Source organism: Tauraco erythrolophus, chromosome 4 (assembly GCF_009769465.1).
Source record: "Tauraco erythrolophus isolate bTauEry1 chromosome 4, bTauEry1.pri, whole genome shotgun sequence".
Lineage (NCBI taxonomy): Eukaryota > Metazoa > Chordata > Aves > Musophagiformes > Musophagidae > Tauraco > Tauraco erythrolophus.
In genome coordinates this window covers 46,823,405-46,895,493 of record NC_141468.1, presented here as the reverse complement: position 1 = coordinate 46,895,493, position 72,089 = coordinate 46,823,405, and the positions used below count along the sequence as shown (strand labels likewise).

The 72,089-nt window shown below is 40.7% G+C and overlaps 1 protein-coding gene across 2 annotated transcripts; it reads left to right on the top strand.

Moving 5' to 3' along the window:
• The first annotated feature begins 22,200 nt into the window (after nt 1-22,200).
• On the top strand, nt 22,201-71,603 carry LIN7A (lin-7 cell polarity scaffold A). Of its 2 annotated transcripts, none has more exons than XM_086610286.1 (6): nt 22,201-22,480; nt 44,240-44,358; nt 62,088-62,159; nt 64,503-64,712; nt 70,223-70,431; nt 71,561-71,603. In XM_086610286.1, the coding sequence occupies exons 1-6, from the start codon at nt 22,201-22,203 to the stop codon at nt 71,601-71,603; spliced, it is 933 nt and encodes a 310-aa protein (XP_086466412.1). The 2 variants fall into 2 exon arrangements, with proteins under 2 accessions (XP_086466412.1, XP_086466413.1); XM_086610287.1 differs by lacking the exons at nt 22,201-22,480; nt 71,561-71,603 and adding exons at nt 39,004-39,020; nt 42,497-42,531 and having other exon boundaries at nt 44,252-44,358; nt 70,223-70,435.
• The last annotated feature ends 486 nt before the right edge of the window (nt 71,604-72,089 follow it).

The following is a 72,089-nucleotide window of genomic DNA, read 5'->3' as shown; positions in this document are numbered from 1 at the left end:
GGATAACCAAGGTAACACCATTTAGCGCAATGAGCAGATCATATACCAAATTCTCTCTTACCTGTTCCATGTCAATACAAATGCAGTTGGACCTTGATTACTATTGCAGTGAACAATACATAGGTTTGAGACAATATAAAACAAAAGCATAAGTGATACTGTGATAAAGAAGAGACACGAAAGATATTACAGATGCTGAATTTCAAGAAAAAATAAAAAGTAAACATCATCATTTTATCTGCATGTTTTCCGTGACGAGGATTTTTAAATAACCAGGTAGATTTTAAAATTTAATACTGTAATTTGGAAGTAGAATCCTATAAAAAGAGAGGTTGAATACAAGCAAGATGGGAAAAGACAGGAGAACCCTTGAGCATGTTATGGGAAACGCCTCTGTCTTTCTGCTGGAAGACCAGAAAGCAAGGCTGCTTACCTACTCCACTTTGTTTAGTTTGGCAGCAGGCCAGTGTGTCCAATATGACCGGGGTGGTCTAGGGTCTTATTATTAGCATCTGTCCACCTAAGATTACTACTATAAGAAGGTCATTCCATCCTTCCGAACAGGAAGATTAAACTGCTCTAAGTGGAAGTATATTTCATTCCTTTTGCCTATGTGTTTTATTTTTTGTTTTCCTTAGACTGCAGATCAGGACTGCCATTTTCAAATTACAAACACCCAGCTTGAGCGCATAATGTGACTGTTCACAGTACTACTCATGATAGATCATAACCTTATGTCCCTGACCACACAGGTCAACAAAGATAACTTGCATGAACAATTACCGTGTCAAAAGCAGCTAGAGGCCTAACCTGTACATAACTACCATCTCCATCTGATTTTTTTTTTCTAATTTTTCCTTTAAAAACAAAACAAGATACTCACCACAGATAGAAAACTTGAATACTCTGAATTCAAAGGGGTGGTGTGTTAAAGCAGCACTTTCTGGTGAACTCTTGCTCCCTATCAACATCTTTTATAGTTTACGCTCAAAATTTCCAGCTCAAGGTTCTCAGTTAAATTGTTTCAGCTGTTCATTTGAAGAGCAACCCACTCATAAGTAAAAATGACTACTACAAAAATAGAATCCTGACAGGGAATTAATGAAATTCATAACTCCCAGCACAAAACTAGTGCTTCATTTTCAGGAGTAGTTTTTTTCATTTACTACTTTACTCTTCCTCCATTAAATAAATACTAATTAGAGTGTTTATCTATACAAATGCTTCACTCTCTGTTACCTGGAATTTGCAAAGTTATCCTTGGATTTGCAATGAAGAGGAGTGCTTTTAAGCAGAATTGTGTTTTTCCGTATGACTTAACAGTTGCATAGAACATAATGAAGCAGGCAGGAATCTGCATGTATTTAACTAATGCTACCAATCTCTCAGTCCTATGGCATTCACCTTTAATTGTGTTCATTATACAGTTTGATTGTGTTTGACACTGGTAGGTTTCTAAACTTAGTATGTGCCGTAAATAGTGTCACCCATGGCACAGGTCTCCTGTGCTGTATTCAGGTGTCCCCGCAGTACTCAGGTGTCCCCGCAGTACTCAGGTCAGCAGATTTGCAGTTGTCCTGTACCATAATCGAAACAAGACATTGAAAACTAATCTTTCTAGTGCACACAATTTTTCTAAATTTACAAATTTAATCAAAAAAGCTGACAGGATATAGCATGATAGTTGTGTCCCACAAGAAATCATCCACATCAAACAACTGATAATGTGTACAAAATGTCTTGCTATGTTAAATCCTTTTCGGGGTTAAAAAAATGCAACAAAAAAATGAAGGCAGGATTTATTCCAGAGCCTGTTAATGATATTTGCAAAGAGCATTTATGAGTCAGAATGCAAAGTTTGCTCCATGGTGACTTAATTTGCCAGCCAAGAAGTGCTCTCAAGCTCTGCTAATCAAAAGATTGAAATGCAGCCTTTGGGATCAGGCTGAGCCTCTTACTCAGAAGCTGAAAGAATTTAGTCAAGTTGCCAGATCAACCTTAGAATTTCTTCAAAAACAGTTTTTACACTTCGTCATTCCAGTGGAGTGAAATCTCAGCACAATGCAAGGCAGATTAGACATGTAAATGCATATTAATAATAAAGACAGGTAAGTGTGTCTCTTTCACAGTTCAGGAAAATTATCATGGTTTCCGAGGGCCTTACAGACTTCAGAAGCCTATTGCTGTATATACCATAATCCAGTATTTAAACGTTAGAAGACAAATTAGTGACACAGTTGTCTATATAAAGAATATTATTTTTTCAAATGGATGTCCTCTAATACAATGATTTTATTATCATCTTCTAATATAATTTATTGGTTTAGCTTCTTCAAAAAGTTAAAAAAAATCAGACATCTCTCCTCTTACTTGTTCTCTCATGTAAATATGTTTATATGTTCTCACATATAAATGTTCTTCCAAACACTCCTAGTGTATGTATTACATTACACTGTGTCGTCTTCATAATCCACGACTATTAGTTGAATGCTCTTTGTGTCTTCAACAGTGCAACTAGCCCAATTCACATTAGCAGTACTATTAACATATTCTGCAGGGGAATATATGCAAATTCACAAACAGATATTCACCTACAGCTATGCTTAACTGGTAGAATCACAGACTGACTGAGGCTGGAAGAGACCTCTAGAGGAGATCTGGTCCAAACACCCTGCTCAAGCAGGGCCACCTAGAACTGGTTGCCCACGACCATGTCCAGGTGGCTTTTGAATTTCTCCAAGGAGGGAGACTCCACAGCCTCTCTGGACAACCTGTACCAGTGCTCCATCATCTTCACAGTAAAAAAGTATTTACTGATGTTAAGAGGGAGCCTCCTGTGTTTCAGTTTGCCTCTGGTCTTGTCACTGGGCAGCACTAAAAAAAGCCCAGCTCCATCTTCTTTACACCTTCCCATAGTGATGAGATTTCCCTGAGCCTCCTTTTCTCCAGGCTGAACAGCCTCAGCCTTTCTCTTAAAGGAGAGATGCTCCAGTCCCTTAATCATCTTAGTGATCCTTCACTGGACTCTCTCCAGTATGTCCATGTCTCTCTTGCACTAGGAAGCCCAGAACTGGACACAGTACTCCAGGTGTGGCCTCACCAGTACTGACTAGAGGAGAAATGCACCCCTATACAGTACTTCACAATTGAAACATATATGAGCACTTTCTGCAGAGCAGAAATGGCATAAATAAGAAGTTGTTTTGGTACTGTTAGGTCTCAGGATCAGTATTTCTAAATTTGTTTTTCCATTACTGTACCAGATACACTGACAGCAATTATTTTAATAAAACACACTGCGTGGTATATTCACCTGTTATGTGTAACTCTGTGCCTACGTATACATCTATATTTCATACAGGAAAGAGATCTTCAGAAGACCCCAGTTATGCTGAACTTAGTATCGTTTTATGGAAAGTCTCAGCTTGCTCTATGCTACTATTGGGTTTAAGTCTTTGTTGAATAATTCAACACCATACTTTTCACTGTTGGAACTTCCATTTATGCTGTTATTAGGTTCTCATCTGACAGACAGCTATAGTTCTTGTAACTCTCTTCTTATCTGGAGAAGTAATTTTATTTTCTTACCTAGCGCTCACGCCAACCATGCATATCATTTCCCTTGTCTCTCCTTCTGTAAAGACATTTTTCCTGACATTTGCCTCTTGGATTTCTTAATTTTAGAGAAGATTCATGCCAATGACTACTTAAATCATCTTCAGGTATATACATTCTCCAGCAGCTGTTTCTATTTAACCATGCTTCTTGAACTTCAAGTAATTGTCTATGAGTGGCCTGTAAGATTTTTCTTCTGCTGATCCAGAAAATAATTTACTTACTTGACTTTGAATATCTTCTCTTTATTGCACCAGTTCTAAATAAGATAAATATTTGATGGAACAAAAAATTTGGATATATTCAAGAGACAAGCTTACTGGCAATTTATTCATACTGATTTCAGGGACATGCAAACATACATAGGACTCATCCTCTTATCAGAAAATTCCCTGTTATCAGAAGGTTTTCTTCAGATGTTTGCTATTTTGTTTTGATTATATTAATAAAATAACTTTAGAAAACACTCATTTTTAATAGTATAATAAATTCTGCCAGGAAATGATCAGGCAGGATCTGAATGTTAAGCAAAGACAGCATAGAGATGTTTTATATTACAAGTTCCTTTACTTTTAAAAGTTAAATACCTCGGTAATGGAATAATTCAACGAAGCATTCATCTGAAATACCCAAGATTAAAAACACCACAATAATTAACACAACTACTTGTCATGAGGAAATATGTGCTGGTTTTGGCTGAGATAGAGTTGAGGGTTTTTTCCTAGTAGCTAGTATGGGGCTATGTTTTGGATTTGTGATGGAAACAGTGTTGATAATACAGGGATGTTTTAGTTACTGCTGAGCAGTGCTCACGCAGAGTCAAGGCCCTTTCTGCTTCTCAGCCCACCCCACCAGCGAGTAGGCAGGGGGTGCACAAGAAGCTGGGAGGGGACACAGCTGTGACAGGCTGACCTCAACTGGCCAAAGGATATTCCACACCATATGATGCCATGCTCAGCATATAAAGCTGGGGGAAGAAGAAGGAAGAGGGGATGGGCATAGTTATGGCATTTTGTCTTCCCAAGTCACCATTACGTATGATGGAGCCCTGCTTTCCTGGAGATGGCTGAACACCTGCCTGGCAATGGGAAGTAGCAAATGAATTCCTTGTTTTGCTTTGCTTGCGAACACGGGTGTAGCGGTTTAACCCAGCCGGCAACTAAATGCCACACAGCCGCTTGCTCACCCTCCCCCATTCCCGGGGAATGGGGAAAAGAATTAAAGGGGAAAAGCGAAGGAGACTCATGGTTTGAGATAAGAACAATTTAGTAGTAGTAGTAGTAATAATAATAATAATAATAATAATAATAATAATAATAATAATAATAATAATAATAATACAATAATAATACAATAATAATACAATAATAACATATTGATATATCTAATTATAATAATATATACAGACAAGTGATGCACAGTATAATTGCCCACCACTCAGTGACCAACACCTATCCTGTCCTGGCAAGAGATCTCAAAACAGTTAAGACCCAACAACATAATCCTGGATGAGCGAGAGGCCTGAAAAGAGAATGAGAGAGACAGACTCCAAGAGACCGAGAGTCTGAGAGAGAGCCCTCGGAAGAGAATTCCAAACTTCCCGGTCCACCCTCATCTATATACTGGGCATGACGGTGCATGATAGGGAATACTCCATATTTTAAGGCAAATTTGTCTCTTATTGGCCATATTTGAGGGCCAATTATTTTATCATTAAACCACAACAAAATAATACAAATAGGACCAGTAATGGGATGACATTTTGTTCCCTCATAACAAGAACTGAATTTCCAATCAAGACTTAGAGGGACCTATACTGAATGAATACAGAAAAGGTAAAGCTACCAAACTTCTATTTCCAGAACTGACAACAAAAGGAAAAGCAGGAACTCTGATCCTAAAAGTACATCATATGGAAACCTGAGGAAAAATTATCAAGCAGCAAAAGTGAAATAGCTCAATACTAGCAGCATGTTATAAATTTTAACAAATATATATATTAATGTAAAAATTACATTTGAAAGAAAATTAGAACCAATTTCAGTCTTTTGTGCTTTTTTGCTTTACCACTTGAGAAAGAATGCATTAACCTGAACAACCACAACCAAAGTATTATTGAACTTCTAATATAAATCTCATGCAAGATCCACCTTGCACTGTGAAATAATACCCCAATACACTGTGCAAGAGATCCAGTTATTTTACGATCCAGGCATTTTACAATAGCTGTTATCTTTGTTATAAAAGACTTCTACAACCAGGGAAGAAGTGTACAAATGGCAAATTAACTGGGACTTAAAACCATGCAGGAATCGGGTACATATATGCAATCCTGTAACATACAGAAAGCACCATCCAGTCAGTCCTCCCCACATCCTAAACTGGATTTTCTCACCTGTCTTTGGCTTGGTACCCAATCTGGTAGACATTTTCAAAACACACGTTCAGAACTAGAGCCAGAAAAGTGAGAGGTTGATCCACAGCTGATCTGAGATCCCTCTCGGGTCTCACGTGTTCTGAGCAGCCAGGCAGCACCAGCACACATAGAGCCATGTTCTGGATAACTAGAAGAGGCTTGGGCACCTGAAAGGTTCAATAGAGCTGGGACTTCAAGCATTTCATGATGTCCAAATATCACTTTTACCTTCCTGGAGTAACATATAATTTCCTTGTGGCTCTATTCTCAGACTCTGGGAGCAGATCTGCAGCCTTGTAGTCCATGAAAGATGGGATTCCCCCTGCTTGTAGACCATAGTCATCATGCTAAGCTACTGACACAGACCCAGGTCTAGGAAGCTTTGGTCTTGTCCTGGCCTGTCTGGAACCATATTTTAGTTTGTTTAGCTGTAACAGCAATTATTGAACAATTAGGTGACTACTCTTCTTTTAGTTTTTGCTAAGATTTCATAGAATCATAGAATCATTTAAGTTGGAAAAGACCCTTAAGATCATCAAGTTCAACTATTAACCTAACACTACCAAGTCCACCACTAAACCATGTCCCTAAGCCACATGTCTACACATCTTTTAAATACCTCTGGTGATGGTCACTCAACCACTTCCCTGGGCAGCCTGTTACAGCACTTGACATTCCTTTCAGTGAAGAAATTTTTCCTAATATCCAAACCTCCCCTGGCACAACAATTGTACAATTGTGTGCTGAAATACTCTCATATATTTCTGTAACTAACAGATGATAATAACAAATAGTTCCTGTAGGGGAACTATTTTATACTAAAATAATGTAGCATGGAGGAGTACAAGCATGAGATGACAGCACAGACAGCAGGAAAGTGAGGGCACAGGATGATACTGGAGACCTCAGGGCTATAAACAACTCACCAGCAGTCAACCTTGGGAGCTGTGCAAAACCAGCATTAGGCTTAACAAACCTTATGCATACTCAGCACACGTAAACCACAACATATATTGCAAACCTAGATGTAATGTCACATGGCAGATTAGTGAAGAAAAAGCAAGGTGTAGCATGTGTTAGCAAACACATGAAAATGAGCTCAGGAAAGAGGAGAGGCAAACCATTAACATCAGTATTATATTCATCCTATGAAAAGACCTGGAATGCTGATTAGATTGTTAAAACTTCAATTAGATTAACAATAAGTTCTTCTTGGCTTCCCCTATGAGGTTCTCCCTTTTTCCCATAACAAGATTTTGAGTATAACAAGTTGGTAGACCTTCAAGCACCTATTCTGTAACTCAGATGCAACAGATAGGGAACAGATTGAGACAGTTTGAAATTGCAAAGGGGTGAATGGCTGGAAGAAAGAGAAATTGCATCAATGCACCATCACAGATTAAAAGAAAGAAAAGTATAGCTACCATTTTCAAACTTACAGAAAAAACTTTTATTACTTCTATAAATATATGTTAAATAATTTTTTTTAATATATATCCCTATATTAAGGAGGAAGACATTGTTATACAGTGTGCCAAAGTAACAAGTACCCTTTTCTTCAAGATCTGGAGAAGATAAACATCAGGCCTAATACCAACATTCAAAACTAAGATATAAATGATGAAGGGGTCTGTAAGAAATGGAAAAGTGATAATATAATTCATGTCATTTTGCTGACAGTCAGCCTCACAGCCTGCTCTGCCAATCACCAAGAATAGCAGCAGTCACCTAGCAAGAAGAACTGATTATAGGCAATGAAATGTAAGGACAAAGAGTTTGTTCCTTTGCTGGGATTCCCGGCTCTTCAAATGCTGAATATTTATGTTAACTTATCACTGCAGTTCACATACTTCAAATGTAAGCCATAAATTATTCTGTGTGTTACTGAAAAATAAATGGCATTTTCTTTGTAGTTAGCTATTCTGGACACAATAAGGTAAATTATGGTTAAATAATTGATGTCTTTGTTGCTGTCTTTCTAATCCTGTGAGTGGCTACTGAGAGAAGTGACTTAAATTTCTGATTATGATGAATCTCTCTTGCCTGTGGAAAACAGATCAGAGCAAGAAAGAAAACACACCAATTCAGGTAGCTGCTGTCACGAGCCACAAGTCAGATGACATCATCCAGTGCTAAAAGGCTACAAACACAAAATATGCTTTAAAGGTGCACATATCCAATCAGTCTGCTATTGCCTGAGATTATGAGCGCATGTGTGTGGCTAATAGACACTCCAAAGATAATTACAGAAAGCCCCACAAGCATTTCCTTGCAATTTTTGCAAGATACTTGTCTTTTTTTTACCTCTGGGAGACTTCAGAAATTACTCAGATCCTTTCAGAATAAACCCTGAATGATCACTTCCAAAGCTCTCATCCATGCAGTTCCTTAAGTCTTTGCTCAGCTTTTCCCCAAGGAGTCCCACATTTTTGGAACCTTGTCGGACTGCTGACAGGATGAAGTACATAGCAGTTTGCATAGACATTCCTTGCTTCCCATAAGATACGTGAAGACAGCAGTATAATTCATGTTTCTTGATACATCCCAAAGCCTGACATTCTCAAATGTTACAGCAGTTGTCTAAAGCTGAAGCTCCACTGTGTTCAGAGAGAAGAAAAAGAAGAGGAAATACTTCTGAAGAATTTGCTTCCTTTGAAACATCCTCCACTCTTGATGATCTCTCCTGTCATATTTAAAGTCTATCTGCACCCAAAAAATCCCTTTGAATTCATTCTGTGTTTCTTGATACCTAAATATCAGTTGGGGCGGGGAGGGAGGGGGAAGTATGAGCAATTAGAAGGTTGTGATCGAGTATGATCTATCATTAACACAGTGATACAGACAGTCAAGATAACCAAGCCTCATACCTGCAATCCAGATAGAAACAAAGCCCAACATAACAAAAATTCATCTCGGTACAGCTGTCTCATTCCTTTGTTAGTGATGTGCTGGAGCCCTCTGGGGCGACGCTTTCCTGTAACTAAACAGTCACGGCATGCTGTTGGATTGCTGAATGAGCAAGGATGGATCCTTACAGGAAGCCCTATGGAACTGAAGAGTCATGCTAGATCCAAAAACTGCAGGAAAACTCCCAGCAGCTTGAATGTGACCTCTAGGCCTGACACTGACCAGCCCAAAGCAGAAAGCCGATGTTTATAATTTCTGAAATCTCTGGCCATCTGTTCTCTAAAGCTTTACAATATTTATATTCTGCACGTGTCTAAGCAACATGGCCAGCTTTGTAGTTGACTCATAATTCAACTCCCTGAAATTACTTCATTATATTAGGAAAATAGTTTAAAAAGAAATGGGAGTGGGAACCCTTTCCCTTTTAAATTCCTACATCTAACATCTGGAATGCGCCCATCTTTGTTTATGCTGTTCTATATGACTGAAACCAAGTCCCTAATGGATATCATTTAATGCCTGCAGCATCCTGACATTGCACTGGTAGAAATATTTAAATTCCCATTTTTGAGATAATTGAAACTTGGCTTAAATGGGCTCCACAACATTCATTTTGGTATGAACAAAACAATCATTTTTCTCTTTTTTTAATTCTCAGTGATGCAAAGCTAAAATGCCTTCCAGTGCCAGCTACGTTTTGTTTTGGGGTTAGTGAAAAATGAAGTAATGCCTCTAAAACGCCTAACAGCTGGTGATGGAGGCCTCATCTCAGCACCTGCAATTCTGCTTTGGCCTAGAGTATTGACCATCTTTGTACTGAAATATTTACCAACTCACTGACGGGCAAAACGCGTCTTTGCTTTGCCCAGTCTCTTGGATTTCTTCCATTCTTCTTCTGTTCTTGTAGATGCTAATACTCTAATCCATTACTAATAACATCAACCCTATAAACTAATGAATGCAATTCATAAATTGTGTCTCAAAGCGAACTCACTGTGCTCAGCATAAAGGCTAACTGTTCTTCACTTGCTCACAATACCGTTTTGTTCAGCTAGCCTCTAAAATAATGCCTGTTGTGTTTTGTTTAGCTGCACTCCATCTAATTTGCATGGGGGAACAGGAGGAGTGGCTTTGAATAATGCAAGTCCAAAAGCCCAAGAGTTCTCCACAGAAGCATTCCCCTACTCAACTTTCCAGGGAATTAGCACAGCTCAGTATTTGCAGCACTGGATCCTAAAATATCCTTCGTGCCTCACTGCAGTTCATTTGGTAAATATACATGTACACAGAGACTCAGCTCCTGCATGTATCACTGAAAGTGGTTTTAGGCATCATTTCTCAGGGGTTGAATGCCATAGAAACACAGTTAAAAAGCATTTTCTGCACTTATTATTAACGAAGTCCCTCAGCAGACCAGTCTTATAGCACAAAATCCACTTAAATACTCTATTGAATACGCTATAATAGATTTACAGATGTAAATAGCCTTTAGCTTTTATCAGAAATACCAACACAGGCATTAAGAACGGTAGTGTTGGGACCTCTAGATATATCAAACATGGCTGTTTAACTGAAGTGGGGGGGCCAAGGAATAATAGCATGACTGGGGAGAGTGGGGAATCAAACTTTCACAGTCTGTCTCCAGAGAGACAGTCTTCCTGCATCAAGTCGTTAGATATGACAGAGCTAGCCAAGGGATATTTATTGTGACACAAAAACAGACTTAAAATTGACTTTTTTATAAGAAAGAGTTTGTTTTTAAGCTCACTTCTTGTTGCCAAACCTTTTGAACCACAGCCACTTTCCAACCCGCAAAATGTTTCAAGGTTTAACACGCATCTGCTTTATCAAAAGTTGTACTAAATGCCCAGACCAGCTGTAGACCATCCTACTCCTCAGTCTAGAAACAAGGTTCAGCAGAAAGAGAAGGAGATAGCTAATAGCCCTCTTCCTTCCTGGTGGGAATCCGTTTCAAAGGGGAAGGCCAGTCAACACATGAATTTTGAGCAGTATGGTCTCAGGAAGTGAAAAGGTGTCCTCTCGTAGAGCAAAGAGGATATTACTGTTTCTTGGGCTTCTCAGCCAGGACCAGCTGAGGAGCCTCTGAGATCTCTGACACAGAAGTTTAGCTTGCTTCACTACTTCTGCTGGCTCTCTCAATTTTTTAGGGACAATCTCCTTTAATTTTAGGATGCTCCTAATGAGAAAGGAAAGAAAGGGGTCCCATTGAAGCTCAGCTATGCCCCCTGGTGCATACAGCCTCACAGTATGACCGTATACTGGCTACCATGTTACGTTATAGCAAGCCATTTCCTCCAATATAGAGCTTCCTCACAGCTGAAAAAAAAAAAAAAGAATTTTGGTGTCTTCTGCCCTCAGCATTGCAACAGTATTCGGTTTTACAGCATTAGCAGAGCAACAGCCACAGACATGGAGGGGGCCAGTGCAGGTCCAAGTGGCCAGGAACGCTTCCAGGGCCTGTGTGTAGGTGATGAGGTCCTACACTTTCTTCTCCTACTAAACAAAGGAAGATTTACCTTGACAGGAGACAGCATTTTGTCATGTAACACAGATAGGGGCTGTCAGAGCCCCAGTAGGACTGCTATCTCTCACTTGTTCTCTGTAAGCATGGAGTGCTCACCTTCGGCATGATTGCAGGGACCAGGAGGGCAGCCATAGGGCAGGGATACGCTGTGTGCTGCTCTCTTCATTTTGTTGCCCAAGTCTCTTATGCCTGAAGCCAGCTCTACTTCTACATTATCAGCCTGGAAGATGAGCAGTGTGTTGTGCGAAAAGCTTCTCCTTCAACAGCTACACAGAGTGAAAATGCAAAGCACACATAATTGATTTGGGATGGTATTTCAAGGTCCAGATATAGAGGGGAAAATCCTTCCAGCTTCACACCTTATGGTTCTAATCCCGCACCAGAAGATGAATCTGAATCAAGATCCTGAAATCCCCTGCTCTTCTTAAATTGTTATCTGTTCATATTAATAGTCCGGCTCTCTTGGAACACCCTGGAGTACAGCCAGGTTCAGCAGTTTTACATAAAGACAGTTCTGAAATCCTTCACAAGCTAGGAAAACAGACACAGGTTTTCTTTCGCATGGATACTAAGAACCCACAGGTATCTCCGAAGGGAAAAAAGAAAACAAACTTTAAATCTCTCACTGGCCCATCTGTGAGATAAAGAGTTTCCCTTCTTGCTGCCAGAGAACTCAAGCTCAAAATAATCTGTTCAGTCTCACTTCAGGAGGAGAAAAAAAATGAATGAACTGCAAAACTGAGACCTTTTGCAGGCAGAGAGCAAAAGAAAAAATGACAAGTCTAGCAAATTCCCATCCCACAGCCTGCTGACAGCAGTGCCCTTCTCTTGCTATTGTCCTCGCTTAGTTTCTGGGCTGCCCGGTGTTCTGACACCCAGTTGTCTCCATCTGAAATCCACTGACATTGCCTTAGTGATGCATAACCAAGTCAAACCCTAACTGCCCAAGCAGGTTTCAGACACAGCACTGGAGAGTGCACAACAGAGACATTCAATCCTATGAAGATCGCTTTGGTTCAGCAAAGCTTTTTAGTTCAGTCTTACTAAATGACAGACATCGTACAGGTCTCATGCTCCATTCTGGTTAGTAACTCTGGACAGCAGGGAAGGTCAGGGGGACATTCCGCAGCTGGTACAGCTGAACTGGCTCTGGAGACAGGAGGTAAAGCTGCTGAACTCAAACTTATTCTCATCACTCAGATTTCTCAAGTTCTTCCCTCTCTCCTAGCACGTGAGATATCATCAGGTGATAAAAAGAGCAGCTCACATGACAATAGGAGGAACTGCAGTAACAGGCTATAGTAACAGTATTAGGCTGGTCCAGGTGTCCTGTAGATGCATGTCATTGCATACAGGGCCTCATCCTCCTCCGTTTTCAGTGGTGCACCTCCACTACTCACTGGCAGGTAGCAGATTAGGTTAATGCGTGTATCTAATGCAGAGGATCCTGGACAGGGAAACTAAATATATTCCACTGATGCAGACGAGGGAAACTGCAGGAAGGGTGCTGGACAAGAGCTAGATATGAAAGGCTTGCTCTCAGGGTATGAAATTTTCTAAGTAAAGAAAAGGTGAAAATAAAGATCAGCAGTACTTCTGCATTTCCTCAGATGAATCCTTTTGAGGATTGTGAGGATTCATTCCCCTACCATATAATCAGTGCTGTTCCTTTGCTGATTTTATTAGCTAATTTTACTAGCTTCATGGCTGGACCAGCAGAATTAGACTCTGCTATCTTTGCATAATGTAATATGCAATCAACCGCTTATGGCAGATCCTCAATGCATCTGGGGCAATTCAGTACATGAAGTGCATATACTGACCAGGATAAAAGTACAGGAGGGCATTGTACAAACAAAACAAAACAAAGCAAAAAAAAAAAAAAAAAAAGAGAAAATATTACTTAAGTCAAAGGACAAAGTTGGATTCATAAAAAATAAGCAGAGCAGAATCAAGCCAGGACATGATTTTTCTCTTATAATTTCTCTCCCCTGCCCTGCCATCTCACCCTCTGGCAAAGCAAAAGGCCTTGGTTAGAGATAAGTTTATGGTCTACTTTCCTGTGTCACTGCAGGGAACAAACAACAAGGTAAAGCTAAGTTGGTCCCTATGCCCATCCTTGAGTCCAGTACAACTCCCCAACTCACATAACACTCACCAACTTACTGAGGAGGGACTGCCTTATCTCCTGTGTCTCAATATAGGTAGTCAGGCATCCAGTTTCACAGTAGGTCACAGCAGAAAGGTATTACTGGAAAGATGCTGAAGGGGCCTGTGAATTGCCAGCCTGAGCGTGTTCTTGGGAGAAACACAAACAGTGTGCAACCTGGAACGCCCTCACATAAATTATCACCAGGAACAAGCTGGCAACTGTCCAGTGGTCACTATGCTCAGAGTCACTGCCTCCAATGGCTGCTTGCAGGGCACAATTAACTGTATGTCCATGAGAGGTATTTGCTTGACCAGGCAAAGACATGTAACAAAAGGTGTGCCAACAAAGGGAGATGGTACCATCAAGCAGAGCTTCACTGCGAAGCACTTACAGGCTCATTGTAACCACTGACTAGGTGAGATAGTTCTGATCATAACTGCAGTGACTAAGACAGACCTGGAGAAAAACTGGAGGCTCATCATTGTTTGATGATAGCTGTTGATGTGACGGGAGTGGTGCTTCTGTGGGCCTTGTTCATCATCAGTGGTTGTGGAGAAAGCAGGGCAGAAGACCTCTGTGACCTGGTGTTAATCCCAGCAGTATATGTCTATTTAAAGAAAAAGTTAGGTATAAACCTTGAAACAGTGCTGCAGCCATTAGAGAGGAAAAAAACGAGAATTTGTTCTCTGGCCTGGAACGGAACATGGGTCAACTTGAAGGCAAATTTGATGGCTTTGAATGTGAATGAAGAGCAAACTTACCAGAATGGTGTCATCTGAGGGCTCTGAGCAGATGGACAATAGCGTGTGTTGGAGAATACTGTTAGTATACTGCCAAGAGGAAACGTTCCTCTGAATATTAAAAATGAGTTATCCAAAAAATCAGCCAAGAACCTTAAATCTGTACTTTTCAGGCTTCCCTGAAGGCCTTCCACAAGGTAAATATTGTATATTCATTTAATTAGATTATGAACTGGCTCAGGTACATGTTCTCACATTAGTTAACAGCACTGAAGCAAGTAAGTTTGCCATGAGAGCAAAAACAGAGTATGGGCAGATGTTTGCAGGATTAGTCTTGCATACTCTCCATCTCAGGAACTAAGATATCAAACTGCCTCTAGGCAAAGAAGTTTAGTAAAATGCTGGGACTACATGTGCGCGCACACACACACACATACATCACCATCTGTATGCATCTGAAACCCACATGTGCCCTGAAGCTGGTTTTGCCACTGGGATGCACCGGGAAACAGAATAACTTGGCAAGTGAGCGTGACTGCATTGCAGTGACCAGTTGTGATTTAATTGTTCACAATGTCACACAGATCAGCCTTGAAGTGATGTTGATTGGAGATGCGGAGATGACAACTAAACTGCTTCTTAGACCAAGACAACTTAATCATATCTCCCCTTGGCTCTCTTTTCTTCTGAAGAGAAAGTATTATTCTCAACAACAATCATCAGTAGCCCTGACATTCTAGTTCTCAGCAGTACTTAAACACTGTCATCTCTTGTAAGCATGTCACTAAAAAAGCAGAGGAAATCATTATCTGTCTTCTGAAAGCTAACATAAAATTATTCTTTTCCCTTTTTTTTAATAAAAAGCAGGACTGAAACAGAAATACTGCTGAGTTTCGTTTTAGTCACAACACTTTTTCTCCAAGTTGCCAGTTTTTTATTCTTCATTGGTTTGTTGGTGCTTTTTAATCCTCAGATTGACAAACCTGGTTATCTGTGTAGCTTAATCGGGTAACCGATGATTTCAGATAATACTTAAACTTATCTTAAACCTCATCTATCTATAATCACATCAGTTTTGCAAGCACCTTGCTTTTCTTCACTTCCTAATTAAAATCTGAAAATGCACTTTAGATCCCAAAAGGGCTTTTTAATCATATTTTAATTTTTATGGCTCCAAAAGGTACTTACAGAGTATACTAAAATCAGAGTTAATTACAATAACTCCTTGTAATCAAGGTCCCACCCATTTTCAAATGCATAGCATAATGTCACTGATCTCACACGAAAATTAACACAGGACTAACAGTTTCAGTAAATACAAGGTTGATAGCCAGTGTTATCTGTTGCACTGCTCACACTCCCAAATCAATTAGCTGGGGCAATTTTATGGAATTGTGGTTTGTCCTTGCACTTCTTTTTTTTCCCTACACCTATATACTTGACTATGCACCTATCACTATTAGTTCACCACTGATAATTCTAATACTACTTAAAATTATATGTTCTGCTATTTTAATTTCCTTTAAAGTAAGTATCTATTTCATGACCACATGTTTTTTCTCTGTCATCACCCCGTATAGGAAGGTTTTGATGGAAACAATGAGAAACCCAGTGAGCCACAATCAATAGACATATTCCCATGGACAAGTCTACTTTTTTTTTTTTTTCACTCAAAGGGTTCCTGTTAAGAAATCATATTGATCCAAAAATTCTATCCAAAATGCGTATTAATAGACTAGACAAAGAAGATAGGTGGACAATTCATTTTGCTGCTCTGTGACAAGGGCAAATCAATGTTTTTGTTCAGTTGCTCAAATAACTAAAAACACTGTGTGAATTCATGCATCATGGGTATGTTAAGTCTACAGGTACAGCACTTGCAGACAAAGCCTGAACTGGCATTAAACTAGCTAACTGAAGATGTCTGTGGCCTCACAGAGGGTAATTTACGCTCTTCTCAAAGGTCCTCAGTACTGACAAACTTTATGTCAAGACTCGATCCTTAAAACAGTCAAAATAGGTAAGTAATGGTAACAAAGGGAAACAGATTCAAGTTTCAGATTGAATTCAGGATATCCAAGGGTGATAATGGATTGAAAGTCTGATTTGTAACTGCTTCTGAACTGCCTTCCTGCCTAAAAGAAAAGGGTGGACCCTGTCCGCCAAGGTATAGCCCAGTTCCCCAATCAGAAAATGTGAGCTTACCAGCAACTGGACTGAGTAGACTGTCCACCTGAATTTGAATGTAGCCCTAGGAGAATTTCAGCAAAGTTAGATTCTGTTCTCCCTCTTGTCAACTGGAGTTGAATCTTGAAAAAAAAAAAAAAAAAAAAAAAAAGTATTTTTAAAGACCAAAGTGGTTTCAGTGTTTGGGAAAACAGTAATCGCACTATTTACAAAAAGCAATCCATTATATGACATCGAAATGTAAATTGAGTCCTGTAGGAAAGTACGATCCTGTGGTACAGAGTTGTACAGTGGAAAAGTACTCAACTATACACAGCTGTGCACCTGTAGTAGGACCTTCCAGCTTACCTGAAACATTATTTGAGATAGCATGGCTCTTCTGGGACAACATGAACTGTACATGGGAGTAATGCATATAGTTCTCAGACAACACTAAATCACATTTCTTATGGAAAACTGATGCCCAAAACTCTTTGCCCAATAAACAGACTTCTGTTAAACTGTTAGATGTCTCAAATAGTAAGTTCTGCCATGGAAACTGCATGGAAATAACCAATGAATTTTAAAAAAGGAAGGATTCTTTCCTCTGTAGATGCAAAATGCCATTCAAAAAGCAAATCTGAATGATGACAAAAATCCTCAGTCTTTTCAGAATTCATAGCCCGTATTACAACACAACTGCAATCTCTGCTTTGAGTTGTGCTGAAGTGCAAGGCAAAAGCGAAGTCAATGATCAGCACAAAAAAGAGAAAAGGCTGAATGCATGTTCTGAATGAGTGCTAAGGTCTGATCTAGGGTCTCAAAAGTTCTCTGTACCTCGAGTCTTCTCTGAAATAACCTGGAGTTTCATGCAATAGGCAAACGTAATCAAACTGTGTTTGATGGGAGAAAAACTGATACAGCTGATCGTCCTGCAAATAGAGTGCACAGCATTCCCGAGAGCCATCAAGTTGATACAAGAGCAGTGGAGTAACACATCGCATTTAATAAAAAGAAGCATAAACAAGATACAACTATAGCATATGATAGAAATCATCTATTTTGTAGCCTCGGGGTGAAATAAAGCAGCTGCTGAAAAAACTTTCCAATGTAAGGCTGGATGTGAAGACTCCTGCAGCAAACGAATTTCATGGGAAAGGCAGGTAGGAACCCAAATGTAAGTACCCAAGGTGAAATTTAGCCCTGACAAGACATTTAGTCCAATGAACAATATCCAGAATGCAGCTAAAGGGCATAAAACAGTGCTGTGTAACATAAACACAGATTTAGCTGTGCCAGTGTGGTATGGCCTCTTGCCACACATCTCTGTAGCCACCAGAAACAGGGCTTCCATCTCTGTTAGAGGTGGCTCTGGTACCGAAACGAATAGCTGCATTTATCACAGTACTCCGGTCATGGGGCAGCATCATAGATAATTATCCCGTGCAAAATTTAGGGCAAGGGGAGACTGTGCTCCTCTGGCAGCCACGCACGTACTGAGCTGTGCTGGGTTCTTCTGCATTGCATTGCGCTGCGTAGAAATAACTTTCCGGCCCTTGTAGCACCAATTCTTAAGGGAAGCCAAAGGGTCATAAAAGCCATGAGAGTAATAGATCCCAATCATTATCTCATCTAACCTCCTGAATACCTCAGCCGTTCTATTTTTCTTTAGAAGTTAGATCAAAGCAAGCCTTTTAGAAGGACCTCTGATTTTCGTTAAGATTTCAAGCAGCAGTGAGTAATTGGTCCCTATGTTATCCTTATTGCTGGAACAGTACATCTTACTCAAGGTTGAATTTGTTAAACTTCCAGCCACAGGTTCACCTTATGTCGTAAGACTATAAATTTAAAGACTCTAAATCCCTCCACTAACACGCCTCTTCCATATACATGGACCTACACCCAGTGATTTACCTCCTTCTTACCCTTTTCTTTGATAAGCTTTGACTGAGGTCCTTAAACCTCATGTCAAACCTGATTTCCCATCTGGAAAGGCAAACACCATATCTGCACACAATACTCCAGTCGTTTTATGTATGTTACGCACACTAGAAAAATCATTTCCCTGGTTCTATTTGCCATTTCTCTTTTTACACATTCGAGGATGACATTAGCCCTTTTGGCAACGTCACACCCTATACTCAGGACTGGTGAGGCCACACCTTGAGTACTGTGTCCAGTTTTGGTCCCCTCACTTCAAGAAGGACGTTGAGGTGCTGGAGCGGGTTCAGAGAAGAGCAACAAAACTGGTGAAGGGTTTAAAGAACTTGTGCTGTGAGGAGCAGCTGAGGGAGCTGGGACTGTTTAGTCTGGAGAAGAGGAGGCTCAGGGGGGACCTTATCGCTCTCTACAATTACCTGAAAGGAAGTTGTAGGTAGATGGGGGTCGGTCTCTTCTCCCACATTATGAATGACAGGACGAGAGGGAACGGCCTCAAGTTACGCCCGGGTTAGGTTAGATATCAGGAAAAATTTCTTTACAGAGAGGGTTGTGAAGCATTGGAACAGGCTGCCCAGGGTGGTGGTAGAGTCCCCATCCCTGGAGGTGTTTAAAAACCGTGTAGATTTGGTGTTGAGGAACATAGTTTAGGGACCCTGACAGTGCAGGGTGAATGGTTGGACTCGATGATCTTGAGGGTCTCTTCCAACCAAATGATTCTATGATTCTAAGAACTTAATGCTGAGACTGATATGTAAGAACACTCTTCCCAAAAACAATCTCCAAACCTGGAAAGTAACCACAGCATTCTTCATCACTTGCTTGCTGCAGCATTAAAATGTATCGTTTCTTAAATGTAACAATTTAGTGCAGCTATTCAGAGAATTCTTACCAGTAATTTGAACAATTTGTTAGAGAACTATAGAATAATTTAGGTTGAAATGGACCTGAAGAATATCCAGTCCAACCTCTTGCTCAAAGCAGGGCTAACTTCACAGTAAGAGCAGGTTGCCCGAGTCCTTTCCCAGTCAGGTTTGAAAACCTTGAACGATGAAGATTTCACAGCCTCTCTGGTCAATTTGTTTCACGGTTTACCCATTTTCATGGTGACTTTTTTTTTTTATAACCTGTGTTATCTAAAAAACATAGCCCCTGAAGCCTCTATAGCCACATTTTAGATCTTTGAAAAAAACTAAATTTTGTTTAAAAATTTAGCCAGAAAAAGTTTCTGGGCATCCTGTCAGCAACAGCCTTGTTCACTGGCACCTGACCACCGACATCACGTTGAAGAAGTGTCAGTAAGCCAGTTTCTAGTCCATACAATATAAAATCTGTTACTTCAGTTTAATTTCATTAGTTCAGTAAACATCATGTGATATTGAATTAAAAGCTCCAAAGAATCAACAAGTAGACTGGGAGTCAGACCAGTTGCTTCTGTCTAAAGCATCTGGTTCTTCCTTCCAAGGACCACCTTCCAAGATGGCAGGCTGGCTAGCACTCTTCCTCTCACCGCTAACTTTTGCTATGAAGTCCACTCTCTTCTGGGAATAGGCAAGAGTTACTGCACAGCTCCCTGCTTCATTCCACCCCCTTTCTCCAGTTGCTGAATTCAGCTGGACAACTTCTGAAATTTTGCCTGTTCAGTCGCTTAAAGTATTCCTAAGATAACTCTTTAACCTTCTCGAGCATTAACTATGCAGCTATGCTGATTAGGAAATGTTTAATTTAAGCAAATGCCGCTTTTCATCTTCCTTGAGTGCAGCTAATACTCCCATTCAACTCTCTCATCCAAGTGCCAATTGGCCCCTGTGGCAGAGCACATGAAATCTGACCAGCAGTAGATAAAAAAGGATAAACCCAGAACAAGAATATTGCTTTACACAGGCACCCTGCTCACACCCAAACATTGATTTTTCTGCAGTTATGTGTTTCTAAAAAGTTACATATTTGACATTAACATCACATACTTACTAATGGAAAAGTTACTGTTATAACTGTATTTTGCTTCAAAATGTCTTTTCACAAGATGACAGTTTAAAAGAGCAAGTCTGAGGGTTATGAAGTCCTACATGGAAAACAACCTGGGTGGCTAATTAACGTGGCACCTTGCTTTTAATATTATTTAAATACACTTTTATATCTGTAATAGATTTTTTTCAAGTGTCGTAACAGTTTGAGAGTTGTCACATTAGGCTGTTATAGCTCCAAATGTGTACTTTTTCTCTGTTCAGGACTATGAATCCAACACACAGTAATGTGACTACTTAAGAAGAGCTGTTATAATTTATGTTAATCCAGCTGCTATGCAAGTACATAAAATCTGCATAATAAAAATCCTTATGTTAACTTTGATCTTAAAAACTGACTGCTTGCAGGAACTGATTTGTCGGCTGGTATTTTAGCCAAATGAAACATTTTCTTGTCAAGATACCCAAATGGGCTACTGTTTATTGTTTATTAATTAGAGAAGTTTGTGCTGAATTCAGTTTATTGTAAGAAGTGGGTAGTTCATATACATTGTTTAAACTTGCCTAATTTTACAACGGCCAAATGTATTTTTAATCTGCTCTGAAAACTTTTAATGGCAAAATTTACACAGTTTCCTTAATTATCTGTACTAGTGCTTAAATATCCTTGCAGTTGAAAGATTTTATTGATGTGTAACCTCGAACTGCTGCACTTTCAAGTCCCCTGCGGTTTGTCAGATCCCGATGGGTGAGGAGAAGAATGCCACCTTCCTCTTCGGAGTGATGCTCCATCCCATCCCAGCGCTCCTTGGGCAAATAGAAGACTGCAGGTACTACACAGGCAAGAGTCAAAGAGGCCACCGTTCTTTGCTCAGTCATTCCTCCACACCGTTGTCCCAGGTAGGGAAGGCCGCAGAAACTCTGTGGGACTCTGCCACACCTTTCTCGGGCAGCAGCTGACCGGGTTCCTTCCACTTCACGTGAAGGATGAGGGTAGACAACTAAAGGGCTGCCTGTAAACCTCACCAAGCTGTAGCGCGATGCTCCACCTTCACAGATGGTCTTCTGTGGAGGCCTCCAAGCTCACACAAGCTGCAGCTGATCTGCAGGAGGCAGCCACCACATGTCCATGCCCAACCTCTTGCTCCGCACATGTGAGGACTGGACCCCACGCTGCGGAGACGTGCTGGGTGTGCCTTACAAGAGGTGCTGGGTCCCCTCAGGATGGTCGGGCCGCATCCAGCAGTTAAGAAAGAGATGACGGCCGGACCGCATCTGGGTCGATCTGAGACACGTCTGTTCGGCTGAGGCCCTGCCCGGGGGCCTGGTACCTCCCCTCCCGGCTTTGCGCTCCGACTTTCATCCCTTGCATCCATCCCTCGCAGGCAGCCCTGGGAACAGCGCCTCACCCAGACGCACCGTCCCCTGCTTGCCGCTGACCAGCCTCCCAGCCCCGGGACGGGGCGGAACGGCACGCCCCACCGCCCCCGGCCCAGGCGAGGCCGAGCCGCCGGATCCAGCCCCCGCCCGTCCTCCCCGCCCTGCGGCGCTGCGGAGCTCGCGGCCCTCACCCCTCGTCTCTCCCTCCGCCGGCTGCTGCGGCAACCCCAGGGCGGTGGGACCGGCGGCGACCGGCCCCCGACCCCCGCGCACGGCCCGGGCCGCCTCGGCCCCTGCGGGCTCCGGGGCTGCGCGCCGAGGCGGGCGCAGCAAGCCGGGGGCCTCCCGCCGGGCCCGGCTCCAGCGCCGCAACGATGCCGGCAGCCCGCGCCGGGCCGCGCCGGGCCGCCCTGCGCCCGCAGCATCGCGGCGCCCCGTCTGTGGCGGGCCGCCCTTCCCTGGGCACCTTCTCCGCCCCGCTCGCCTCCTCCTCCCACGGAGCCACCCTCCTCCTCCGCCCCCTCTCCCTGCCAGCCTCCTCCCCGCCCTTCCCCGCACTCCACGCCGGTGCCGGAGCCGCGCGTCACTCGGGCTCCAGCCCCGCCGCAGACATGGCGACACTGACAGCGGTCCAGCCGCTCACGCTGGACAGAGGTAAGCGCGGCTGCCGCCGCTCCCGCCCTGCCGCCGCTCCCTCGCCCCGCCGCCCCGGCCGCCCCGGCCGCCCCGCGCACTGCCCGGGGGTCCGCCGCGGCGCAGCGCGGGGTCTTCCCCCGCTGCCCCAGCGCGGCGGGCGCTGCCGCGGCGGCGGCTCTCCCGGCCCCGCGGTGCGTGGGGCCGGCGCCGCCGGCTGTGGCGGAGGGCAGCAGGGACGCGCCTCCCCGCGGGGCTCAGGTAGGAGGCAGGAGAAGGGATAAAAAGGACGAAATAAAACTTTATCCCGGCAGGGGAGGCAGGGCTTTGGGCTGGCATCCCACCGGCGGGAGCGCGGCGCTGCCGCGGGCGCGGGATGTGGCTCCGCGGCCAGCGCTCCGCTCCGCGCCGCTCCGCCGGGCGCCGGGGACGCTGCTCGGCGCGGGTCCGCCGCCTCCGCCCTGCGGGGCTCCCCCTCGGGCGCCCGTCCCCGTGGCACGGCGTCGCGGGCCCCCGCGCAGCCGCCCCCGCAGGTGGCTCGGCGGGGCGTGCGCGCCGTGGGGCCAGCGGCTCCGGCCGGCCGTTCCCGGCAGCGATTTGGGAGCTCGCACCTCCCGAGGAGACAGTCGTTCGTTGGCAAAATGCGGCGTTTTGGGGGGCTGGCGGGGTGTGCGTGTGTGTGTGTCTGTGCGAGGCAGTGACTGCAGTTTGTCTGTTCGCTGGCGTTAATGATGTTACCCTACAGAAGAGCGCGTCTGCGTACTCCTGCGGACAACTACCTGGTCCGGGTAGGGAGAGCGGTCGGTGTTCTGCTAGCCTTGACACTGTGTCAGTAACCTTTCCGAGGTAATGTAAGAAGGTGCTGAAATCCTGAAGTTCTGTTAAAATTCAACTTTTGCCTCCAGGCTGTAAAAATTGGTCCTCTCCCTCGCAGGGCGCTTGTGCCTGTAATAAGGCTCCGCAGAAATGTTATTAGATTTCCGTGGGTTTCAGAGGAGAGTAACTTACCATTCTGATTTGTTTCGCTCCTTCGGCTCCATCAGTTAGAGAGGTCCAACTGCTCCCTGTACAGTAACCTGAATTGCCGGGCTGTCCTTCCTGACTTGCATCCAGAGGCTCCGAGAGGCTCCCAGCACTTACAAATCTTTTACTCTTGAAAGCATGATTGTGGCCAGTGTCTTGTTTTTTCAAATGTTTTTTCCAGAGGATTAAGATGAGCTTTCGAAGTGAGATAGAGAGCTTCTTGCTGTAAATCCTATGCAAAAGAAACTTGATGAACTCAGTTTCAAAATCATAAAGCAGAGGTAAGCACCTTTACTGGAGCCCAGTTGAGAGCAAAACAGCCCACCGAGTACTCTGAATACAGTTTGCTGGATGGCTTAAATTCCAATGTTAGTAGAAAAGGAGAATCTAAAGTTATTCTTATTGAAATAACAAAGTGCTAGCATGCACTTTAAATTAAACTGCTCAGAAATCCACTGTGTAATCTACAGTTTCACCCTAATACTGTTTTCAGTAAGCAGGACAAATCTATTTCCTGGCAAAGGGTTGAACAGATGGCAATCCATTAGTAAACCTGTTTTTTTCAAAGGAAAGTATTACTATTTCAGAATTACACATTCCTTTTCATTACTAAAACTATGCTTTAAAAAAATCCACAATACACAAAAATGCAAATTAGTCCCAATTTAAATATAAGCATCTGTTGTATCTGTCCAGGATATGCCTAACCATTTGGCAGGAGTGCCAACATTACAGTCTCCCTGGTTGTCAGCCAGGTCTGATATTAGTGCGAGGGAGATGAAACATCACAGAATTATAGGATGTGACGTGCAAAAGGAAAATACAAACAAGAAGAAATAGATTTAAATACTGCACCTGGCCTGCAGAAGGCCGCTTCGTCAGAGGGTTACACTTCGTCACCCGTAACATGTTGCTGATACGTCAGCTGAAGAGGATGGGGTGAAGCAACCCCAGAAGCAAGTGGACCAAGCCCAGTCCTTCCAGATAGTTCCTCTGTAGTCTTGCTTTCACAGCCATGGAAGAAGGAAAGTGCTACATGGTGAAATTTTCCAGATTTCTGTTGCTTTTATTAAAGCAGACACAGCTATGTTTACTGTCGCTATGCTTTGCACAGCACTGCTGTGATCTTGGCGCAGCCCTGAAAAGTCTCGTACACTCATATCCACTTTGCCATGTCCCATGGAGAGCTCAGAGCAGTGAGCAAATAGTGAGCGTTTCAGGAGAGGTGGCATTAATAACCTTGCATTGCAGGTGGAATTGCTGCTTGATTTCTGTCCGGGAAGCATTCTGCATTTCCCCTTGCTAGGGGTCACCAAAACAGTAAAACATTGTATAGATACATACATCAGAAATCTGAATTACACTCTGACGTGGTCTCCTCCTGCACAAAACATACATACTGTATTCTAGTACAGAGATGGGAGCTTTCTTAAAGCCTGACGTAAATGGAATTCAAAACCTGTATGGTAAAATGAATTACCATTTAAAGGTGAAGGGCATGTTGTGTGTGAATGATTGAAAGCCAATTACATTCTGGAAGATTACTTCAGTCCAAAGCACAGGAATTAATTTCCTTAATTCCTGTCATCAAGTGCCTTTCTACCTGCACAAATGTGTGCAAGTTCCATTAGGGCTCTTTAATATGTGGAACAAGTTCACAAAATAATGGAAATTTTAATCACTTACAATTTAATCTCAAAGGCTTTTGCTTGACCTTTGTGTGGTGCTCTGCTGGGAGGGGGGGAAGGAATTGGCAACTGTTGCAGGGAGGAAATGTAAAGTGGTGGAGCTACCTGTGGGTAGGGCTTAGGGAGCTTTAAGAGGGTGGCCCCAGTGTTTGGGTGCTTTAGGAGGGGGAAGAGCCTGCCTACCAGGCATCTTCAACAGCCAAGTAAGTCTTCTCCATAAAAAAGTGCACACTTCCTATCTTTATTGCAAGTCTTACATCCTGAATCGATACCTCCCCATTAGTAATCCCTGGTGTGCATCAGAGCTAACTGGGGCAATTTTTTGATTTTGAATTTTTAAGATTCAAAACTTAAACCCAGAAGGTGTAGGGAGCGATACCTTGTTCCAGGTTGAGACAGAAAGTTACAGTGCTGTCTTTCATAAAATGACAAGCAAAAAAAAAAGTAAAGTTGGGATTTTTTTTTTCTTTTTTCATCTTATGTTGAAGGTCATGGATTTTTGACTATGTTCCCGGCTTAATTTATCTCCATTAAAAAAGAAAATGGTCATTCCAAACTGAAAGGGAGATGTTTAAAAACACCTATACAATTATTTTTTACTTCTTCCACAGGTATATGGATCTTGCTATCTTTAGTAAGAACTTGATTGACACCAGTTTTGCTCACAGAGAGCTCTGGTTGCAATTAGTTGACATTCTCCAAAAGTATTATTTGTATCGGCATAGCACTTGTCTCACTATATCTTGCATGTCATGCTTCTCTATACAGGGACAGGCAGTGCTGCCTTTGCCTCTTCTCTCAATGTCCTTTGTCTTCCACAGAGGCATTGCCTCAGCTTACCTCATGACAGCAATTGCTGCCTTCCTCTTTATTATCCGGAGCCCCATGTCTCCCTTGCATGCCATCTTCTGTTGTCTTGCTCTTCTGAAAGCCTCAGTGCAGTTCACTCCATCGCTCTGTGCATTTCCCATAACCGTTATCCATTTTCAGTGTTCAGCAGCCCAGTTTCCTCCTCCAATCCTCTCTTCTCCTGCTGTCCCACAACTGTTGGCATCTCACCAGCTTGACGCTGTCTCGAATGCTGCATACACATCCAGCGGCAATGTTCTGCTTTTCTCCGAGTGCGGTGTCATCTCCCCCAGCCAGCTTAGCCTCCTCACGGTTTTCCAAGGACCTCCTGTAGAGTTCCTGTGTGCCGCAGGTACACATCATGAGTAATGAGAAATTAAAGGAAGCTTGTTGGGTGTGGAATCACTTAAAGGGTGCGTTAGCGCAGTCTGATGGAAGCATTTTCTGCAAGTACCATTATGGTCCCAGAAGTATTTTGGGAGGGAGTAGATTTCTGGGCTTCCCTTGGCACACATTTTAGGAGTGGTCATATGGAGGTCTGCAAATTGAAGCAGAGGTCTTTCTAGCTGTGCATAATAGATGTTCAGCTCTTATCTGGACTCTTCATTTTGCTGAGTGTCTGGCAGATTTTTCATAAAGCTTATCTTACTTCAAATTTTACTCGTGCTCTTCCTTGCAAGACGAAAATCTACTCTGAAAGAAAATTGACTGTGTATTTTTTCAGATTGCTGCAAAACCTCAGTCCCTGTTCCTCTCTGCATAGGACCATCAAAGTGGCAGCTTTAAAAGGACACTTTTTAAAAGTTGGTCTTGTTTTTGAGGATGTTACACAACTAGCCTGTGCAAAGACCATCTCATAATTAAGAGCAAGGGAATATCTTTTCATGTGAAGGGGGGCTTTCAACTGTCTTTTGTTAATTATCTATGTCCTATTATGTTTTTCCTTATATAGTTGCTATTCATGTCACTGATGGTTTCGCTCCTTCGTGTGACTGAGGATAAAAGAAGAAATTTGAATAGACTGAATATACAGTGCTGATATTTTAATCCCTGTGAAGTTTCATAACAAGGTCATAGCTATTGGCTATTGACAACCACATTTCTCTTGCTTTCAGATATATCCTTGGAAACTAGAAAGACTTCTTGCTGTTTGCCTGTAATGAGTAACTGAGCTCTGTTTGGTTTTTATTAATTAAAACAAATACTTTTCCAGTGGAGTGGGTTGTCCCAGCACTTCCTGAAAATCCTTTATAATGCACCATGTTCTGTGATGATAAATAAAATACAAATGGGCTCGGAATCACCATCGGCTATGAGAGGTGGAAGACCAGCTGTTAGATGTGGTACAGGATGGTGCCTGACCATTAATACACGCTGGCACTTGTTAGAGTACTCCTCCTTCCTTTCTCCTCTCCTCCTCGTGTAATTTTTCTTCTCATTCCATCCTCACGGTCTACATAAATGGGGATTTTTCCCCATCTATCCCCATATATATGTATATAACAGAAATTGTACTGAACATAAGTTGCAGTAGACTGTGCATGTATTAGTATAATGTATATTATCTTGGGAAAAAATATGTAACGTTCTCATCAGGAAGAGAAAATCAGATTCATACAGTGTGAAATACAGTCCTTGACAGAGGAGCAGCATAAGGCCAGATCTCTCTGGCGCGGGGCGAAGCCCTGTGGAGCAGTGCTAAGCGATGTGCTGCTCCCCGCCTGGCTCCCTGTCTGTCACCGGGATGTCTTCTCCTGCTCTTCAGCCTAGCATGCTAAAACTGAAAAATACTTCTGCAAGTGCCACACACTCTAAGGCTAACATTTCTCTGTTTGGTATGCCAACTAAGGACATAAACATCACCAAATTCATTCTCCCAAGAAAATAAAAAAGGCCTATTGTTTGTAGAAACAGAAAAAAGAAGTGGCAATTCTGGTCACAGACTGAATATTTTGGGTTTTTTTTACATCAGTGTGTTAACATTTATTTGTTTTTTGTTTTTTTTACATATTTTTACAAAGGGATGGGCTAAGGTAAGTGGATTGAGCTGCTGATTTCTGGGTGATGACTGGGGACATTTGTGAGGAACCGTGCGGTTGAAGTGTTGGTTAGTTAAGTGCACGGTTCAGCCGTGCCTCCTGGTGCTGGAGTAGGAGCAGATCCCTACTGACACATCCTCTTGGGTTTTCATGAGCAGTGTGAAAACACCGGGTTTGAACAGTTAAATGCACATCTCCAGCTTAAGTGTCTTTGGCAGTACGGGCCTGACCTGAAGAGGTTCTGGGGCACATGGTGGCCCCGGAGCCCTGTGCCAGGCTGGAGGCACCTGGGGTGGACTGGGTGCCCGTGGGAGCGCACCGCTTCAGCCAGCCTCACCCTCCCAGGGAGGGCCCTGTCCTCCAGCCAAGAGCATCACAGTTATGTGGAAATTGAGTTTTGTCAAGGCACAGCAGGTGGAAATGAAAGAAAGTTCATCGTATTGTCTTCGGCGTGCAGCAGGTGCTGCAGGATCCTGGTGCTGCCGGTCGTCAGAGAGCTGCGCCTGTACCCAGGCAAATGAAAATGTCTTCTGCAAAACTTGTGGCATCTTTTAACATTAAGTCACCTTTGTGGAGTGTAGAGGGGGAATATCTTAAATTACCAGTCATGTTTCCTTCGGAAACGCTTAACTGATAATGAGGCGTATCGCTGGAGAATCTGGATGTGCAGTCAGGAAATGTTGGTGAGGCACCTTTGAGAGAGCAACCAGACTCATGGTCGATTGACGCCTGTGCAGGGGCGTTGTGCTCCTCCTGCTCTGGCAGGCTGAAAATATTCTTTGCACATGGTGGCAGTGAAGTAATCGTTTTAATCAATCTGAATTTATCCTGCGTAGAGCAAAGTGGTAAGCTGAGCTTGCCTGTGTGTGTCCCTCTTCTGATCCTTCAAAGGAGACCTGCTCCTGCAGGGGAGTGAAGTGGATGGAGGCTTTGACAAGCCCCTACACAAGTGCAGGTTTCACCGTTTGCAACAAGTTGCAATAGTGTTAATGATTAGAAAACACAAAGGATGCTATTTTTGTACGTAGTAAACGTTATACTCTCTATTTACAGATAATGTTAATAAAGAAGGATTTGTTTTATAAATAATATCCCTATGCTGGATCCTACAAACTTCAGTTTCACAATGATGTCTGGGAGACATTTGTGTAACTACAGAAAAAAGGATTAAGCTCTTAATGTAATTGTAAGTAAACATTTTGCTTAATTCCATCTAATTGCTTGAGTTGAACCCCTCTGATGATGTTACCAGACAGAAACTTTTTTTAGAAATGGGACAAATTACTGAAGTCATCAGCTTTCTGCAGAGGATAATCTGTCCTTTGAGTTCCCTGTTCCAGGGCACGTACATGTACGTCTCTCCTTAATGTGGATGACGCTCACAAGTGCAAGAAGATATGAACACAAGCTTTTGGCTGACCTATGATATTCAGATATAAAATAATGTTCTTGTAGGTAAAACAACAGAATTTGAAATATGAATTATGCTAAACTAATGATTTTACTTACTCATTAGAAGCACAAATAATGAGAAGTTGAGGATTTAAGAGGAAGCCAAGAAAAGGCAGGTAGATGGTGTTTTGAGAAGCACATAACTGTAAATTTGTAAGTCTGCTTTCCATCACGCACAGTTAATTTGTTTCACATGATGCATTTTTGACATTTTAAAATAATACTTACTAATGTGCTGTAAACTGTACATGTGTGTGTAAATCCAGGCATTTTCGAAGTTAATCTCAGTCAGTTTAATCTTCTTTTGAGATATTTGCTGGAGAGGCAGTCTCTGAATGAGAAATATTCAACTGTTAGTTCTCTATTCAGATGAGAAGATTTAATTCAGAAATGCACATTTACATATTAATGATGCTTTCCTGAGTATTTAAACCACAAGCTCAGATCTTAGATATGTTAAATTCAGAGGGAGGTGTAGGTGCATATTTGAGAACTGGTTTCACAAGAGTCCAAAACCGAGTGGTTAAATAAACCCTAACTTTCTCAAATGTAATTCCACTAAGTTACCGGGAAATGCGTACAGCTTCTCATAGTGCATTGTTGCCTTAGTGCTACTTTACTAATAATCGTAAAAAAGAGAAAAAAAATTTGGTTAGAAAACTGTGTTTCCAGAAGAGATTGGAGGAGAATTTTTCTTTACTATTTAAAAGATGGAACAATGAAGTATCCATTAATACACAGAGCATCAAAGCATAGATTTGGCCCAGAAGGCCAACCGCGTCCTGGGCTGCATCAAGAGGAGCGTGGCCAGCAGGTCAAGGGAGGTGATTCTCCCCCTCTACTCTGCCCTCGTGAGACCTCACTTGAGTACTGCGTCCAGTTCTGGAGTCCCCAACATAAGAAGGACATGGACCAGTTGGAGAGGGTCCAGAGGAGGGCCACAAAGATAATAAGAGGGCTGGAGCACCTTTCCTATGAGGACAGGCTGAAAGAGTTGGGGCTGTTCAGCCTGGAGAAGAGGAGGCTCCGGGGTGACCTTATAGCGGTCTTCCAGTACCTCAAGGGGGCCTACAAGAAAGATGGGGAGAGGCTGTTCAAGAGGGCCAGTTGTGATAGGACAAGGGGTAATGGTTTTAAAATAGAGGGAGGTAGATTCAGGTTGGATATTAGGAAAAAATTTTTTACCATGAGAGTTGTAGAACACTGGAACAGGTTGCCCAGAGAGGTGGTGGATGCTCCATCCCTGGAGACGTTCAAGGCCCGGTTGGATGAGGCCCTGAGCAACCTGATCTAGTTGGAGATATCCCTGTTCCTTGCAGGGGGGTTGGACTAGATGACCTTTGAAGGTCCCTTCCAGCCCTAACGATTCTATGATTCTATGATTCTATGATTTTAATTGTTTCTGTATAAACATGGAAAATTTTCTAAGGAAGAGTATTGCACAAAATAGGCTTTTAATTTATTTCTTCTGAACCAAAATTACATTTTTACTGGTTCTTTTCAATAGAAGCCTCGTTTAATCACTAATCCTTCACATCCACTAACTCTTTAATTTTCTTTTTCAACCATGTTTTCTGAAAAAGAGTAAATCTCCTAGACCTTAAGGTATCAATCCCTCTACAATCAGTTAAGCGTTGGGGAAGGATGTACTTGAAACAGATTAGGTGAATGACCATGGCCATCAGCAGCAATCTTAGCCCTCAGAAATTTATTTACCTTCAATAAATTCACTTCAATAAATTCACTTTTCAATAGATTGGCAGCAGTGTTTTTGTCAAATGCTATTTACTGAATCAGCACAGGAGCAAGAGGATAATATAGCTGTTCTTTGCTATACAGATCCAGACCAGAGAAACTTGAAGACAGCGTGATGGCTGTAAAATCTATGAAGCAGACTTTGGAAGAAGAGGTGGTTATATCCCTGCTGTAGCCTGATAGTCTTGTAACCTGATAGTCTTGTAACCCAATAGTAACAGCTCTGGAGTTGCTACTAATTTATGCAGCACATTTTACTTCCTGGCAGTGCAACCGGATCAAAGTATGCCAGGTATGCTCCTCGTATCTTAGGTAGATACCTTGTGAAATTAGGCTGCAACCCAAGATGAGTTCCAGTTCTCCTGCTCCTGTTCTCAGCATCATTCAACACGTAGGACACCAAGCAACAGCACTGCACAGGTGACAGTGAGCTCTCTGTTTCTCACAGGGGTTTTCTGTTTCAAAGTTTTGTTTGTAACTCGCAGCAGCAGTTCAAGATAGTCAAGGCTTTCTTCTAAGGTAATACTTGTTTCAAAGTTGAAAGTTAAGAGTGGTCAGTTATTGACATCTACCAGCAGAATATCTGTACCACCTGGTTTTGCAGGGATTTATTAACAAAGGATTTTATTTATATTGCTTTCTTCTTGCTATTTTAGCTTTTCACATACACACTTTCAAAGAACAGGTTTTTCCTTTCCTGAGAAATGACTGGTATGTAGCTAGCTACCAGAGGGGTTCAATCTGCAAAAAGCAATATCCTTAAATCCACTAAAATTGAAGAGGGAACGTTAACTCTCTTCTTGTTACCTGAACCTACAGTTAAAGTCATGGTAGGTATGCGTACGTAATGACTGCATCACATCCATTGTGTTGCACAAATGCCATCTTTTCACTGTTGTCTCACCAGAGTTTCAACCACCTAGAAAAACAGAAGATAAAATCGAAATGCTAGACTTCAAGTGGCAGTTTGTAGTGTCACCATGTACAAATACCAGTAGCCCACAGCCATCTTTCTCATCTTTCTGGTAATAACAGAAAAAAAAAAAGATTAAGATTAAGATTAGCTGGAGAGATAAGAACTGAGGAGAGGCAGCAGGAAACTCTAGTAATGACATATGAGCCGAGAAGAAAGTGAGAGTTACTGCTTTGGCTCAAACACGGTGCCTGTTGTGAAGGAGAATTAGCATCCCTAAGTTAACCTTACCTCCCTTAGCGAGACACCTGTTGGGGCCTTTTTTTTCCCTCTTCCTGTCTTCTTCCCTGCCAACAAAAATCTCTCTGATGCAAACTGAAAACACACACTGGAAGTATCAGTGTGGGAAAGGCACGAGGTTGCCCATATGGCAAATGCTTTTGTTTTGTGATATGCACGTAGGACACACAAATACTTACTTTTGCTTAGGCAGGGGAGCGAGAGAATGAATTTCAGCTAAGAGAAAAGTGTGTTGTTTTTCATCCTGTTTTTCTTCATTCAGGCAAGCTATTCCTTGTAATTAATTCTGCTTCTCTAGCTTAGTCAAATTTTTAATTCCTTCAATGATTTAATGTTTTTCTCTATATGCTTGTGGTTTAAAACACAAAAGCAGGTATTCTGTTAAGTAAGATCCTTGGGATATGTTAACGTACCTGCCTTTTTTTCTTTTAATCTGAGATCAGAACCTCGAAAGTGTTTATATTTGCAGTTTCAGCAGTGTGTCCAGTATGCTTTTGTCTAGTGTTTAAAGCAGCTCCACTCCAGCATGGTGTGTGGTATCTGCTGAGGCAGAACTGATCCTACAAGATCAAGCGATGTTGTGATCAGGAGACAGATGAAGCTGGTGGAGAGTTACCAAGGCATCTCTTTACAAGGTATCTATAGCTACAGGAGGAAGTAGACAGCGTCCTTGCTTTTACATAGCTCAACTTGTAGGAACTTAATTCGTTAAGGCCAGGTCTATTCACCATACTGAGTTTCTCAGGGAGTCATAGCTTTGCTTCAAAGGATTTTCTTTTTGTCGTTTCATAGTTTCAGGAAGTCAGACAGAACACCATTTTGTGTGTCCTGTGTAGGCAAATAATAGCTTGAAACACCTGAGATCTCTCTTTTTTAAAAAAATACTCACAGAAGGGCTGAGAATTAACATGAATAACACAAAGTCTGACATTACAAAATGTGCTGCTTCCTGTGGGAAACAAGGGTTAATTTTTCATTTAAAGAATGAATATATACTTATATTCATTGTATATAAAATATGTATGTATTTGAATACAAAATTAACTTAAACTGTTGTCTTTTTATATAATATTTGTAGCCAACTGTCCTCAGTCAAAAAAAGGACCAGAATCATGTCTCATCTGTTTTATTCAGCAGTGAGTGGCTAGCTATAAATCATAGTTATGGTCACGAAGAGCAGGTGTGATTAAGCAATATAAAGTCAGAACTATATACAAAGATAAAAAAAGAAATTTTACTGTCTCTTCCCTTTTCTCTACAGCTAATGCAGGGGAAAAATCATGACATTCAGTTTTAAGTACTGTGTTAGAAAATACCATAGTTTTCAATGCTCTTCTATTCTTTGCATTTTCAGCTTTATTTTTTAATCTTTTATCTCAAAGAATAATTTGGTTACTTATTTTCACACTGATGCTATCTTCAATGCCTTCTATACAAAAGCAGTGGATGCTGTCAAATGTAAAGGGTTGGTGTATCTGTAATTTCTTGATTTCTCACAGATGGCAAAATCTTCTGGTGAAAATTTTTGAACTCATATTTATGCACCTCTTCATCCTGATTGCTTTAGAGATTGCAATGAAACTAATAATTTGGAAGAAAAAAATTCTATCAGCTTTATAAATGATTAGGTTTTAAGGTTAGTTTTAAGTGCCCATCTTTGAAAATTCTGAATTGCATTATTGCTCTTCAGGCCTCGAATTGTGCCAGTGAAACTCATCTTATTAAATAATCCTAAATTACCCATTAATTCAATCTTTACTGTTTTTTGATTTATTGTTATTCCTTTTAAAAGCAACAGTGGAAATGTGACAGTATCAAGCCACTTTATCTAAGTATCTGATGAACTCTTAATAGTTTTAGGAACTCTATAGATTGATCTCACACATGTACACACACACACAGAGAAGTGAAATCTGAAAATTGCTGGCAAAGATGTTCCTGTGTCTTACATAAATTGTGTGAGGCTTCAAGGAAAAAAATGAGGACTGGCTCTACCTATGTGCAGTAATGAATATGCTAAGAAGATTGACCAAAGTATAGCAAATCCACTTCTCCCAGTTGGCCTTAAAGGTAGTTTAAGGCTATGAAAATCCCTAGCTGAGGAGAAGAACAGAAATCACTATTTAAAACTTAAGACAGTGGAAAGGGAGAGGAGATTACTCAAGACATTGTAGACATTGTGAGGTTCACAGAATGTAGAGGAGCATATTTTTTTTATTTAAGGGAACCTTTTGAATGTTGGATTTGAACAAGCAGAGTATTCAGGAGCAGTATGCCGGAAATGGCAGTATTTCAGTATTTCAGGCAGAATGCCTGAAGCAGCAGAAGTGGCTGAAGAATGCCCTGAAGGGCTTCTGTGATGTTGAGGATGCTGAATGGAGACGTCTGCACACGGTTCACTGTCTGTGTTTTGGATCACAGGTGGCACTGCTTTCCCTGCAAATAAACTGTGTCCTTTCTGTAAGTTATTTTGCAAAACATCTCAGACCTTTGCTGTCACGTTCAGGTGTTCCTGCCTAAGCTACTGGGAAAACTCATAGTATGTAACACTGCCTTGGGGTGTGCAACAGCTGGGTCACAGGCTGTGTGTCTGAGAGATGGTGTGAAGCAGAGAACTCGGATGCCCATGATGTGCCTGAGAAGCTAAAGCCAGACAGAACCTGGGTGCAGCTCAAACATATAGAGTCATGTAGACCAAAACATGGTCTGATGAGTAGCCTGAAAGAAAGAAAATGAGCCTGCCCCAGGCAGTGGGGAAATGTATGTAGAAACCCGTGGGGATATGCCACTCATGTCACTGGGAGCAGTTGTCTCTCATCAGGCAAAATGAGACAGATAGATATACCTCAATCATATTTCATGATTGATTTTTCTCATACATTAAGAAGAAAAAATCCATTAAATCATTGGTTAAGGCGTTTTTAAAGTTTTAGCTAAAAAATGTGTTGACTTGCCTGCTAATAACACTGTTCTTGGCAAATGTAACTGTTTCGAAGTACGATGTCACCTGGACCACATGGAGGTAAGTTTGCTTGAGTTTTCATTATATATCTGGACAGTAAGAGTGAGTTTCATCATACTGATGTAGATGTCTAATACGTAGGATGCAAGCATTTACATCTGAGGCAATCATCTAGTCTCCCTTTATAGTCAACAAAGGGAACAGGCACTCCCAGAGTATGATTCATCTCTTGTAAAATAGGTCAGATGAATTGTAGCCTCAAAGTGTCTGTTTTTCTTCATTGACTGTAACAGCAGTCTAGGGTGAGCCGCTGAGCTGTGGAAGTCTACATCAGAAGTGTGATGAGTTGAAACTCTCACCACAAGATGAATCGTGAGAGCTCTGTATGTTTGTGCTTTGTTATATTTATTTGTGCATTTGTAGAAATGTTTAACCACAGGAGTGGAAAGTGACACTGCAGTAAATCTGTAACTACTACTGTATCATCTCGAGTATGAAAGCACTGGTATTATTATTCTTGTTGTAATTAATTTGAATAGGCCTCACAGATAACCACTATAAAGCGTTGAATAATATTACTGTATTTTGACAGCTTAGCTCATTGCTCCCCACACATCGAGTCTGATTTACCATGGTGAAGTACACCTTTATGCTTACTGATCAGCATGAAATTTTGGGCAAGAGAAACATACCGACTTAAGTGGGCAAAGCAGGCTGATCTTTGCCTCAATTTTTCTGAACTCGGATTAGATTAAATAAATATATTAATTAATGGAAGAGCTATCGTGTTTCAGGAGAGCACTGTTCCGACAGTAAGGAACCAAAGAGGTGAATGGAAGCATAGTAGGCAGTCTGGTGTTTGACACCAGAGTAAGAATCACCATGTTGTACAACACAGCGACTGACTGCAGAGCTCTAGTAATACAGAAAACTTTCAAAAGATACACACTGAAAATTTTTCAAAGCTTATGCTTTAACCATGAAGTCACATAAATAGCTTGATATGATGTACTAGGGCTTCTGGCTATGAATTATGAATGAACTTTGCTAATTGCCACGGAGTTGTGATTGCTCGACCATTGATTACCTGCTGTCATTTGATAGTGTTTGGAGAAGATTGCTAAATCTAATAAAGCATCCCTTGTAGGCTTTGGGAATTATGATAAAAAGTTGACAGAATAACATTAAGAATTCTGGAATGTATTCTCATGAGCTTAAAGGAATAACTAAACCTTAGCAAAAGTATTGGAAGAATGAAAAACTGCTGACAATTATAAGGACCTCTTATGTCATGCAAATTCTTCACCTTCAGCCTGATTAAGGTCTTCAAGCATGACGGAAACAGAGCTTAAAATTGCCAGGATTATTATTCTGTAATGCCATGGTGAAGCTAGTGAATGCTTCAGAGACTTACTGAGTATCCTTACTGTCAATTTGTAGTGATGTTCCACCTCTTGAGGTAACAAAGGGTGATGTTTATGCAGCACATTTACTTTTCCTAGTAACCAGCACACTAATGTAGTGAAGGTCTCCAGAATTAACAGGAATGAGGCCATAGAAAGACGTCTGGAAAATGAGAAGCCTGTTCTCTAATATCTTGTTAATAAGCAAGTGATCACCATATTTTGGCTTTAGGAAGAACCCAACAACATGATTCTAGAGTAGTTCTCAGAGTAAAGAAATAGTATGTTTCTGAGTAGTTACTGTGTGAACCCAAACTAGTATTACACAGCATTGTAGCTCTTATTTAACTGCCTAATAGTCTCTTATGTCAGAGAATAATATATTTATTTTAAGGACTGCAGACCAACTCACTCATAGACTAGCACGAGAGAGGAAGATAGATGTACAACAGTTTTCACGTTTTCCAGTATAAAAGCATTTTTTCAGGAGTCGTTCCGGTATTGAATGGGACACATTTAGCATGCTGAAATCATTTGCTACCTTTTTCTAATAATTTTCAACTAAACTGAAACAAATATAAACCCTACACAAAATCTACTGGAGTGAAACCCCAGAGTGGTCAACTTTCACGGAGTGCTGGAGCATGGTCTTCTCAATTTTAGTAGTAATGTGAAAGAACACGAAGGTTCAGACCAGTCAGGATTCTTTCTGTGGATTCATAATTTGCTTTCGAGTTGTAAAAGCTGAATTGCAAAGTATTTGAAATAGCATTTACTTTTCAAAACATTCCAGCAAATTAAAACAAAATCGGTCTATGTTGTGCATTACTAGCTATTTGAACTAAAATCAGCAAGTGAAAACAATATATAACAGAACAAAGTGATAACTAAGCCAGATGACCTTTTTTCAACTGCACTATGCTATATGGCTATGTATACATGATCCAACTTTTTTTAGTATAGCATCGGAATGTTCCACTTGTATCACAGTGTGGTATCTTGCTTAGGGTTTGTATGGTAACCTCCTGCATGTGTTCTACTAGCAATGCAGACGAAACTTCATTCAAATGAAAATACAGAAAGAACACTTGAAATGAGATTTTTTTCTGAGATCATGCTTTTTCTTTTGATGAGTGCGCTTGATAAAATGTGTTCCACCCACCCACAGTCCCCTGCTGTCTCTGTGTTCACTGATAACGTGACCCACCACACTGAAACAGATTATTTCCTGAAGGCTGTAGGCAAGCATGATGATGAGAAGACAAAAAGGGAAGTGAATGTCAAACAGAATGAGAGAGAAAGGAATTTTGCATATGTATGAGGAAATCAGAAAAAAAGGCTAAAAAAAAACAGATGTAGTTAGGGTTGGATATAGTAAGAGGGGAAATAAGTGCATATTCCTTTTAAAGTGTATGCATCATAGAATATAGAGGAATAATTCTACCTGCATCATTACTCAAAATTCCCACTGATTTCTGTGGGATATGAATGTGGAAAATGAAGATAGATTTCAGTGGCATTAGCTTGAGTTTAATGTTGCATAATGGAGTTCATATTTTGGAAAATATTTGAGAGTAGGCAAAAACAATCCTTTTCAGAAGTTGTGTTTAAAAAAGGAAGGACAATGAGAAGTAAAAAGCAAGGGTGTTTTATTTACATAGAACTTAACTGTCTTTAACATATTCCAGGAATTTTTTTTACATATATTTATATAAATACACGAACACTTCTCTTTTCTGGCTATTGTATTCGAGAAGTCGTGGCGGTCTGGCGAGGTCCCCGATGACTGGAAGAGAGGGAACATAACCCCCATTTTTAAAAAGGGGAACAAGGAGGACCCGGGCAACTACGGCCGGTCAGCCTCACCTCTGTGCTGGCAAGGTCATGGAGCAGATTCTCCTGGGAACCATGCTAAGGCACATGGGAGCAAGGAGGTGGTGGGTGACAGCCAACATGGCTTCACCAAAGGCGATCGTGCCTGACCAACTTGGTGGCCTTTACGATGGGTGACAGCATCGGTGGACAAGGGTCGACCAATGGATGTCATCTTACCTGGACTGTGCAAAGCTTTTTGACACTGTCCCGCACGACATTCTTCTCTCTAAATTAGAGAGTCATGGGTTTGATGGATGGACCACTCGTGGATAAGGAATTGGCTCAATGGCCGCACTCAGAGAGTTAGTGGTCAAACGGCTCAATGTCAAGTGGAAGGACCGGTCACGAGTGGCGTCCCTCAGGGGTCCGTGTTGGGCCCGGCCCTCTTCAACATCTTTGTCGGTGACGGGGACAGTGGCATGGAGTGCACCCTCAGCAAGTTCGCCGATGACACCAAGCTGTGTGGTGCCGTCGACACGCTGGAAGGGAGGGATGCCATCCAGAGGGACCTTGACAGGCTGGAGAGGTGGGCCCGTACCAACCTCATGAAGTTTAACCAGGCCAATGCAAGGTCCTACATCTGGGTCGTGGCAATCCCAGTCATAAATACAGACTGGGTGGTGATTGGATCGAGAGCAGCCCTGAGGAGAAGGACTTGGAGAGTACTGGTGGACGAGAAGCTCAATATGAGCCGGCAATGTGCTCTTGCAGCCCAGAAGGCCAACAGCGTCCTGGGCTCTCATCAAGAGGAGCGTGGCCAGCAGGTCGAGGGAGGGTGATTCTCCCCTCTACTCTGCCCCGTGAGACCTCACTTGAGTACTGCGTCCAGTTCTGGAGTCCCCAACATAAGAAGGACATGGACCAGTTGGAGAGGGTCCAGAGGAGGGCCACGAAGATGATAAGAGGGCTGGAGCACCTTTCCTATGAGGGACAGGCTGAAGAGTTGGGGCTGTTCAGCCTGGAGAAGAGGAGGCTCCGGGGTGACCTTATAGCGGTCTTCCAGTACCTCAAGGGGGCCTACAGGAAAGATGGGGAGAGGCTGTTCAGGAGGGCCAGTTGTGATAGGACAAGGGGGTAATGGTTTAAAATAGAGGGAGGTAGATTCAGGTTGGATATTAGGAAAAAATTTTTTACTATGAGAGTGGTAGAACACTGGAACAGGGTTGCCAGAGAGGTGGTGGATGCTCCATCCCTGGAGACGTTCAAGGCCAGGTTGGACAAGGCCCTGAGCAACCTGATCTAGTTGGAGATATCCCTGTTCCTTGCAGGGGGGTTGGACTAGATGACCTTTGAAGGTCCCTTCCAGCCCTAACCCATTCTATGATTCTATGATTTTTCATCAATTTGCACTTTCCACTAGTCTGTAAGAAATGGTATTTAAGAATAACTTCTTGATGATAACATTTACAAGCAAAGCTAGTTATGTTTGTAATCAAAAGAAGCATTGAGGACAAGAAAAGTATCCCAGCAAAGAAATACCAGTCCTTCTCAAACATAATGATGATACTCTAATCAACTTCAACAGGGGTGGATTCCCTGCCAGATGCCTTTTTTTCAACATGAAAGTCTTGAAGTCTTCCTCATTGCCAGTCACATCACTTCCCTGAGCCAGCATTTACTTTAGTTTTAGCTGGCACTCACCTTGAGTGAACAAAAAAGCAAAAAGGCAAAAAGCCTATGCATCACTTAAGTTCTTGTGCACTGATAAATTTCACTTTTTAACCTGTCCTAAAGCAATTGTTCAGTAAAATCTCCCCTGCAGAGTTATTAATGGAAGGAAATACAGCCTTTTTCATGAGGTCATATTTTATACGCTCATCTTTATACATTTTTAGCCTGCCCAAAGTCTTCTGCTTTGTACCAACTGTTATATTTTGCTCCTGACAAAGCATCATCTGGCAACAAACAGCTTTGGTGCTTAACAAATTCCTCGTTTTCATTCTGCAATTTTATCCCATGAAGCCCTTTATTATTCTATATTCTCTGTGAGCAATATCCTTCAAGTCATTGCCAAATTGAGCAAGCTCTGGGCCTAATTTTGACAAGAAAAAGAAGGCTGTTTATTGTTAACAGATATGGTAGGTGAATAATAAATCAAAGCAAGGTTAGACAAGAGCATTCATGCATTTTAGCATGTTGGATAAATTTGGAAATGTGGAAAATCAGAATGCTCTTGGGATATTCTGCTTTTTCTTTACTCCAGATCACTTCTTAATTGCAAAGTTAAGTAATCTAGTACTGGCAGACGACATCTTAGTGCCCAGTGTTGCCTGTGAGACTACATACTCAATACTCGTGCTAGACTTTTCAAGCAGAATACGAATTTATCATTTGTATTTTAGCACTCATCACTTTAGAAGTGACTAATTATCATCTAGAGTCTGGTCTGTGGCCCAGGGAAACGTTCAGACCTGTACTTAACTCTTTTTGATTGATTAATGGACCTAAAGCTATGTGTGTTTTCTTCTGCATCAGAACAGATGTCTCAATCAGCACAAATTTTCATTGGCTATCATTCAGTTCAGGACCATAGCAAATGTGGAAAGATTCAGAGAATTTTCAGGTGTGGTGATGAAACTTCTAAGCAACTGCAAAACAGCAACCATTCTCTCATGTGGCACTGATCTTCTTCTACAAGTATGGTTGGTGAGGGCAAGACAATTTGAAACTCACCTGAACTGGCACTGGAAAAGACCCCACTCTGATTTAGAATATCCAAATAACTTTCATGTATCGCATGAATTTCGGAGGCCTCATCTGATCTATTATGGTAGGCTGTTGAAGCTTCCTCAGAATAAATCATCTAATTGCTTTCTGCTGTCTGACATACCAGTTTGCACCAGCTGGTACTAATAACTGGGGAGTGTGAGTTAGTATTTAACTAACTGTGAGTCTTGGGTGGCAGATACACACTTCAAAAGAAAAATTGCAAGGTAAATTATTTGATAGTTTTGTTGGAAAATCATTGTGACATTATTATTACTGAGAATATTAAAAATTGTTTGTTGCATATTTTATTAATGCATTTCCATTCTTTTGCACTCTGTTGAAATAGTTCTTGCTAAAGAGTGTACTTACCTTTTCTTAAATCTCAAAAACATCCTCTTTGATGTGTTAGTTGCCATCAGTCATATTCTTCTTTCTAGAATCTCATTTTCTCTTGGTTTCCATCGCCTCCTTATTTCCCAGATCTCCTCTTAGCATTCTGATCATCGCTTTGGTAAGTGCTTTAGAGGGACCTTTCTTGGTACACCTCCACATTATCTTTTCCCTTTTTATTTGTGAATAACAGCTTCAACTGCTCTCTCTGTTCATGCAGCTCTCAAACCTGTTTCATTAATCCAGACCTTCTCTTTCCCATCACACCAAGGTCTATGTCTCTCAGGTGATCCATTTGAATGGCATTGGCTGTGTGTCATGGTTTGATGTGGGGGGGGGGGGAGGTTCTGGTGGCAGGAGCTGGCCACCAGATCGGACTCCCATCCCCCTTGGGGTTTGAGCCAGTTGGCGCCTCTGCGAATTGCCCTATTTAAGCTGGGACAAAGGAACCGGAAAGGTGTGCCTTTGCCCAGGAGCGAGGAAAGGGAAGGGGGGGCGCTGCCCCTGCTTCCCAGCTCCCGGCCGGGCGGCTGCCTGTGCCGGGCTGGTGCCACCCGCTGAGGATGGCCGCGGCGGAGCTCCTTGGGGAACTCGGGGAGAGCCCTGCTCCCGAGGTGCCCACCGGGCCAAGTTCACCCAGAGAGGACTGAGATCTGAGAGAAACGGCCACCGACACGAGGTCAGTGAAGATGGAACGGGACAAGGTGTGCCGGAGCTGAGTTTTCCCCTGCAACCGGTGGCGAGACCTACAATGGCGCAATCTACCATGTTGACCAGTTGCCCACCTCTCTTAATTAAATTGTGTGAGGTGTCATCATCTCTTTTCCTAACACTGATGCAGCTGGTTAATAATTACTTTCTTATAAATGCAAATCTGTGATTATGATTTTATTCCTACTGCAGCTCATTTACTGTCATCTCTTTTCTATTACCAGAAAACTTCCCATGTCTTTGTTGTATAAGACATCTGATCAGTATAGCTCTGCTACAAGCCAAGGATTGTAAGAAGTGTTTCAATTAGCATAATCTCCCAGTCACAAACAGTACAATCTTTGTCATCAGAAAGGAATTATGTAAGGTTGCTTCTAGCCATTGTAGTCACTTTGGAGTTGTGTGGTTGCGGGGAGGGTATTTATTTTTTTTGTGCAGTTAAAGCACAAAATTAAAATGCCTCAAATATTTTTATCATTTAGTACTATGCATTCATTTCATCACTGGGATGCAGACTTATTTTTAGTAGAGTGGTGTGACTGGCCAGCAGCAGCTTTGGTAGCTATGCAGAAGATGCTAGAAGATGTGAGAACAACCACACAGTCAAGACAACAGCATTGCCAGGTTCAACTGTATCAGCAAATTTACAGGAAAAGTTGCAAGATAGCATTAAATGGCACAGGAGGAGGAAAACCTCAATTTAAGCTGTCATCCTGAAGACTGACCAGGATATGTATTGCTCAGTTCACTCCTGTGTGTTAAGTCAGTGTGCCCCTTGCTTGAGTAGGCTAGTCTCCATGAGACTGGCCACTGTTTCTTGTGCCCCTCTATCCTCACTCCTAAAGGGTTGTTGGGCATCTCGTTGGTTGGCTTTTTTGCCTATTTTTTGCAGGTATCATGTGTAAATTAGGAACTAGTGTTAAAGAGGAAAAATACTGTGAGAGTAAGGGTGTTGACACTGTTCAACTGGACCAGATTCCTGCTCACCACTGATATGGCTACTCACTTGAGCCCTCTGTACTGCTCTTCAAGAGATACACTTCAGTCTTTCCCTTGACAATACACAGGTGGTTAAGGAGAATTCAGGCCACTGAAAATATTATTCCATATATTTCTGTGGGTCATACGGGTTTTGTGGGGCAGATCAGGTCTTTGGAGGCCTAGACAAGAGCCTTACGCATTTACTCTTCTCTAGCAGGCTTCCTAGTCTTCCCTAGCAGACTTGTACTTGCCTTTAGAGGACTTTTTTTATCAGTAGTTGATATTCAGATTTAGATTTATGAGAAAAAAAAAATCAAATTTTTCTTAGGTGTTGTCATCCTGAGGGTGCTTTCATAAGGACTCAGCTTCATTCTTTCAGGCTTTCTGAAAGTAGGCTCCATACTGTTCCTGTGTTACTTTCTTTTATGCAGAAAGTAAGAAATACTTTAGATCTGCTAATATGGATTGTTCCAAAGAACGTTTGCAACTAAGACTGAACCTCTTTGTGTGTGTCTGTAGTACGTGTACATGTACGGGTTATCCATACCTTGGGATTTGGATTTCTGAACAGCAGCGGTGTTGCTAGCTGAGGCTGGTATAACACAAGATTAATACAGTATGTGTTGGTAAAGCTGATTTTAAATTTAAAATGACCTTCAGCATACCCCTTTTAGTCACTTATTAGTCACTGTTTATACTGATCGGTGTTCTTTCTTTTTTCCCCACTCAGATGTTGCAAGAGCAATTGAGTTATTGGAGAAACTGCAAGAATCTGGAGAAGTACCAGTACACAAGCTACAGTCCCTAAAGAAGGTGCTGCAGAGTGAGTTTTGTACAGCTATCAGAGAGGTATGAAATTGAGGTTTTTAGTTATTTGTCAGCATAACATCCCTCTCCTGAAAAGAAAAGTATATTCGCCTTTCAGTGCTGGAGAAGCAGGAGTACCTTGTGTAAAGGATGATGGATGTGAGATGTGTCTGTAGCTGCCTGCTACTCTGCAGAATGCTGAAATTACTGAAAAGCAGACACAGAACAGTTGCATCAGCAAGGCATCAAGCCTGAGGCAATTAGCCTTGCTAAGGAGAAAGGGTGATTAATTAGTACTTTAGTATTCTGCTCATGCTGTTTCAGGTCTGTGCTAACCTGTACGGCACTGTGCTGGGATGTGGGGACGCGCCAGGTTGGGTCAGCGCAAGCTGAAATGACTCCTTTGAGCTCAGGTGTGTGATAGGGATGTGCTGATAAAATCAGATTGCAGCGAGAGACGGACGGTGCAAGCGCTGAAGTTAACCGAAGCTGACAGGAATCTTGCTGTTGAAGGCAGTGGTTGGGTCCCAGTGGGCCTTGCTCCATGTGTCAGGAATCCTTGTTAGATTGCTAAGCGCTGTGATCCTTACCCTGCCAGCTGTGGTCAGGGCCTTCCCAAGCTCTGCACAACAGCAGATACATGATAATTGTTTTCTTCTAGTCAAAGCTAGAGAAGCAGCACCCCTCTTCCTACATGCATACAAGCAGTATCTTTGAAGCAGTTAAATTACAGATCCTTCTGTTAGAGTTTTTCGAGAGAGAAACCATGAATTAACGCAACATTGTGTCAGCCTTCTTACCTACTAAACTGAGTGCTGTTAGCCTGCCAGGCAGAAGCAGCTCTAAATGCCCTAATGAAGGCAACATCTTTTCTGCAGAAAATCTGTAAGAACTTCTGTTTCAGCTTATCTATGTACTGCCTGGAACTAATCCTCCCTTGCTGAAATCAATGGGGAAGCTAATGTTCCCTCGATGGTAGCAGGATTGAACTCCTGATAACTAGGCAACAGCAGCGCATTGATTGAGTGGACTGCTGGGTAGCTGGTAGGAAGAAAGAGAGGAATACACATTAGTTTAATAAGCAAAATGCAACACACTCTTTGTTTTATGGAATATATTCTTCAATGTGAGAAACAGTGAGAGGCTTCCACTTAATTAAATGGCAGTTTTCAGGGCTTTTTAAAGGGAATAGTGTTCCATGACAATAAATAATGGCACTATGTACCCTGAAAAGCTGATATTCTGACTAGTCCTTTCATTTAACCAACTAAATGCTTCTTTAATTGACCGCAGAGCATTGAGAAGTTGTGGGGGTTTGGGGTTTTTTTTCCAGATAGCAGAGCCAGGTACTCCAGTTGCTAAAGGCAATTTCCAATCTTTGCAGCATCATCAGTGAAATCTTGACAAATTTATATTTATCTCTGGAAAATAGACTTAGCAGAAGCAAACACAAAGCTTGTTGAAACAGGTACAAAGCCTAGGAAGTAGAAAAATACCTTAGACAAGTACACTCTCAGTTCAGTGAACTGAAAGTAGATTTTGACAAAATCATTTCAGTGGCATAAAAGGTCTTTATAGAATGTTGTGTAAAGACAACCTGCACATGACAGACTATCTAATTACTGTTGGATTCTTACAACCAGATAATAGTCACTTCAAGCCTGGAGCTAGTTGTTAACACAAGAATTGAGGATGATGAATGAGCAGTTAGATCAGTTTTACCAACTTCATAAACAGAAACTTGTATTTCTTTTTAAATATTTAGTATAAAATATATGTATAATATAAACCAACTATGTAATATGTAACTATCAGAGAACAAAACTTCTACACCCAAGAAAATTATTAATGCCATTCACCACTATGTATATAAATCTTTTCTTAGAAGAAATATTCAGATATAAAAGGCCCAGTAACAAATTTTTTCATTTAGGGAGAGAGGGAGAATTGACATGTGTACATTGCTAGTACTTAAGGTTGTTCAACACGTGGCTGCTCTTTTCAGATACCTACATTAAGCCTTTGACAAATATTTAGACTGTAACTGTCTTTTTTTTTTCCACCAGTTGAAGAGTTGTTGGAAAATGACAGAAAATAATTTCTTCCGTTTTTTAAAAAACTAATAAGAAAAGCATGGAATATTTTGGTCACTATATATTGTTAGAAATCTCCAAGCACTGCAGCAAGGGCTTAGAGGATATCTGAGCTGTTTCTTGCCGTTAATCAGGGATGCCCTTCTTGCGTGTCCTTCATGTACACGGGAGTTTATGAAAGACTGATAGCTACTTTATTGAGCAGCACAGCTTTTTCTGAACGTATTTAAACTTGAGATAGCTGATAGTAGCTCCCTGCAAATGCTCCCTCGCATTGTTTTTCTTCTTATCCCTAGTGCAAGACATGAGAGTGTGGTGACTAGCTTTTAATTCCCTCTATCAGCACCTACATAGACTAGAGGAGAAAAGTTGTTGACCTTACAAAAGAAGTCATGACAGTCAGTTGGAAGTAACAAGAAAAGTGGGAGTTGTTTGGGACACAAGAGATTTCCTGGAGAAAGCAATGAAGCAGATCGAGTGTGAGCAGTAGGTGGGAGTTACTGAAATGGGATGAGGAGCAGTGGCAGGCTTTGTATTAGTATGCAAATTCTGGAAGAGGCTGCTTATTATATGTATGCAAAGATTCAGATCTGCAGTGAGTTTGATAGTTAAAGTATGTCCCAGAGAAACTCAGTATTGGGCTGAATGTAGGTAAAATCATCAAAGATAAGATAGAATCCACACAGTATTGATTAAATGTGACTCATCCCTCTATAAGTAGGAATTCTTTAACTACAAAAGCAGAAGATCACTTTTATGATCAATTAGCCTTTAAAATTACGAGGTATTTTATTAGATGACATATATTCCAATCTAATGTGTAGGAATCTGTTAAAGGCCTGTAATGAATTGTATTTATAGGAACTTATTTAGCAAATCAACTCCCCAGTTCAAATCCCTGCACTAATATCCCATAGAAATAAAATCTTTCTAAAGTGACTGGGTGAATGAAATTTAAATAGAAGTCCTTTGGCATTTTTCTAGGATACTATGTTAGGAAATGGTGATTAATAGTTCTCACTTAGCTAAATATAAGTACCACCAACTGAAATATTCTGTCTGGCACTAGACAAAAATATGTATTAGCTCTAGAAATAATGAAAATCATTTAAGTATGTAATGGCCTTAGTATTTCCTTTTCACCTGAAGACCCCCAAAACAGAAAACAAGTTAACCAAAGTGTGGTCACGTTAAAATTGAGTTTTGAAAAAAAATTTAACTGCATTTTAAAATTACTTGTTTCAAAAGCTCCCTAGCTAGGTGAAGATTAATTAGCCTTCTATAGCCTTGTCACCTGGCAAAAGATGCATGAATCTTGTCCATTGTTCCATTAAGTCCTTTACCTTCCCATGTGTTTTTGCTGCATATTCAAAGCTGTTGCTACGTTATAGTCTTCTGATTCCCATGGTGTTACTGGAATAGATGAAGGGCAAGGCTGCGAAAGTGAGTGCATAATTGAACTACTGAGAAGGTATATTCATGTGGAACATAAAACTAGTCAACCTGAATTGATAAAGTGACTTTAATTGTTATAAGTCAGTAAAAGGAAAGTTAGGAGAACTGTAAGATAAGGTGAACTTCTGGTCTGGCAAGAAACCTTAAAGATCTGTAGGCATAGAAGATGGAATGAACAGTTGAGCAAAATATACTAAATCATCAACAAGAAAATGTGGCATACCTTAGTGGATTATGGGAGTTTCATTTACTGTTAGTATCTGGGAATCAGTACGGAAACATCAGGAGAGTAACAATACAGCTTGATAAACTCATGCATCTCCTGATGAGCAGAAGTTTTCTTTCAGGTTGATTCTCAGTTTCTATTTCTGTATGTTAAATAGTAGTGTAAAATTGAGGTGTATCTCGCTTTCCCCACCTTCCTTTGCTACCCCATTTTCCATTTCAAGATTAAATCTAATATTTTCTGTCTGAATATTATTTAAAAGAAAATCTGAGTGGTAAATACCTGTGGTGAAACATTTATCAATACCAAAATAATCAGATCAGAAAGTCTTTATAAAAATGTGGTGTGTCAACCAGACACAAAAATAATGATTATTACATTCTGTTATCTTATGACTCCCACCAAAATATCAGGTCATCGCAGAAGAGCGCATTTTCAGGACTGAGTCACTGACAATCATTTCTTAAAATGAGGCACAGTCAACAGAAAGTACTCTACTGTTGTGTGTTTTGTATGAAATTAGTCTGTGCAACCGCATGTTGTCCTTGAAAATGGTTCAGATTCTACCTAAGTAGTTTAAAACTTTCAAACTTATTATAAAATTATCTTGTGGACAGAGCATCCTGGACATTTAAAGACCACTAGTGACTTGCAGGCAAAAAAATAGCAGTGGCAGAACACTGACCCGTTCCTGATGAGGTCTGGATGCCCCTCAGTTACTTTAGAGATGTATTCAGAGAATCATAGAATGGCATAGGCTGGAAGGGACCTCAGAGATCATCTAATCCAACCTCCCTGTCATGGGCAGGGATGCCTCTCAACTAGACCAGGCTACTCAAGGCACCATCCCACCTGGTCTTGAACACCTCCAGGGAGGGGGCATCCACAACTTCTCTGGGCAATTTATTCCAAAGTCTTACCACCCCCGTACTGAAGAATTTCTTCCTAAAATCTAAATCTGTTCTCCTTCAACTTAAACCCATTTCCCCTTGTCCTATCAGTGGACACTCTTGTAAAAAGTCTCCCCAGCCTTCCTGTAAGTTCCCTTCAGGTATTGGAAGGCAGCTATTGGGTCCTCCCGAAGTCTTCTCTTTTCAAGGCTGAACAATCCCAGCTCCGCAACCTGTCCTCGTAGCAGAAGTGCTCCAGCCCCTGGATCATCTTTGTGGCCCTCCTCTGAACACACTCCAACAAATCTCTCTCTCTTATGGTGGGGACACCAGAACTGAACACATATTTGATTATGTTCTATGATATTAAAAACATTGTTTCACTATATGCTAGGTGGGATAGTTCAACAAGCTTAGTCGATATATTGGAATGATTTCCTTTAATTAATAATTGTTGTTTTGATGTCTTAGCAATCTGAACACCTGGAATCCCAGCACTGCTGTTAACGCATTTTCTGGTTATTTTAAGGCCTGGTCATTTTCTCAAGCTACCTACCAGTGCTTTTTGTTATTAACCCTGATAGATGTCTGCAAATATTAGGGAACCAGAAGAAGACTGCTGGGTGGTGAAGGCTGAGCCTGGTGGTAGTGTGCTCATTACGTTACTGTGATGCAAAAGGCTGGGTGGAACTCTTAGCTGTTCACTTCAGATATCCCAGTGTGGTGGTGTACTCCATTTTAAAGGGCTGTATTAAATACAGCAGTCTGGATATTACCTGGACTCAGACAAAACTTCTCATGAATTCTTTTATTAAAATTATTCATTTGAGATTTTAATGTAGGAGTGGTTTAAAGTCCTGGTTTTGTTGTGTTTCAAGAATCCCAAGACTTGTTTGATCAGTTTGCAATACAATGCTGTTCCTCCACCTCCCGGACCTAGCCTCTGAAAGCAGAGTTTTGAATCCCATTCCCAGTAAAAATAGAGGTTCATCAGGCCAAACTCTCTTGATTGGCACCGAGGGCAGCCCCTAAATTCAAATCCTGCCATGAGTCACTCTTTCTTTTTACTGGGAGCTGAGTATTTGTTACAGGAGGAGAAATACAATTCCAGTCAGTCTCTCATCTCCACAGAGTGAGTCCAGCTTTTGAAGTTTTTAAATTAGAAGATGCAACTTCAGGGAAAAAAAAAATGTACTGAGAAAATTTACCACTCTAATTCACAGCACAGAACTGTGATTAAGGCTCAGTAGGAATCCTGACATTGAAAGTCACCTGCTGTCACATTTACTCATGCAAACGGAGGTGTTGGTGAAGATTAAGCAAAAGTGGTATGTTGGACTTACTAATAAGGCAATTAGTAAACAAAAGGGCAATAGGACAACTCATATAAGTAAAAGAAGTGAGATTTGTCAGCTCGGATTTGTAACTCAGGTCATAAAATCAGTATGGTTATATTAGCATGATGCCCCATTAGGCTGGCTGGGAAGCAAAGTTCTCCTTAGGCCAATCTGATACCTTGTTATACCTTGTTCTGGTATTCCAGATAGCTTATTCCCTATTACTGCACCACCCATGCAGCAAACACGGAATTGTGCGAATTGACCAAATTCATTCAGAATTTCACATGTTTATGCATGGATTGATTCGAACCTTTTCTTTAAAATTTACATTCTTGGTTGCTAATCATAAAGTTTCAGCATTTTATCTTTTAGCATTTGCAAGAATTTTCTGCTGTACCTTTCCATCCCTTTTCCATTATAAGTGTCGCAGCAATGGAGTGCCACGTAACATAATTATAAAAATTTCCACTACATCAGTACCTCAATCGCTCTTTGGAAAGGGCATTACTTAGCTTCATTCGAAGATGACGGTATGGCAAAGCAGTAATGTTTTCATGTTTTAGAGTTTTGCTTTCCCTCTCCTGGTTACAAATACTGTATCTAAATGATGAGTTGAGAGAAGGATTTGTATGTAAATTAGGACAGAAAAAATAACAATTTTCAAAAGATGAGCTGCCTGCGTTTTGTCTTGCCACCACGCTGTATTAGGCATTTAGAAAGTTCAGCAAAAAGCTTAAGTTAGCAGTAAACACAGAAAATATTTTTTTAAATTACCCTACTGTGTTCAAATATGTGCTATTTTTTAGAGTGAATGTAACCAGAAATTACCCAAAATTTGAAAAACGATGAAGTTTCATTTACCACTTTACTGTGAATGATGGAAGCATTACTCTGTTGCTTGCAAGCCTTGGATGGCATGAATGAGAACTTTTGGAGTGATTACCTTGTCATTCAGCAGATGGCCTTCATTAATGGCAATTATATGAATTTACCAAGCAGCCCAAGCTTTATCTGAGAGAAGGCATTATTAAGCCTCTGTGCAATTACTGAGTCCCTACGACTTCCATGACTTCACTGCAGGAGATTTAAAACAGCTGCTGTTGTCCCTTTTTTTTAGCTGCCTAGAGCTAAATACATTGATTTCACAGATGTAGTCCCCCAGAATCTGGGACCAGATCAGATTGCTGGTGCTTTCTCCCATAGGTTTTGATTAAAGATCAATTTTCGGAGTCGGCTGATGGCTGTGTATCTACTCATATTTGTGCTTTGCTTGTGTAGTTGTGCTTCTCACAAAAGATAAATATTTTAGAACTGCAAACCTCCTGCAACGCATAGAATCAAAGCAGTGACATATCTTGTTGGATATCACATTTTATCTGGATTGCTGCACCATATTTACTAAAACTCTCTGGTCAGTGGTGCTCGGGTGATGTTCTTAGTTCCACACACGACTGCTGTTGCGTGTGCTGCAGAAGGTGACTCCAGTGGAACACGGGTGGTGCATCTCAGCATCTTTTTTGTTTTTCTCACATTATCATTTTAGTTTATTGTTACAGTGTCATACTTGATTGTGTAAAACTCTTAAGAATAAACAGACTAGCTTCTGCTGCAGTTCATCTCAAGCCTGCTTCTTCCTCTTGGGAGAAATCAGCAGCAAGGTGAACTACTGAGGAATATTTGTGCTGACAGGTTGTTGGAAGGCACTGCACCACTGTTTCTGCCTTGATGGAGCTTCAGTATCCCCTGCTTCTGCATAACTGATGTCACTGATGAGACTCGAGAAATGCTGCTTAATCTCTGGTTTTTAATTGTGCCTTCAGAAAAGAAAAGAAATTGTGAAACTGTTTTAAAACTCCATTTTAGCTACATTTTTTGTTGGTATTTAAAACAAGAAACATCAGCAGTTTCCTTCCTTCTGCTTGCCTTCTCAGCTCACTAGGAACACTTGAGATGAACTTGCGTGACGGGCTCAGGTTGTGTCGTGTTTCACCTAGGTGCTGATTTTGGCAAGGTTTTGCCAAATCTGTCTAAGTTTGACATATGGGTATTGCATACGACAACCCCAACAGCATATACTGACTTAACTGATGAAGTGGAGGGAATTAGCATTTATTAATGCTTAGCATATTTTTAACTCAAAAGTAACTGGTAGTAAGATCTAAGAGAGAGTTTAAAATTATAAGCTACGAATTCCAAGTGATCTTATGGGAATTAACTAATCACACATGTTGCTATTTCTTTTGATCCAGTATATTGCAGTAGAAGCAGCAAAATAGGACAGTATTTTGCTAAGGTTTAGTGATTGCAAAGCATACAGCTTCTGAGACACCTGTAACATTGTCTTCAAAGACACCAGATTGTAGTTGCCATTGACTTGGAGCAGAGTATAGAACATTGTGTAAGGGGCATTAAATAAACTAAATGACTCAATCATATTTTTACTGTTCCTTATACAAGTAATTTTTATTTGCAAATAAAAGTCTGTTTTTCATTATTCTTCAGAGGGTGCCAAGCAACTTCCTCTTGACTTTACAGTGTCAGAGTGATGTTTCCAGACAGAATCGACATTGGAGGGAAGAACAGGGGGCACACAGGGGTCTTGTGTGTCCTAACAGCAACACCAGGACTGTTTCAACTGACTCATGCAATATGTGCAGAGGATGTGACAGCATGCGTTTCCTGGTACATCTGCTATGTTCTTCTGCTCGCACAGAAGGGAGGAAAGAGATTCTGGCCCCAGCCTGTAACCCCTGTTGGTTTTTTTCTTGGACAGGCGCAGTTTCATATGGCAAGAGCTCAGGGACCAAAACCTGGTTCAGCCTTCAGACAGCAACACAGATACTGTTAGAGCAGAGTGCACACTACTCTCTTCCACACAAAAAAAAAAAAGAAAAATGCTGGAGCAAGTAATATTTTGGCATTTTAACTGGAGCCTCTATGAAGTATTCCACCATAAATTTAAATATTATACCCTTACAGTGATTATACTTCATTTATTTTTAAAAATGTTTCGGGCCTGTGCTGTTTTTTTCCTACTGCCCAAGGACAGCTTAATAATGCATCAAGATTCAGATCAGTTTTTTCACTTTGGTAAAACTGACCTAGTTTCCTCCATAACCCCCACCCTCCCCAAAGAAGGAAACTTTTAAATAAAATATCCTCTATGAAAATGTAAAAGCCAAACATCCCTAATATTTCTTCTAAATGTTCTGAAATTAAAACTGTCTCATCTCCTCAGGTTGTTAAACAAGACTGAGTTTCATTTACAGATTTGAGCTTTTTAATGGGTTAGCATCCCTACTGAATGTGGCAACATTCATGCTGTTACTTCATGGAAAGGAATTCTTACAATTGTGAAAACGATATGGATGGTTCATTTTGAAAACAGAATCCAATAGTTTTCCTGATGGAAACATGTAACTGCTCACAGGCTAATGAAACTTATCATGTAAAAATTTTCAGAATGCCAGCAACCTTGAATGACCACATTCTGTCAGATATAAATAGCTCATTAATACAGACTAGTTGTCAAAGCAGTTTTTTCTATGAGTTGCTCAAATTCAGTAGCCGCAGGAAATAACTTATGTAATAAAGACTTTTTGGTACTTCCAGCAAGCCCTATAATATATCACATGCCTTCCTCTCAAAGGTACTTTTCAACCTCTTCAACTTCACCGTACTCACAGGCATCCATCCACTTGTTCTTTTGACGTTGACAAAAGACGTTTTGGCAGCTTGCTCTGAGAGACAGAAGGAAGATGATGTACAGTATACACTGTGAACATGGGTGTGAGATTGCCTAATTCTACTTCTGTTGGGATTAATCAAACCCATAACAAAATGGGCCTGTGTGATTCATTTGCTCAAACAATCTAATTTAAGAAGAATCTAAGTTTATCGTAACCTTCAAGTTTCAGTGTGTGTAGGTGTCATCCATGGTGTTCTTCCGCAGCCAGTGGTTTTCTGAGGTTGTCAATGTCCTCCGCAAGGACTGTGATTTAGAAAGACAGTCTTGTCAAGTTCTCTTCAGTCATCTAGAATAGTCCCTTCCCCATTTTTTAAATAACTACTACCAAAGATAAAACTATTAACACAATGAGAAATGATATTAACAATTTTTTTTTTTAGTCAACTTGATAGATAGAAGAGAGAATTATCCTGCTTTCAGCTTCCCGGTGGAACTACTGTCTTCTGGCTACAGTGTGTGACCATGTTTAGTACAGTATCTTATCTAGAAGCTGTAGCTGTGGTGGAGAAAATATGCTTTTATGACGTATCCGTGCTTTCCTGAGCATGCTTATCACATGAGACAATTTTAAAAAGCAGACAGTCACAAAACCAGAAATCCTACTTGATATTCAAGAGATGCAAAGCTAAATATAAACACACCATCATTAGAGATTTTCCATTTTCATTGAGCTATGAATGGTTTATGGATGAATAGAAGTGCTCCACTACATTGGTTTTGAACTTGAGTAAGGTTACAGAGGTAAAAAATCATTATGAAAATGAAGGGTGGTCTCATAAGCTGCATACCTCCACACTACTTATGTACTTTTTTGGTTGTGTTTGACTTGTTTTCTTTCTTTTATGTGCTCGTCTGTTCAGGCATCATCTTAAATGAGTAATGAGATGGGTTTGTAGGTTTTTTTGTAGAAAAGGAAATTCTGTTTGTAATCTCAACAAGCCTATCATAAAGGGCATAGAAATTCAAAATGAGACAAAGACTTACAAATACTTCGAGTGGAGAAGAAGGAAAGATTACCAAAAGAGATTAAAAAGACCAAATTACATCCAACAGTTATAAATTGAATTTGGATACATTTAGAAATAATTCATTTTTAATAGAAATTATGTTAACCAGTTGACCAATTTCCTAAACAAGTTGGAGGCTTGAAATTCACAAACTTTTCTAAAGACTCTGTAGTCCTAGCAAAAATGATGATTGGTGCAGAAATTAGCTGATGAGGTTCCGTGTTTTATGGTGTACAAGAGGTTAAGGGTGACCAGAGTCCCTCCTGATCTTTGTAGCAGTTAAAATGTCCTTGCCCCCTGATGTGATAGAAGTATGATCTGAATCGAGTGCTGAAGAACAGCTCTGGGTTAGTCTGTCCAGGCATACAAGCGACTGCATTCCCCTCCACAGACATAAATTAAGAATGGAAAATACAGGCAAGAGGTTGTGGGGAAGGAAAAAATGCCAAACCAAATGTGAAGAGGTAAAAATGATGAAAACAAAGTAGAGTGGAAAAAAAGACACAACTGTTTTGTGCTGCAGGTGGAAGTTTGCCATCAGAAACAAGGCATTCACAGGCACCTCAGCAGAGGTCAGCAGCTCTCCAGTGCACCTCGGCACTGTAACTTCTCCCTGTCACAAGAGCAGGCATCTTCCTGCCCCAAGGACCAGCCCAGGCACACCAGATGAGGTGGTATATAGGTCTCACCTCTTAGGTCAGAAGGAGGCTGAAGGTCTCAGAATCAGCTGCAGATTTGGGAAGAGGGGAAGAGAGAGGCCAGCAGCTGTGCTGAATAAAGCACATACACACAGACATGAGCTCTTCTCACCATGGTAAAAGACTGATTGAGATATTCCTTTCAACTTGACACCTTAGAAGGGAGAAATATGTACTTCATCCTTTCCAACATGTGAAGCCAATTAGGAAGACAGGGATTCAGCGTAGCTGATGGCAGAAGCATCATACTGAGGTGTAAGTAAATAATGATTTCTCTTTTATAGCTTAGCCTCAGTTCTGCAAGGATGCAAACGTGTATACTGTTCCATTGGCATGACTACCTAAATGCAATGAAATCAATTATATCTTGCTTGCATTGATTATTCTCACGCTAACTCTCCGCTCTGTGCTGTCTGTCAGGCTCCCATCTTCCCTTCCTTAAAAGACTTCTTCTAAAAATAGATGTACAATTCTCTTCTAGATGGAAGCAATAAAAAATATGGCAGACAAACTAAAGAAAATAAACGCAGATGATGCTGATGTATTTGCTAAACATGGTTATCAGTCTCTTTGCAGGTTGCTTCTTCATTCCACCCTTTAACCTGCTTCCTTATGGCACTTACTTTGGTTGTGACTTCTTGAAGGAAGAGGTTTATGTCTTCTATATATTATCATACTGCAGGAAATGCAACCTATTGCTGCTTCTTACATATGTCATCTCATGTGCTAAGAACCCCCTAACATTTTTTAAAAGGTTATTTCCTCACTTATAAATCTCAACAAAATTTATGCAGGCCCACTGCTTCCTTCACAAGTCTAAATTGCAATGTGCTCTGTCTTGCGTTTCGTTTGTGGGTTTTTTTGAACACTTGTCCATTGCTGCAAAATGATTTCTGTTTCACATCTCTTCCCTTCTGATGTTTAGACTGGGTTGTCCTAACGTCTGTTGAGCATTGTTATTGTAGGTACAGTTACACTTAGAATTACGTAACATTTCATCAGGGGAGGAAGTATAGAATATCTCTTACAGAAGTTAATGGAACAAAATCTGTTTAATTAAATTGTGACTTTGAGAATTCAGCAGAAAAGATGCTGCATCATTCAGGTTGCAAACAGAATGCTGCTTCTAGCCACCTTTATAAAATAGGCTGCTAAGTGAACTGTTATTTGTGGACCTCCTCCTAAAGCTTCGCATTGACTTAAATAGGCCAGCCCAGTATGTGCTGGTTTGTTATGAGTCCGTATGGAGTAATTTTTGTGAAGAAGCTAGCTCCTAAAGTACCTGTAAGGCAGTCCCCCTTTCTGTGCTTCAGTAATGCTAAACCAGCTGCTTTACCTCCCAGCTGAATGCGTGGGGATGAGGACCATCATAACAGTAATACCTCCTGCATCTGACTCACTACAGCTCCTGCTGGGAGAAGTAATAAAATAAAATTTCTCTGTGCCAGCAAGACCTGCCACAGCACAAGGAGAATTCACTTCCAAGTTCAGATTATCTATCTAATTTTCCTCCCTCACTCTTTTTTTATTTTTGAGTACTGTGGGAGAATAAGTTTAGATTATGGCATATGAGGAGACCACCTGCTGTGGTGGGTTGACCTTGGCTGGACACTAGGTGCCTACCATGCTGCTTTATCACTCCTCTCCTCAGCAGGACGTGGGGAGAAAATAAGATGGAAAAACTCATGGGTCAAGAAAGGTGATTTATAAACCAAAAGCAAAGGCTAGTGGGTGCAGAGGAACAGGACGTGGGGGAGAAAATAAGATGGAAAAAAACTCATGGGTCAAGATAAAGGTGATTTAATAAACCAAAAGCAAAGGCTATGTGTGGGTGCAGAGGAAAACAAAAGATTTATTCTGTACTTCCCATCAGCAGACAATGTCCAGCACTTCCCACGAAGCAGAGCTTCAGTATGCGTAGCGGTTGCTCCAGAAGACAAATGGTGTAAATAACGAGTGCTCCCCCTTCCTCCTCTTTTCTCATGGCTTTTACTGCTGAGCAGATGTCATATGGTATGGAATATCCCTTTGGTCAGTTTGGGTCAGCTGTCGTAGCTATGTCCCCTCCCAAGATCTTGCTCACCCCTAGCCAAGTGTAGGTGGTGGGGGACTGTCGGAGAGAGTGGCCTTGATGCTGTGTGAGCAGTACTCATCAGTAGCCAAAACACTGGTGTGTTATCACCACCTTTCTAGCCACTGATACAAAGCGCAGCACTATGAGGGCTGTTATGGGGAAAATTAACTCCATCTCAGCCAGACACAATACACCTGCAGAAGCTGAAAAAGTCTGAGATCTATATTCATGCTTTCAGGAGTATTTCTTGATGGGAGTGTTGTATTTTCTGCACCACAGGAGACAGAAAAAAAAAAAAAAAAGCCGAGTACATCTAGCTCTACAGCACAAATGAGAGCTGTGTGAACAAACCCCTGTCTGCAGCATGCTTATACCCGATGAATGTTCAGCGTACAGACACTGACAATCTTGGTAGAAATCGCTGTGGGGGGAAATTATCTGAAACATTACCATTTACCTTACAGCTGTAGCTTTGTGTCTTGAAACATTAACGTTCACCTATAATTGAATCTCTATTATTAATGAATTGTGGAAACTCTTTTCCCTAGGCACTAGACCATCAGAGTGTGTATGGAGTCTGTCAGCAAATAATATAACTAAACATCCATGTAGTCTTTTAGATGTTCTGAAAATAAATAACTGTACATACAGAAATAGATAAGCAGCTCTTTTTCGAATTGGTAACATGAAGTAGTTGTCTAGATACTGTTCTGGGCAACTGGTGGCCCTGCTTGAGCAGGGAGGTTGGACAAGATGCCGCCCAGAGGTCCCTGCCAACCTCAACCAGTCTGTGATTCAGTGATATGTTAATTGTCTGTCTTCAACTCATTCGTATTACACAATGATGTCTTTTGGAGTGATTCATCTATCATGGCCAACAAAGGTCACTGTTTTAAAAGACTTCTTTAGTAAATATCCTAAAGGAGCTTTTCAAATACTTATAATTAAATTCTGCACCTTTACCTTCTTCTGTACTGAGTGATAGTTTGTCCAAATAAGGAAATATGCAGAAGATCTTAAGGACATCTTAAGGATGGCATTGTTAGATTCAGGAGAATTGCTGTATGTCAAAATGTAATCAGATGTACAGGTAATCATAGGCACTGAAAGGAAAGATTTTATGAAACTATTTCAGTTACTTGTCATGTACAATGGATTGAAGAAAAAGCTGAATTCCATGCCAGGAGGATTTAAATACCACCTTATTTAGTTAGAGAACAAAGAGCATTTTCAGTTTAACTGTTGTGTGTAAATAAAAGAGGCAGCAGAATGGATTTGTTGTGCACAAATCATGGCTAAGGTGGCACTGAGAACAGCATAGATAAAGGAGTTAGTGTGACTACTGGCAAACAATGATTATTTATGGACTTCAGCGTGCTTTTGTGCGTTGCTGGAATGAGCAATGATTAGATCTGAACCCTACAAAAAGTTTAAGGGACTTGATGGAACAGGTACAGTTAATCTGTGGTTGTGAAACTGACTTAGAAATAAGAAAGTCACGTAGGTGTATGCTTTATCCTTCTTAAACTCAAATTACATTAAACATTATGTAACAGTCAAATAGGAGAATTAGATACAAATATCTCAAGCTGATATTCAAGACCAGTCACATCTGATATTTTTAGAGAGTGAGGTTTGATATGCAAGACTTTTCCTAAGAACTGTGCTATAGATATTGTGATCACTGATAACTGCTGAACACCCTGTTAAATCCATTATCATTGAGAACTGACAAATGAACACAAGGATTGTATGACATTGTTGATCACATTTTTCACAAGCTTTTGAGTCGGGGATTTTTTTTAACACATTAGTTTAATGACACACCAGTGATTTATTCGTTCACTGGCAGACAAATCAGTTACCAGGGTGCTCGATGTTATGAGGCCTACCAGCTACATACTGGTAGGATCCAGACAATTTGGCATTACATGACATCAAATATAACTGATAATCATGTGAATGTATCATTATCAGCTCACCTTTGTGATACTCTACCTTAATAATGAGTATTTTTAAAGAACTTCTAAGCAAACGTTTTTATGTCTGAAAGATTGCGACCTATTTTTGAAACAATTTAATGTGATAATAGTTCAATAATCAAATATATGTGTTTAGACATTATAGCAAACCACAGCATTTATAGTTGTGTAAGCAAAAACAATAGAACAATCAGCTCTCATGCATTAAGATGAAGGGGAACCTGAAGATATTGAGAAAACACGGCGTTATCAGTGGTTCAACAGAGTATGGGTTTTGTAGTAACAAGTGTTAATGATTCATTACTGCAATTACCCAGTATTTTTCTTGCATAATGTAGTGGTTGTTCTTATATAATATCCTCCAACATAATAACAAAATAAACGTTGAAATGATCTGTGCAGGATAACACTGAGTATGTAGTTTCGACTCATTTTTATGATGGCATCATCCAGTACAAACATATACAACAAACCAGAGATCCTTTAGAAGCCATATAAGAGCTTTCTTTTCCCATATTTTTAAAATTAAGGGCAAAATTGTGGCCTCTTTTTGGCCACTTTTTGGCCTTGTCTGAGTTTTCTTCATAGGCCTCGGTTTTTCTGAATGAAGTCCTGGAAGGTCTTATGTGCTGACAATATGCAAGACAAATAATCTTTTGCTGTGTTTTAAAAATGTTTGGCATATTTTAGATCTCTAAAACAGATTGCATTTTTTATCTCCTTTCCTTTTTTGCCCTTCCCTTGCCGATCCCTCTAAAAAGGTTTGGGGATCAGGTCATCCCCAACATTTTGCTACTCGAGAGTGTTTGGTTATCACTATATCTGTCCACTGAGATCAGAAATGAGCCACACGTCTTAATCCCTTTAGATGTTTGTAGCAACATGTTTGTTAGTGTGTAGGTTTTATAATAACAGGCTCAGTGGGGACAGAGACATCTTCATGATAACTGCGTAACGAGTTGTCAGGACAGGGGGATGGGAAGTTTTGCCTATCAATGGGACAAGCCGTTGTTTATAGGTCAATTAAGTACAGGATCTGACACCTGTCTTGCCAAAGTAACATTTACGTTACCAAAGAGGGAAGTTTTGGCACCCCTGCTGAAGTATCACCAGATCAGTGAAAGGTAAATATATTTTGGAAAATATGATTGAATCTGCACTCCTCAAGGACCCTAAGAAAGAGATTGCTGTAAAAGCTAACATAACTTTACCAGCAAAGGTTCTCTCTGAGGAATGCAACCTGAGACATAAAGCACATGAAAAGACAAAATTCCTGATGAAGCAGATCAAGAAAATGCCCAGAGTAAATCAGTGACATGTAGGAACATTTTTTTTAGGTTTAGTGGTTTTATAAGAAAATTAAATAAAATGTTTTGTTTGTTTACATTCATCTTAGTCTTTCAAAAACATTTCCATATGTTATATATAAATATTTTTATTTTTTAAGTTTGCTTTCAAAATAACTGGCTAGCATCATGGCATTTTTTGATATTTTTCATCTAAGAATGTGACAAATCTAGAGAATAAAGGCAGTATGAGAGAACCTTTTCCTTTCTCCTTACTGAAAATGTTTAAAAGGGAGAGTTAAGGACCAGAGAAAGTGGGCCAAGAGTGTATACCTGAAAAAAAAAACAACTGACAGAAATTGTACATACTGGCAATGTTGATTTTATGCCATTTCTGTGAATGTACAATTCCTTTCTAAAGGATGATCTTACCCATTGTCCACATCTGACGTACCAGACTGCTAGCCCTTTTCCCCATTCTCCAAAATTTAATTTTCGCTTCCATTCTTCAACATCTGTATGCTGAGCAATTTACATAATTTTTTAACATCAGTCCCCTAAGTCTTTAGTTTATATGAAAGTTCAGAGAATAAAGAAGCTCTTGTTGGAGGCTAAGACACCACTCAGATCAGTTCAGATCATTTGCATTCAAGTCGTTTGCCTGGAGACATGATTTTTTGATAACATAGTACCTACTGTCCTGGTTTAGGGAAATGATGTGCTAGAGATGGGAAGGGAATTCTGTTGGAAGATGTACAGTAAGATGGCCAGGTGTCATGAGAAGTACAGGTTGAAGTTCTCTGTAAACCTAAGCGTGTATAAGTTTAGCAGACACTTGACTATGTGACTGCATGAATACAGCATTAATGAGACGTAGTCTTATGAGAGAAAGAGACTGTCCTGTCTGGGTTAATATAAAGTCCTTGTTTTGCTTCTATAATTAATTTCATTTTATTTTCATGAACATTTTAGGTATATCAATACATGCATGAAACCATAACTGTTAATGGCTGCCCCGAATTCCGAGCCAGGGCCACTGCAAAGGTAGGATACGTGCAACTGTTGAAATACGTGTTGCCAAAGTGACCTAGTAATTGACTGTGCGCGTGTGTGTTTCAGGTATTCGTGTGTACACTGTAAGAAAATTTAGACATCAGTGGCAGCCCAGAGTCTAGAACCAGTGCTACTTCCCAGGTAACAATCATAATGGAAAATTTCAACCTTTATGCTGCTTCTGTAGCTTAAGAAAAGAGAATGATTTTATGGAAATTGATGCTTTTTGATAAGTTGCTTTGCAAAAGCAAATCTACTGGTTCATTCTGTAGAAGTCTGCCTGCAACAATCAATATTTTAATGGACTATTTTCCCATACAGCTCATCCAGAGAGGGGACAATGATTTGAGAGATAGAAAGTAAACAGTCAAAATTCCACGTTATCTAATGAGAACTGTAGGTACTAAGTAAGTGGTAAGGATGAACAGTGACAAAAATGGCCTGATCTAGAGACTCCACAGCCAAATGCAAGCCCGTGTTTTTCTGATGCATTACCTGTTTTAATAAAACATATTGTCTCTTTGTCCGTGTGGACCTGCCTTTCTCATATCCTTTGACCATGATAAATACATTACTGCTACTAATAAAATGATAATTTTCTACGGGAATTCACATAACTATGAAAGAACCCATTCCATGTGCCAGTATGAAATATGCTCTGTATTTTCATAACATGCACAAGGATGGATGCTTCCAAACAGAGAGATCTACCATGGCTTTCTTTTTCCCATTATCATTTTGTACTCAACACTATCTTCTGGATGATTTAGCAGGTACTATGCAAAACAGGCAAACCTGCAAAAGCCATAAATATTTTTTAGAGATATTTCTTTATGGTGCCACTCCTGTGAAGTTAGTGACAAAACTCCCTGAAACCTTAGTAGAACTAAGATCTTACCATTATGTATTTGTGTTAAGAGATTTTCATTTAAAGTTGTATCAGAAGATGAAAGTGTTACAAATTATTTCTACAGTGTTTTAGAGATGCAAGCTGGATAGTAGCCAGCAAATAACCTAATATGCACTAAATTGCAGTGTATTTTCCTTAATAAGTAGAAAATTCCTTTCTGTAGGTTGTTCTTCTGATTTCCACCACCTTCTAATTGAAACTTAATGAACAATGTAAATTTGTAAGATCTGTTACTATATAGAGAAGTGTCTATATGAGATCCTGATTTGTCTACAATGCAGGTAAACATAGAAATTATTGCTGTGTTGTATAGTAAATGGGGAGGAATCCAATTAGTGTTTGCCATTCTCATTTCTTATTCATATAGAACAGCAGGGTTACAAAGCAATGTTTCAATATCGCAATATTTCCTGGTTATTTCTGGGCTGTCTGCATTGCATTCTCCTAGTGCATTCATGTCTGACATAAAACGTATGCATGATGACAAGGTCTGCATGTGCAAAAACATTAACTGAGAATGGTCCATTACGTCACATCATCCACTAGCTTCTATTAAGCATAAGCGTTATTAGGGTGCTCAAAAACATTAGCGTGTTGCAGAATTGTTTGGACTACAAACAAAAGGATAAAATATTTTCTGAATGTTTATTTAATGATTTACTAAGATCTATAAGTAGGAAAATACTTCCAGTGAAAAATGAAGTATAAGATGTAATATTTTTCTGCATGCAAGCTTTACAGTTTGTTACGTGTGGTTTTTTTGGTAGAGTAAGATTAACAATCTAGGATTTTTCTAGTTGATTTATAAATCCATCGTTTTAAGATTTAATTTTTCAATAAAATTTTTGATCTAATTATGTTATAAAAACTCATATTCCTGTTCCAGGAGTTAGTTTGCAAGATTTCATAAAGATTAGAAATTAAATTTTTTGAATGTCCTTTTAGGAATTTTTTTCTGTGCCCAAGGAATAAAATAAATAATTCCATACCTCTGAAAGCAGAGCAGAGACTTAACAATTCAGTTCATCCACTTTATTTCAACTAGGAACACAGTAGAGATCACGTTATCTTATCCCACAGTAATAGATTTTCTCCCTGTGAACAGGCAAAGAAGAAATGCACTAGTCATCATAAGCGTTCACCACCATGCAGTCAGGCTTCCCAGTGCCTACTTCTGGCTCTGCTGCTAACTTTCTGCGTTATCTTTGACACATCACCTGAACTCTCTATTCCTCTGCTTACTGCTTTATTTCAAAAGCATTGGCATGGAACTTGATATTTTTAAAATGCTTTCAGATAACCAGAAAAAGTCAGAGTAAGATACTGAAATGTTTTCACAGGAATGAATTCTTCCTGCAAATGAACAAGAGTGCGTATCACTGTTCTCTCTACATAGCCAAATCACTCTTTTTTTTTTCTTCCAGGCAACAGTTGCTGCTTTTGCTGCAAGCGAAGGCCATTCACACCCGCGAGTGGTGGAGCTGCCAAAGACTGATGAAGGCCTGGGCTTTAATGTCATGGGAGGAAAGGAACAAAATTCACCTATTTATATTTCTCGCATCATTCCTGGAGGAGTGGCAGAAAGGCATGGAGGGCTCAAACGGGGCGACCAGCTGCTTTCAGTTAATGGAGTGGTATGTGGAAATTTGATAGAGCTTTCATTTTCATCTGGATTTTCATTTTTCACAGCCGTTCTAATGCTGTGGTTTAAAATGCAGCCACATGAAACAAAAAGAATTACCTCTGTGAGAGACTTTCACTGTGCATTTGTGGTGCAGTGAGGCAAAGCTGCATTGACAACTTTGTGCCACTACAATTTCTGTTGTAATGAAGGGTTCTTGAAGAGCTTCATTTCAAATCCACACCACGTGCTTAATTTCCAGGGAAGCTATGTCTTTCTTAATTGATAACTCTGCAAATTCCTTTTGCAGTAAAAGCATAATAACAGACTTTGTCATAGCCACTGAGGCACAAAGCCTTTTCCAAACACGGTGATGCCTCAGTGGCACTTGGGTAGTCTTGTGACCCTCAGAGCCTTTGAACACATAAAATCGAAAGACATTTGGTAAGCACATTTGGTGCTGATTTGCAATGGAAGGTACATTCCAGATTTCTTCCAGTGGCATTCATCTAGCTATGATATCTTTGTCAGAGAAATCAGCTGTTCAAATGTACACACACAGGGAACGTGTATGCTCAGTAAAAAGGTACAATTTTTACATAGTCGTTTTTCATCTAAGTCAATACTTCAGAGTGAAATGTTTTACAGTAGTTTCACTGTGAATGTCAATATGGTGGCAAAAATAAAAGGGCTGTTGGAATAGAAAGGAAAAATAAGGCTCTGACTACATGATATGGGTCAAATTCTGCCTTTCATTGTGCTTTTTGTTCCATTTTACAAGGGAATGCAAAGTACTGAAAAGGTACTTGTTCATATAACCCTACACTTCTCTTAATGAAAACATAATCCTTTTTCATGCAAAACCTCCATCTAAACCTCATATTTAAATGCATCAAAGGCACGTAGGAGCAATTCCTCCTAGCAAAGAATCTAGTCATAAATATAAGACTTTCCAACTTAAATTTCTTCTTTGTTGCAAGCCCATAAAGAATGAAAAAAATACTGGGTTTTACATGCTTTCATGTTGTCATCTGTTTCTCTCAACTATAGCTGTTCCCTTAAACGCTTCAGACAGACTTTTTCCAGTTCCTCTATCAACCATCCTGTTCTCAAAAGAGAAGTAATAGGTCTGGAAGCTTGCATGCCCCAGTATACAATGAGAAAGAAAAGATACAAAACAAAAAAAGAAAACCCACTGAAAAGATTACTTGGTCTCAGGGAAAAAGAAATCAACTGAACACTTAATAAAGTAAATTGCCTGAACTTCACTGATTGGAAGTAGATCAAATGATTCTGTTGTTGTGCAGAATTTCTTTCAAAGGATGAATAAAAATACAGGTAAAAAGAGTTCATGGAGCTGTTGGAGCGGGTCCAGAGGAGGGTTAGAAGACGATCCGAAGGCTGGAGCACCTCTCCTATGAAGACAGTTGGGGCTGTTTAGCCTAGAGAAGAGAAGTCTGGAGAAGTCTTCCAGTACCTAAAGGGGGCCTACAAGAAAGCTGGAGAGGGACTTTTTATAAAGATATGTAGTGATAGGACAAGGGGCAATGGCTTTAAACTGAAAGAGAGGAGATTTCCATTAGATGTAAGGAAGAAATTGTATGTAGGCACACAAGAAAGTTGATTCAGAGATGCAACAGAAATATTTTTGTGTTCAGAGTCTAAACAACAGAATTTGAAGTTTAAATTGCAGTTGCATACTTGAAATAATGCCTATGAGCAACAGTTCATAAACCAATCTTGGACTGAATTAAGGCCGTACAATATAATTTGTAAAAAAGGCAAAAATTATAGAAGTGGTAATTTGTTTTCAGGCAGCTTGAAACAGGAGGAAAAAGGTCTAAATTTAACATTGTTCACTGGGACTAGTTCACTCTGTGCTTCTCTTAATTTAGCTGGAGAAAAGCAAATAATATACAGTATGTACAATACAACAGACGGCTCAGCAGTGGAACATGAAATGAAAATGAAATATCTGTAACTTGTTTTTCCTCAGAAGTTGGTGATTATCCAACTTCATAATTATCAACATAAAATTAGAGCTATGTGTTCAGAATCCAGATTGGTATCCCAGCGTGACTGGGATGACTGTTCCTTGAGCTGTTTCACCGGATGTTAAAAAAAGTGTTTTCTCATTATGCTGGGGATTTTGTTACATACTTTTATCCCATATCCCCTAAAAGTAAAGGAAATTGAAAGCAATAAGCCCTGCAGATGGCTCAGCAAAGAAACTTGCTGGTGGCTGTTCATATCTGGCAAAGACTCTGCATTTGTCAGACACCTGGTGTGAGTCAGATACAGAAGGGGATGCAAAATAGGTTTATAATGGCTAATTTGTCACCCAAGCATTTGTTTACAAATATCTAATAGAAATATTCTCCTCAGTTTCTCAACTTATGGAGTAACAGTCAGATTCTCTTTTTTGTCAAGAGAGTGGGATTTTTTTCTATTTATGACAAGTCTGTGAACCTGGATGCAGGAATGGTTGTTGTTTCCCCACGCCATATCCACAGTTCTTTCAGCTGGTCTTGTCTGTACAGTATTTTACATCCTTCTTTTTGATGCAGTCTGCCGCTGCAATAATGGAAACAAAGGTGAAAGTATATACAGATATATGTAATAAAAAATTACATATTAAATAAAGATGTACATTCCAAAACAAATTTATTAAATCCCATGTTTGGTTGGTGGTTCTAAAGTAACATGAGTGTCAGATCCTCGCAACGTCCCCAACCAGCATAATCCAGTCAGCAAAATCCCTTGTACAGGCATGACCGATAACCTGGTTATCAGCCATCCTTCACCACCACAGCCTCAGAGGTTTGCAGAGACAGAAGAATTCAAACAGCAAACCAGCTTCCTTTGCTGGTACAAGCTCTTCTCCCTACTCCAAGGGGCTCTGCTATTTCAGTTGTGCAGCTGCCGCTGTGCAGGTGAAGCATTCGTAATGCCTTGAAAATATGAGCACCAGCAGCAGTGAAGACGTTAAGAGCAAGTATAGCAATCATATTAACAGCAGCTGAAGACTGTAGTTGTTAAGACCTGAGTTAAGCACATTTGGAGAGTAGGATTCATATTTAGCAGCACTATCTTTTACTCTGCCTTTGTTATTTTCCCCTCTTTGGTTATGGTTCAGAGCTTTAGGCTTAATTCTGTATCATTACTATTCAAGTCAATGAGAGTTTTCCATTGACCTGGATAGCAACAAAGTCAAACCCTTCGTTTCTAATTAGAAGATACTGGCTGTAAACTGGAAGAACAAGGCCGGAGGCAAATGGGAAAGAAAACAGGCGAATCCAATGCAGTTTACTACATTGTATGAAGTATTGAAGTATGCCATCTTGTTATTCCCCTACAGAACAGATACAGTCACGATTGCTTATTGGTGTCAGTTAGAACCATCCAACTTTCAGAAAGGAAATTAATATTTTAGCTACTTCATGCAGCTTGGGAGCTTACAATTGTTATTCATAGCCTGTTCTAAGTTCATAGTGTTGCCCAGCAAAACCAATCCCAACAACACTGAATACACTATCGTTTCCTCTGAATGTGCGTGCCCCGTCATACTGACCACAATTCACAAGCAAAAAATGAAATATAAAGGAATGCCAAATTTTATACAGTTCCTCTTAAGGCGAGAACCATGTTTACAAAAGCCAGTAACAAAGTCAGTCACAAAGCAACGAGTTAGATACCAAGTATTTGTAAGGAAACTCTTTTTTCCTCAAATTACTTTCGGGTAGCAGTGCTTGTTCAGCAGATTTATCCCAATCACAATTTCTAACAAATCCAGTGGTCACCGATCATGAATTTTCTTGAATACCTTTGAATAGGAGGCCTACTGGTGGAATTTCATGAACATACAGTTCAAAAACATTTATTTTGACAATCAAGTGTATATTTACTTCAAGGTATTCTGTTTCTGGTAATCATTTCAGCACCTGTAATGACATTCATTATTTCTCTGAGTTGCATTAATATTTTGAAAGCATCTTAACATTTCTGTAGAAACTCTTGAGTCCAGTCAGTTGACTCAGACATTAAATAATTGTTTTTATTAATATGTTGAAGGATATTTAACAGGAGGAGGAAGATAAATAGTAAGACAAGAAGCTTGAATTGTGTTGTTTATATTATTTATGTAGAAGTGTATTGTGTCTGCTTTTTTAAACTTTTGAATCATTATTTCTAGCTCACAGTGTGCCGCAGCAGAAGTGATTCTTATTCACTGTTCTTGCACAATGCTACTCAGTCAAATAAGAGAGATTAAAATAGAAAGAATTTTCTTCTGACGGTTGCTATAACAATGCTAAGTTATTCTTTTAGCATGAATTGAACTTCAAATATTTTGAATGCTGCTGTTTCTCTTCAGAAGCCCGTGGGTATAGTTTCATTTTAAATTGCATGGTATACATAAGAGTTTTAAAACACAGCATGTAGTAAAACTTTGATTTATTTCATGTGGGAAGAAAATTACTTATTTTTAAGTGGCCTAAAATCCATGTGAAGTTCTCAGTTGTACAGGTTCTTTTTTTCTGTTTTGTTTGTTGGAATGTATCCTACAACAATGTTCTGTTTTACTTTTGTTTGTTGGAATGTATCCTACAACACACATGAGCAATAATACACCACTAGAAAATTTCTTCCTTTCTCTTAAGGTGTGGAATAATTCACATGCCTGAAAAGCACTCCAGTCAGTCCACTTAATAGTAGAAATTAAATACTCTTTCCACAGCTGAGTCACCTCCCCCTTTTGGAAATTTACTGTCTCAGACAATGTTAGCATAGAAATTAGAGCTTGAGCCCCTTTGGGAATAATTTTGATTTCACGGCAGATATCATCTTACTATAAAACATTTTCCAGAAAGGGAGGGAAAACATGTATTCCTTCAGCAAGAACTTGTAATGTTTCAGTTGTTAAGTGTTTGATTGCTTACAACTAACCAGATAAAGACTAGTTTATTTCCAATAAAGAACCCATATCACATAAACGTTAAAGCTGTGAGCAGTGCCATTAGCTCTGGGCGCACTCCTCCGCCTGTGCCTCAGCGACTGCTTAATCGCCACGTCGTTCCCTGCGGGATCCAAACAGGGACAGGGCGTAAGAAAGGAATTGCCGTTGCAAACTTGCAATCTCTTCATTTCTTACCAACGTTTAAATAGGATTTTATTTTTGTACCTTGCAAACAGTTTGTTTCGGATTTGCTGCGAGGTTTGAAAGTTTTTTAACATTATTTTTGTTTGCATAAAGCTTGTTCAGTGTTTCCCCTCCTTTTCACGCAGACCAGAAATTAGGTTTGTAATGCAATCTAAACCAGATTTGGGTTATTTAAAAGATGAAAACAAACACATTCCCAGCAGTGCATAAATCTTACTGAACTCAACACTTTATGGTCTCTTGAAAAATGTAAGGTGCGGAAACTTCCTAAAACCCCGACAGCGTTTCCATGTGGAAAAGAAAGAGGGCAGAGCTCTAGATCAAAGCGGCATTCTCGTTGTTAAATCTGTTCTCCCTGCTCACAGAGCGTGGAAGGAGAGCACCACGAGAAGGCAGTGGAGCTGCTGAAGGCGGCGAAGGACAGCGTCAAGCTGGTGGTGCGCTACACCCCCAAGGTGCTGGAGGAGATGGAGGCTCGCTTCGAGAAACTGAGAACAGCCCGACGCCGGCAGCAGCAGCAGCTGCTCATTCAGCAGCAGCAGCAGCAGCAAACTACACAGCAAAATCATATGTCGTAGGTGAGAGGATTCATTGGTCTTCCCTAACGCCCGCGGATGGCACCCTGCCCGGGCCCGCAGCTCCCGGGGCTCCGGCAGGGCAGGGCTGGCACCAAGGTCCGCTCTCTGCCGGGAGCGGGGCAGCCGCAGGGCACCGCGCCAGCCCGAGCCCTGAGCATCCGGCACCACCCGGGAGGGACAGTGGAGAGGCTGGAGATACCCTCACAGCCTTGGCGAGCACTTACTGCAGTGAGGATGAGGAGAGCTCATTCTTTGGTACGTTTCCACATGGTCTGTTTCAGTAAAAATGCATTATGGAAATAAGTGAAAGGCCCTAACAAATTCAGCAGCTGATTTCGAGCTGCTGACCCCGAGATTGATAGCCACTGTGCAGCTCCGGCTTACCTGCAAGCAAGACTGCAAAAGTCATCTATAGTTCCTGGGAACGTTTTTAAATTAAAAAGCAGAACATTTATGACAAGTAAGAATATGCTACCAGATTTAGGCACAGTTTAATGTATTTTCAACTAGTCTGTTACCACTCTGCAATAGAGCATCAAGATTTGCTGCTCGTACGTGAAGAAAAGTCTTCCTAGTCCCTTTCCTGCTGCAGGAAACCCAAACTTCACTCTGTGGTTCCTCTGCAGGGAACCTACAAGTGCTTACTTCTCATCTCCAGTTCGGTAGGAAACATTCCATTCGCTCTTGACTGACATTCAATATTACAATAGCTTCCAAGAGGCTTGCAAGTTTCCCGGTGTAGTCAAAACACATAGCATGTGAGGTACAGAGATTCTCCATTTATGCAGTTTTTCTGAAATTAGTGAGAGTTTGTGATGTGTCTACATTTATAGATACTCTCCATCTGCCCAAATGAGGTATAAACAGCAGTATTCCATGAAGTAAGTTTTGGGTTTCTGTTTAAAACAGGGCCATTGCAGAAGATGAACATACAAACAGCTCAGTCGCACGTGAAGTTTTTCAGTTTTTTTAGTTACCTACATATTTTTTTAGCAAGTAAGGTATTTTTACTGATTTTATTTTTTTCTTTAAACTGAAAGGGAAGAAAAGCAGGCAGAGACAGCCAGCAACTTAATTCCTCAATTCCTTGTGCTTGCTCTGAGAAATGTGTTTCTTTAATTCTAGGTTATTCTCAAGGAAAAAAAAGCCTCGATCAAGAGTTCAGTAATCAAGCAACCAGAGCTGTGCTTCAGTATTCCAGCAAAAGGAAACAACTACAGGAACATGAAAGAGAATTCATCTGGAGAATGTGCAGTACGAGAATAACGTGGTTAAGACAGACATAGGGAGGATACCTTCATGATAAGGCTTTTCAGTACGTGGTAATCACAGATCATAATACTTCTGTGACTCTATTCCTAATGAGAACAGCATGATAGGTAAACCCTATGACTCAGAGAAGTCCAGGGCTTCCAAATAATTCTGTTTGATCTAATCTTGCACTCCTTACTCTGACAAATTGGCCAGTTGGCTTTCCCTAGTCACTGAAAGTTTTGGTTTAAGGAGATCAAGATTGGCCGCTTCTGGGGACAGAGTCTTTCTCTACGGTTATCTCCAGAAATAAACAACTACATCCATTCAAAATTTCGCCGCAGACGTAAAAATCATACATCACGCTTCATAGCCACTTTGTACTGTATATTGTAGAGCTGTT

Bases quoted from the DNA above. Each gene is read 5' to 3' on its own strand.
- LIN7A (XM_086610286.1), top strand. From the start codon at position 22,201: ATGCCGGCAGCCCGCGCCGGGCCGCGCCGGGCCGCCCTGCGCCCGCAG. The intron at 44,359-62,087 runs GTATGAAATTGA...TGAACATTTTAG, and splicing joins TTTGTACAGCTATCAGAGAG to GTATATCAATACATGCATGA. The intron at 62,160-64,502 runs GTAGGATACGTG...TTTTTCTTCCAG, and splicing joins GAGCCAGGGCCACTGCAAAG to GCAACAGTTGCTGCTTTTGC.